Source organism: Rattus rattus, chromosome 2 (genome assembly GCF_011064425.1).
Source record: "Rattus rattus isolate New Zealand chromosome 2, Rrattus_CSIRO_v1, whole genome shotgun sequence".
Classification (NCBI taxonomy): domain Eukaryota; kingdom Metazoa; phylum Chordata; class Mammalia; order Rodentia; family Muridae; genus Rattus; species Rattus rattus.
The window spans coordinates 100,598,287-100,670,375 of NC_046155.1; the positions used below are offsets into that span (position 1 = coordinate 100,598,287).

The 72,089-nt window shown below is 39.2% G+C and overlaps 1 protein-coding gene and 3 pseudogenes across 1 annotated transcript; 2 read left to right on the forward strand and 2 right to left on the reverse strand.

Annotated features, from left to right (window-relative positions):
• Nucleotides 1-17,777: 17,777 nt before the first annotated feature.
• Nucleotides 17,778-32,276, reverse strand: LOC116893975 (formyl peptide receptor 2-like). Its single transcript, XM_032895695.1, has 2 exons — nt 32,201-32,276; nt 17,778-19,001 (listed from the first exon to the last, which is right to left on the reverse strand). The coding sequence occupies exon 2, from the start codon at nt 18,988-18,990 to the stop codon at nt 17,935-17,937; it is 1,056 nt and encodes a 351-aa protein (XP_032751586.1). The 5' UTR covers nt 18,991-19,001; nt 32,201-32,276; the 3' UTR covers nt 17,778-17,934.
• Nucleotides 28,988-29,668, forward strand: LOC116893976 (annotated as a pseudogene).
• Nucleotides 32,277-53,245: 20,969 nt separating the features above from the next.
• Nucleotides 53,246-54,314, reverse strand: LOC116893151 (annotated as a pseudogene).
• Nucleotides 54,315-58,472: 4,158 nt separating this feature from the next.
• On the forward strand, nt 58,473-59,173 carry LOC116893977 (annotated as a pseudogene).
• Nucleotides 59,174-72,089: the final 12,916 nt, after the last annotated feature.

Sequence of the window (72,089 nt, forward strand, 5' to 3'; positions counted from 1 at the left end):
TCCTGTTCTTTCCAGGACTTTTATCATGAAGCGCTGTTGAATTTTGTCAAAAGATTTCTCAGCATCTAATGAAATGATCATGTGGGTTTTATCTTTCAGTTTGTTTATATAGTGGATTACATTGATGGTTTTCCATATAGTAAACCATCCCTGCATCCCTTGAATGAAGCCTGCGTGATCACGATGGATGATTATTTTAATGTGCTCTTGGATTCGGTTTGCAGAATTTTATTGAGTATCTTTGCGTAAGGGAAATTGGTCTGAAGTTTTCTTTCTTAGTTGGGTCTTTGTGTGGATTAGGTAGAAGAGTAATTGTGGCTTCATAGAAGGAATTTGGTAGCACTCCATCTGTTCGATTTCATGAAATAGTTTGAAAAGTATTGGTTTGAGGTCTTCTATGGAGGTCTGATAGAATTCTGCACTGAACCCTTCCAGACCTGGTCTCTTTTTGGTTGGGAGACTTTTATTGAGTGCTTCTATTCCTATAGGGGGTTGTTAGATGGTTTATTTAATCCTAGTTTAACTTCGGTACCTGGTATCTGTCTAAGAAATTGTCCATTTCCTCCAGATTTTCAAGGTTTGATGAATATAGGCTTTTTTTTTTTTGTAGTAGGATCTGTTGATTTTTTGAATTTCCACTGATTTGGTAGTTATGTCTCCCTTTTCATTTCTGATTTTGTTAATTTGGTCACACTCTCTGTGTCCTCTGGTTAGTCTGTTAAGGGTTTATCTATCTTGTTGATTGTCTCAAAGAACCAGCTTTTGGTTCTGTTGACTCTTTCTATAGACCTTTTTGTTTCATCTTGGTTGATTTCAGTTCTGAGTTTGATTATTTCCTACCTCCTTCCAACCCCGAATGTGTTTTCTTCTTTTTGTTCTAGAGTTATTAGGTGTGCTGCCAAGCTGGTTATATATCATCTCTCCTGTTTCTTTCTGCAGGCACTCAGAACTATGAGTTTTCCTCTTAGCAAAGCTTTCGTTGTGTCCCATAAGTTTAGGTATGTTGTACCTTCATTTTCATTAGATTCTAAGAAGTCTTTAGTTTCTTTCTTTATTTCTTCCTTGACCAGATTATCATTGAGTAGAGCATTATTCAACTTCCATGTATATGTGGGCATTCTTTCCTTACTGTTATTGAAGACCAGCTTTAGCCCGTGGTGATCTGATAGGACACAGGGGATTATTTCTATCTTTCTGTATCTGTTGAGGCCTGTTCTATGACCAATTATACGGCCAATTTGGAGAAAATACAATGATATGGTGAGAAGAAGGTATATCCTTTTGTTTTACGATAAAATGTTATATAAATATCTGTTAAATCCATTTAGTTCATGACTTCTCTTAGTCTGTCTACGTCTCTGTTTAATTTCTGTTTCCATGATCTGTCCATTGATGAGGGTAGGGTGTTGAAATCTCCTACTATTATTGTGTGAGCTGCAATGTGTGCTATGACCTTTAGTAAGGTTTCTTTCATGTATGCAGGTGCTCTTGTATTTGGAGCACAGATATTTAGGACTGAGAGTTCATTTTGGTGGATTTTTCCTTTGATGAATATGAAGTGTCCCTCCTTATCTTTTTGGATGACTTTTGGTTGAAAATCGATTTTATTCCATATTAGAATGTCTACTCCAGCTTGCTTCTTCTGACCATTTGCTTGGAAAGTTGTTTTCCAGGCTTTCACTCTGAGGTAGTGTCTGTCTTTGTCTCTGAGGTGTGTTTCCTGTAGGCAGCAAAATGTTGGGTCCTCATTGCATATCCAGTTTGTTAATCTGTGTCATTTTATAGGGGAATTGAGTCCATTGATGTTGAGAGATATTAAGGAATAGTGATTGTTGCTTCCTGTTATATTCATGTTTGTATGTGAGATTATGTTTGTGCTTGTCTTCTCTTTTGTTGCAAAACAATTAATTTCTTGCATTGTCTAGGTTGAACCTTGCCTACTTGTGTTGGGCCTTTATTTATTAGCCTTTGTAGGGCTGTATTTGTAGAAAGATATTGTGTAAATTTGGTTTTGTCGTGGAATATCTTCGTTTCTCCATATATATTAATTGAGAGTTTTGCTGCATACATTACCTGGGCTGGCATTTGTGTTCTCTTAGGGTCTGTATGACACCTTTCCAGGATTTTCTGTCTTTCACAGTCTCTGGTGAGAAGTCTGATGCAAATCTGATATGTCTGCTTCTATATGTTACTTGACCTTTTTCCCCTACTGCTTTTAATATTCTTTCTTTGTTTTGTGCATTTGGTGTTTTGACTATTATGTGATGGGAGGAGTTTCTTTTCTGGCCCAATCTATTTGGAGTTCTGTAGACCTCTTGTATCTTTATGTGCATCTCTTTCTTTATGTTAGGGAAGTTTTCTTTTATGATTTTGTTGAAGATATTTACAGGTTTTTTTGACTTGGAATCTTCAGTCTCTTCTATACCTATTATCCTTAGCTTTGATCCTCTCATTTTTTCCTGAATTTCCTGTATGTTTTGGACCAGTAGCTTTTTCCATTTGACATTATCTTTGACAGTTGTTTCGGTGATATCTATGGAATCTTCTACTCCTGAGTCTCTCTGAGTGTCCCCTGCTGAACTCCTAAATGCAGCAGTACAATAAAATGTGACTGATAAGACCAGTAAAGCCTTATCACTTCAGAAGGTAACATTTGGGGTTGGCTCCACAACCCATCTTGGAACCATCTGTAAAGATGAGCAGAGCATCCGTTAAGGGATGTTTAGAAGTAATATGAGGAAAAAAATCAGAGGATGAGCTGTAATCAATTGCAATATTGGATCCTTGGGAAAATGATTATCGATGTTACCTTGAAAACTGCACCTCACAATAGCCAAATCATCTACTGTGTCTGACAACACTTCTAACTGTTTTTGTGCTTGGTGCAACTTGCCCCAAAACCAGGAACCTTATTGTCTCAATCCAAGAACTTAACCCTCATCCCAAAACCTGGAAACATACTGTCTCAATCTGAGAACTTAACTCATCCCACTTACCTGGGAACTTACTGGCTAGCCACCCTGATTGTGATGAGTTCTGAACGAATTTCCCTATATGGACCACCACTTGTGTCTCCATCTCCGTCCTGCAGAAAGGAGCAACACCAAGACGTTCTTCTCAAAGCAGTTTATTCAGGAACCTTTCTTTCTGCATGCAAGCAGCAATCTCTCTTTTCTTCCCTTCCTTCTCCCAACCCCCAGCACACTCCCTTATATCCTCCCTCAACTCCGCCTCCTCCATCCAGACTGCGTAACCTCAGTTCATAGGTCCATGTCACATGACCTGATCTATCCTCATGGTGCGGCTGTGCAGCTCTCACGATGGAGCGTGGCTTATTTTCAAGTGCTAGTCATAAGACTGGGCAGCAGTCCCGGGCGCCATCTTGGGATTGCCACTACAACCGCTCCCCACACAAATGCCAGCAGCAAACCACTGAACTGAGAATGGGACCCCCGTTGAAGGAATTAAAGAAAGGACTGGAAGAGCTTGAAGGGGCTCGAGACCCCATATGAACAACAATGCCAAGCAACCAGAGCTTCCAGCGACTAAGCCAGTACCCAAAGACTATACGTGGACTGACCCTAGGCTCCAACCTCATAAGTAGCAATGAATAGCCTAGTAAGATCACCAGTGGAAGGGGAAGCCTTTGGTCCTGTCAAGACTGAACCCCCAGTGAATGTGATTGTTGTGGGGAGGGCGGTAATGGGGGGAGGATGGGGAGGGGAACACCTATACAGAAGGGAAGGGGAGGGGCTAGGGGGATGTTGGCCCAGAAAGCAGGAAAGGGAATAACAATCAAAATGTAAATAAGAAATACTCAAGTTAATAAAGATTAAAAAAAAATGTGGGCAGAGACCAGTCTCCTCTGGCTTCCCAGGTGTGTCTGCCCTTCTGAAGGTCTAGCTCTTGCTCCCATGGGATTTGGGTGCAGGGAGCTATTTGACCGGTGCCTTCAGATCTGAGCCGTGTCTGGACCTCAGCGTTGAGTGCCCTTATCTTCCTGTATCCAGAGGCCCTGTACAGTTTCTTCTTGGGCCAGGGATGTGGTCAAGGGTGGGCAGTACTGGTGTCTCTGTTGCCCTGCAGTCTCAGGAGTGCCCATCTGTCTGGGCAGTGAGCTCTCTCTCCCATGGGGTTTGGGAGCAGGGAGCTGCGGATCTTGTGTTTCTTTAAGGAAGTTATTTATGACCTTTTTAAAGTCCTCTATCATCATCATGAGATGTGATTTAAAATCCTAATCTTGCTTTTATTGTGCGTTGGGATAGCCAGCATTTTCTATGGTGGGAGAACTGGGTTCTGAAGATGCCAAGTAGTCTTGGTTTCTGATGCTTAGGTTCTTGCATTTCCCTCTCACCATCTGCTTATCTCTGATGTTAGTTGTTCTTGTTGTCTCTTAGTGGAGCTTGTCCCTCCTCTGGGCCTGTGAATCTGTGATCGTAGTTGTGAGAAGGCTCCTGGGAGAACAACTCTCTGAGGAAAAGTTTTGAGTCCAAGAGTTGTGAGGCCAGCCCCAGCTCTGGGCAGAGATACAGCATGGAATTGTCCCGTCCTAGGCTGTCCTGTGACTCCAGTTCCCGTACACTCTTCCTTTGTCTCTCCTTGGACAGTCAATAGAGAGAAAGTGGGTCTTACTTGGGGGCTATGGGATTTGGAAGAAGAGCACTCCTAGCAGACCAACTCTCTGCCATCAGGTTTTGGAACTGAGAGCTGTTGGACAGACCTAGCTTGGGACACAGCTATGTCAGCCATTGGCTATTTATTGATAGATATAAAAGCAAATGGGGGCAAGGACCTTTAGCTATTGGAGACCTAGACTCACAGTTTTGGGGACTGAATTAATTGAAAGTAGTAGAATTAATCCCCAACACCTAGAATTACAGGCTCATTTTATAAAGTAATAGGAATTGCGCTCAGGATGTCATACATGCTGACCAAGTAGTTTCCTGACCAATGACTGAAAAAGTTTAAGGGAGAAAAGAAAAATGGCCATCTCCATGATTGTGTTTTCCCTGAAACCCCTGATATACATCAGCCTCTGAGAAACAATCACTTTGGTGGAATATGGAGATATTCAAGAAACAGTAGATCTTGGTGTATAGGAGAAGTCCAGTAGCAAGTCAAGATGATGAGTTCCCGGGGCAGTCTGTCTTTAAAAAGACTGATGCTTGTCTTTGGGTAATTGAAATGATAAGCCAACCCCAAATGTTACCTTCTGAAGTGATAAGGCTTTACTGGTCTTATCAGTCACATTTTATTGTACTGCTGCATTTAGGAGTTCAGCAGGGGACACTAAAGAAAAAAATTTCTTTTTTTTCCATTTTAATGTTTTATTTATTTTTTTATTTTTTTCCATCTTTATTAAATTGGGTATTTCTTATTTACATTTCAAATGTTATTCCCTTTCCAGGTTTCCAGGCCAACATCCCCCTAACCCTTCCCCTCCCCTTCTCTATGGGTATTCCCCCTCCCCATCCTCCCGCTATTACTGCCCTCCCCCCAAGAATCCTGTTCACTCGGGGTCCAGCCTTGGCAGGACCAAGGACTTCCCCTTCCACTGGTGCCCTTACTAGGCTATTCATTGCTACCTATGCAGTTGGAGCCCAGGGTCAGTCCATGTATAATCTTTGGGTAGTGGCTTAGTCCCTGAAAGTTCTAGTTGGTTGGCATTGTTGTTCATATGGGGTCTCAAGCCCTGAGGAACATAGCCAGAATACAGCAAAAACATAGGCGAATGCCAGCAGCAAACCACTGAACTGAGAACGGGACCCCCGTTGAAGGAATCAGAGAAAGGATTGAAAGAGCTGAAAAAAAAAAAACAAACATTTCTAATGTGTCTCCATAAAGTCATAGACCTGAGCATCAAGACTGACTTATTTTCTTGCTTTGTGTCAGGACAAACACAAGAGGCCAAATAGTAACCCATATTGCAAAACAAATTAAAAGACTCTGGAGCCAGCCATGGCAGAGGCTCTGTTTTTGTGTTTGATACCTCCATATCTTACTAAATTCAAGTCTGGAGAACTTCTTCTTCTACATGAATGCATTCTCTTTATTAAAGTAGTCTGAATCCAAACAAGAGGAAAGAAAAGGGACTCACGTTTAACATACCAATGTTTTTTAAAATACTTATACATAAGCATTCCACTCGTGATCATGTAAATAAATGATGCCATAGACTAGTAAACATACCCACTCATACATGTTTATTGATGCTGTATTTGCAGTACCAAGTACATGAAATATATATTTTCAACAATAAATTTCAAATACATATATATATATGTATATATATATATATATACATATATATATATACATATATATATATATATATATATATTTCAACAATAAATTTTAAAAAGAGGCCATGGATTTGAAAAAGATCAAGGAGTATATGGAATGGTTTGAACAGAGGAAAGTAAAGTAGTAAATTATATGACTATTTTATAATTTCAAATAATAAAAAAGGGAAGAAAATGTGGAGAAGAAACATGTGCAGAGATAGAGGGGGTAAAGGGCACACACATGCGTGGGCACACACATACATACACACAAACACACACACACACATACACACACACTTACACATGAATGCTTAAACAAAAATTCTTACATTTTCATTCATACTGAGCCTTCCTCACTATCAAAACAGATGTTTAAAATCTCCTTATTTTTTGAATTTTGGAGGTCTTTACTAAGCAGTTCCATTACCCTGACTTACAATATTTCATTTTAGTAGGAAATAGTGGAGAGTCCCATCTTTCAGCCTTGGTTTTAGCATTGTTACTAAAATTATGGCTTGGGGGCGGGGGGTCAAAATAAGCAATTTCTTGATCCACACTTCAGATCCCAAAGACAAACCCAGTGCTTGACTCTCACTTTGGAGGAACAATGAGTTTATTAAACTTCTTCATGAAACAGATGATGGATTCCACACAGGCTTACAATTGCTCTTTCCTCAATCAATCTCATTTAAATAGCCTCACTCAGTATGGCTGAAGAATACCCACTGCTCCACAGATAAGGCCCATATTCTAGTTTTTCTCAGCCTATGTATATTCTAGCCTATTCCTCAGGCCATGTGAAGAGGTGCTACGCAGTAGGAGAGACTGAATACTCAAATGAGAATCATGTATCTTACTCTGCTCCTCTATTAGGTCTGTGAACCACCAACAAACCCAGCTGGGATGCTCCTATGTAAGATGGATATGCTAAACTCTCCAAGGTGGCAGCTGCTTATCTCAGAGGACTGTCAGTAGTGAAAAGGTTCTAAGTGATGTGCACAGTGGCTAGCTAACCCAAAGATCTGGAAACATGGTCAAATATTTTCTACCACCTTTATTTTCTTTAGTCCTTTATCTTGTCTATGCTATAATTTCATTTATTTTGGATTTGAAATAATGTACATGTGTACATTGATTGCCTGTTTCCAGTTCAAGCACACTTGCCTTGCTTTCTCACTTAATCTAACTCCTTTAATCTCCTCTGTCTCTCTAGACATGCTTACTTAAATACCTACATGTGGAGAGCCGCAATAACATTTGCCAACACAAGATGGCGCTGGCTTCCACTGCGCCCCACGTGGAAAGCCGGGATAGCTTTCTCCATTACAAGATGGCGCTGGCCTCTGCCGCGCCAGCCGACTTCCTTTCAGGAAGTTAACTGTGTGCGCATGTGCAAGAGTGCCTACGTGCCAGGTCTTTGCCCACTCCAGGGCATGCCTAATGAGATCATTGGTAAGCGACCAATCAGGTGTGGATGTGCCGCGCTACGGTGTATATAAGCCGCGCCATGCGGGTGCCCCGGGGCCCTCTCTTTAAGATACAAAAAACATTTTGGCTACAGAAGGATTCGTGTGTCCCCGCGTGTTCTTGCTGGCGAGATAGCGCGGGGCACCTACACACACACACACACACACACACACACACACACACACACACAGACACACACACACACACGAGTCTGTGTTTCTATATAAAATTTCAGAAGCGTAATTTAATGATGACATATAATAGGTGTGCTTGATTCAATTAATTTGTTGTGACTATCTCCAGTTACATTTGTTTTCCGGAAAATAACAACACTTTGATTTGGGGACTCATTTTGAATTAGTCTCTCCTACTTCTGACTGCCAAATGTTAAGATTATAGACATGCTCAGCAAAAACTTACCTGTCAATGATAAAATAATTTTAATGTTTTATTTCATATATAGTTATTTCTTTGTGTTGGGCAGTAAGTGCATTTGAGTATAAATACTTACTGAGTCCATTGATATTGAGTCCTCTAGAGATGGAAGTACTAGCGATTGTAATTTGAGTAACGCCTAAAGTTTGGACTAAACCCAGGTACTCTAAGAATGCAGAAATTTTTAACTAAACTTTGAATCATTTTCTCAACCCTGAAATAGAATAATATTTTTTGTGGTTTGATTTAAAAATTTATTAGACTGTTTATCCATCCAGGAAGTTACATAAAGTAGACAAAACACTTTGGTGTTTTACCTATTCACTTTGAACACTCTAGGCCTCTACCTAAGCTTCAGAGGCCAAATAGGCAGGCTATAACGAGAAGAACTAATACTTCCCCTCAACTATTTAAAGACCTTTATAAATATAATGAATCAAAATTTTTTAAGTTCTCTGAAAAGGTATCACGCTGATTATAAGCTAAGTCCATTGTCCTCATGTCTTTTGTAAATGACAAGCCCAAATCTAAATATGTCTTAAACATAATGCTAACGTTCTCATATAAGAAATTCTTTATGACGTAAGTATTTTTAGTCTTAAGCATCTATTACATGTTCTTACACTTAACATAAATCATAATGTTGTGCTTTCAAGACTTCATAATCTCTACATTCATGTTTTTAATTACTTCATATTTTAGGCAGGTTGAGGTTTCTGAATTCACAATGGCCACAACAGGACCTTTATCTCAGGAAGCCTAAGATAGCTTATTATTCAGAGAGTTGGAGCCAGGACGCAGGTCTCGGGGATGAGTCACTTCCAAAGGAATTCTTTCTACATCATGATGAAAGGTTTTCCTGATAGCATCTATGACAATGAAGAAGTCCAAACCCATGTCCATCAGATGGGTGCTCCTGATTTATAGTTACACATTATTCTTTCATCCGATGACCTGGAATTTTCAAACTATTGTCCAGGCTAAACTTTCTTTTGCATCCAATTGAATTTTAGATTCATTTCTTATTGTTTGCATCAGGTAGACCCAACCATTTCTAGGAGTGTGGATGGAATCCAGTAGAATTCTTACTTCTTGCATCTTTTCAGACTAAGTGGTTGAAGCTCTGTGACTGATAAAGAGACACGAATGCAGCAAGTGGGAGCACTGTAGCCTTCGCCTGGATTCTGCTGCTGAGCTTGGACAGAGCCAGTCAAACTCAGATTCCAGGACATGCTTGCTCTGCATACCTACCTCTTAGAATAAGAATCCAGGACACTCTCAATTCTTCCACGCTCATGTAAAGTATAGCATCCTGTCTTACAAATTGGATCTCAGAACACACTGTAAATTGTTGCTTACCTCCAGTTTCAAACATCCTGTACAATGGACTCCACCCCAAGGGTTGACACGTTGAATAATTACATCCCAAAGATGCTCATGTCCTAATATGGAAACATTGAGGATATGCAACCTTACATGGCAAAGGGTGCCTTCCAGTTGGGATGGCATGCATTATCTTGAAGTGGAGATTAGCATAACTTATCTCGATGTGATCAGTGTAATTAAGATGAGTTCTTATATCAGGAGGTAGAAGGTCATAACTGGAGGAGATCCAACAATAGATGCCTGACACTGGAATGGTTAGTGGAAGGGGTTATAACCAAAAGTTCAGGTGACCTCTAGAAGCTGAAGGTTTCAAAGTTAACAACCACACTCTTCTGAAGCTTATAGAAGGAGTCAGCTTGGGAGACCCTGACTTTAGGTTAGTGATATGAATTTTAAACTTCTAACCTCCAAAACTATTGTGGAAATCTGTGCTGTGTTAAGCTGTATTTGTTACAGCAGCAACAGGAAATTCATATGATTAGTGTTTTCAGGTGTGCTTCAACTCGTGCAATCTTTTCTCAGATCTTTAAATACCACAGTGTCCTTCTAGGTGAAGTAAATGCTCTCTCCACCCATGTGGTCACGGTTTATTCGCTGTCCCCTAACCTATTTCCTTGTGAGCTACATTTTCCAGATTCTGAGGTCCTAGATTCTAGCTAAGTCTACATGTGAAGGCATGGAACAAGGGTCTTCCCTTCCCCTCCCTCTCCACTCCCTTCCTCTCCCCTCCCCTCCCTTCCTCTTCCTTCCCCCCTTCTTGTTCCTATCACTTTCCCCTCCATTCTCCTCCCTTCCCCTCTCCTCCCCTCCAGTCTCCTCTCCCCTTCTCCCCTTCGTCCCTTTCCCCTCCCCTCTGCCTTCCCCCTCTCCTTCTGTAGAGGTACATGGCACTCTCAGCATGTCTTCTACAAGTCTGGCTCCCCAAAGTCACCATGGTCTTAGGTCCTGGCTGTCCCAGGGCAGAAGCTCCTTAGTTACCACCTTCAGCCAAGGTTGGGAGAAAAGCCCTGTTTCGATATTTGTTCATCTCTGTGCTGCTGTTTCATCTTCCCTTGCTTTTAAAATCATTTTTATAGATCTAGCTATTTTCCCATATTGTATTTCAACAATTAAAATCTCTAATTCATATTGGTTTTTTTATCTTTATTAACTTGAGTATTTCTTATTTACATTTCGATTGTTATTCCCCTTTCTGGTTTCCAGACCAACATCCCCCTAACCCTTACCCTCCCGTTCTATATGAGCTTCCCCTCCCCATCCTCACCCCATTACCACTCTCCCCCGAACAATCACATTCACTGGGGGTTCAGTCTTAGCAGGACCAAGGGCTTCCCCTTCCACTGGTGCTCTTACTAGGATATTCATTGCTGTCTATGAGGTTGGAGCCAGGGTCAGTCCATGTATAGTCTTTGGGTAGTGGCTTAGTCCCTGGAAGCTCTGGTTTGTTAGCATTGTTGTTCATATGGGGTCTTGAGCCCCATTAAGCTGTTCCAGTCTTTTCTCTGATTCCTTCAGCAGGGATCCCGTTCTCAGTTCAGTGGTTTGCTGCTGGCATTCGCCTATGTATTTGCTGTATTCTGGGTGTGTCTCTCAGGAGAGATCTAAATCTGGTTCCTGTCGGCCTGCACTTCTTTGCTTCATCCATCTTACCTAGTTTGGTGGCTGTAAATGTATGGGCCACATGTGGGACAGGCTCTGAATGGGTGTTCCTTCTAAACTTTGCCTCCCTATTCCCTGCCAAGGGTATTCTTTTTCCCCTTTTAAAGGAGGACTGAACCATTCGCATTTTGGTCATTCTTCTTGAGTTTCATGTGTTCTGTGCATCTAGGGTAGTTCAAGCATTTGGGCTAATAGCTACTTATCAATGATTTCATACCATGTGTGTTTTTCTATGATTGGGTTACCTCACTCAGGATATTTTCCAGTTCCATCCATTTTCCAGAGAACTGCCTGTAGCTGGAGGCCAGCCAGAGATACAGAGTAGGACATCATCTTTTTTTTTTTTTTTTTTTTTTTTTTTTTTTTTTTTTTTTGGAGCTGAGGACCTAACGCAGGGCCTTGTGCTTGCTATGCACTGAGCTAAATCTCCAACCCCTGAAATAGAGTAATTTTGACTTTAATGTTACTATCTTATGTAAACACTACAAATGTGCATTATTCTTTTCCTTTCATGAAACTATTGTTTTGTTAGTTTTACCTACATTAGTATTACTCTGGCTATATAGTCTTCGTATTAAAAAGCACGGACCACAGGTAAGACCAACTTTTCTGCTCCAAGTGACCTGCCTGGTTGATTCAGGACACAGGCTCACAGCAACAGCTGAAGACCAGTAGACAGGAAAGACTGCACGCCCAAAAGAGGAACACTATGTTCCCATAACTGGCTTAAAGAAAACATGAAAACAGGTCTACAGCACTCCTGACACAGGCCTATAGGACAGTCTAACCGCTGTCAGAAATAGCAGAACAAAGTAACACCACAGACAATCTGATGGCGAGAGGCAAGAGCAGGAACCCAAGCAACAGAAATCAAGACTGCATGGCATCATCGGACCCCAATTCTCCCACCAAAGCAAACACTGAATATCCAAACACACTAGAAAAGCAAGATCTAGTTTCAAAATCATATTTGATCATGATGCTGGAGGACTTCACAAAAGAAAATAAGAACTCCCTTAGAGAAATGCAGGAAAACATAAATAAACAAGTAGAAGCATATAGAGAGGAATAACAAAAATCCCTGAAAGATATCCAGGAAAACACAATCAAACAGTTGAAGGAATTAAAAATGGAAATAGAAGCAATGAAGAAGGAACACAGGGAAACAACCCTGGACATAGAAAACCGAAAGAAGAGACAAGGAGCCATAGATACAAGCATCACCAACAGAATACAAGACATAGAAGAGAAAACCTAGGGAGCAGATTATTCCATAGAAATCATTGAAACAACTGTCAAACATAGTGTCAAATGGAAAAAGCTACTGGTCCAAAACAAGCATGAAATCCAGGACTCAAGGAGAAGATCAAACCTAAGGATAATAGGTATAGAAGAGAGTGACGACTCCCAGTTCAAAAGACCAGTAAATATCTTCAACAAAATCATAAAAGAAAACTTGCCTAACCTCAGGAAAGAGATGCTCATAAACATACAAGAAGCCTACAGAACTCCAAATAGATTGGACCAGAAAAGAAACTCCTCCCGTCACATAATAGTCAAAACAACAAATGCACAAAATAAAGAAAGAATATTAAAAGCAGTAAGGGAAAAAGGACAAGTAACATATAAAGGCAGACCTATCAGAATCACACAAGACATCTCACAAGAGACTGTGAAAACCAGAAGATCCTGGACAAATGTCATACAGACCCTAAGAAAACTCAAATGCCATTCCAGGTTACTGAATCCTGTGAAACTCTCAATTAACATAGATGGAAAAACCAAGATATTCCATGACAAAACAAAATTTACACAATATCTTTCTACAAATCCAGCCCTATAAAGGATAATAAATGGTAAAGCCCAACATAAGGAGGCAAGCAACACCCTAGAAAAAGCCAGAAACTAATCGTCTTGGCAACAAAACAAAGAGAAGAAAAGCACACAAACATAACCTCACATCCAAATATGTATATAACAGGAAGCAATAATCACTATTCCTGAATATCTCTCAACATCAGTGGACTCAACTCCCCAATAAAAAGACAAAGATTAACAAACTGTACATTCAATGAGGACCCTGCACTCTGCTGCCTACAGGAAGCATACCTCAAAGACAAAGACTGACACTACCTCAGATTGAAAGACTGGAAAACAACTTTCCAAGCAAATGGTCTGAAGAAGCAAGCTGGAGTAGCCATTCTAATATCAAATAACATGAATTTTCAAATAAAGGTCATCAAAAAAGATAAGGAAGAACACTTCATATTCATCGAAGGAAAAATCCACCAAGATGAACTCTCAATCCTAAATATCTATGCTCAAAATACAAGGGCATCTACATATATAAAAGAAACCTTACTAAAGCTCAAAACACATTTTGCAGCTCACACAATAATAGTAGGAGATTAAACACCACACTCTCATCAATGGGCAGGTCATGGAAACAGAAATTAAACAGAGACATAGATGGACTAAAAGAAGTCATGAACAAAATGGACTTAACAAATATTTATAGAACATTCTATCCTAAAGCAAAAGGATATAAATTCTTCTCATCACCTCATAGTACTTTCTCCAAAATTGGCCATATAATTGGTCATAAAACAGGCCTCAACAGACACAGAAAGACAGAAATAATCCAATGCGTACTATCAGACCACCACGGCCTAAAGCTGATCATCAGTAACAATAAGGGAAGAATGCCCACATAGACATGGAAGTTGAATAATACTCTACTCAATGATGACCTGGTCAAGGAAGAAATGAAGAAAGAAATTAAAGACTTTTTAGAATTTAATGGAAATGAAGGTACAACATACCCAAACTTATGGGACACAACGAAAGCTGTGCTAAGAGGAAAACTCATAGCTCTGAGTGTCTGCAGAAAGAAACAGGAAAGAGCATATGTCACCAGCTTGACAGCACACCTAAAAGCTCTAGAACAAAAAGAAGCAAATACACCCAGGAGGAGTAGAAGGCAGGAAATAATCAAACTCAGAGCTGAAATCAACCAAGTAGAAACAAAAAGGACCATAGAAAGAATCAACAGAACCAAAAGTTGGTTCTTTGAAAAAATCAACAAGATAGATGAACACTTAACCAAACTAATGAGAGGACACAGAGAGTGTGTCCAAATTAACAAAATCAGAAATGAAAAGGGAGACCTAACTACAGAAACAGAGGAAATTCAAAAAATCATCAGATCCTACTACGAAAGCTTATATTCAACAAAACTAGAAAATCTGCAGGAAATGGACAATTTCCTAGACAGATACCTGGTACCAAAGTTAAATCAAGAACAGATAAACCATTTAAACAATCCAAAAACTCCTAACAAAATAGAAGCAGTCATTAAAGTTCTCCCAACCAAAAAGAGCCCAGGTCCGGAGGGGTTCAGGGCAGAATTCTATCAGAACTTCATAGAAGACCTCATACCAATACTATCCAAACTATTCTACAAAATTGAAACAGATGGAGCACTACCAAATTCCTTCCATGAAGCCACAATTACTCTTATACCTAAACCACACAAAGACCCAACAAAGAAAGAGAACTTCAGACCAAATTCCCTTATGAATATCAATGCAAAAATACTCAATAAATTTCTGGCAAACCGAATCCAAGAGCACATCAAAACAATCATCCACCATGATCAAGTACGCTTCACTTAAGACATGCAGGGATGGTTTAATATACAGAAAACCACCAACCTGATCCATTATATAAAGAAACTAAAAGAACAAAATCACATCATCATTTCATTAGATACTGAGAAAGCATTTGACAAAATTCAACACCTATTCATGAGAAAAGTCCGGGAAAGAATAGGAATTCAAGGCCCATACCAAAACATAGTAAAAGCCTTATACAGGAAACCAGTCGCTAACATTAAACTAAACGGAGAGAAACTTGAAGCAATCGCACTAAAATCAGGGACTAGACAAGACTGCCCACTCTCTCCCAACTTATTCAGTATGGTTCTTGAAGTTCTAGCCAGAGCAATCAGACAACAAAAGGAGATCAAGGGGATACAGATTGAAAAAGAAGAAGTCAAAATATCACTATTTGCAGATGATATGGTAGTATATTTAATTGATCCCAAAAGTTCCACCAGAGAACTACTAAAACTGTTAAACAACTTCAGAAAAATGTCTGGATATAAAATTAACTCAAATAAATCAGTAGCCTTCCTCTACACAACAGAAAACAAGCTGAGAAAGAAACAAGGGAAAGGACACCCTTCATAATAGTCCCAAATAATATAAAATACCTTGGTGTGACTTTAAACAAGCAAGTAAAAGATCTGTACAATAAGAACTTCAAGACTCTGAAGAAAGAAATTGAAGAAGACCTCAGAAGATGGAAAGATCTCCCATGCTCATGGATTGGCAGGATTAATATAGTAAAAATGGCCATTTTGGCAAAAGCGATCTACAGATTCAATGTAATCCCCATCAAAATGCCTGTCCAATTCTTCAGAGAGGTAGACAGAACAATTTGCAAATTCATCTAGAATAACAAAAAACCCAGGATAGCTAAAACTATCCTCAACAATAAAAGGACTTCTGGGGGAATCACTATCCCTGAACTTAAGCAGTATTACAGAGCAATAGTGATAAAAACTGCATGGTATTGGTACAGAGACAGACAGATTGACAAGTGGAACAGAATTGAAGACCCAGAAATGAACCCACACACCTATGGTCCCTTGATTTTTGACAAAGGAGCCAAAACCATCCAATGGAAAAAAGATCACATTTTCAGCAAGTGGTGCTGGTTCAACTTGGGATCAACATGTAGAAGAATGCAGATCGATCCATGCTTATCACCCTGTACAAAGCTTAAGTCCAAGTGGATCAAGGATCTCCACATCAAACCACAAACAATCAAACTAATAAAAGAAAAAGTGGGGAAGCACCTCGAACAAATGGGCACTGGAGAAAATTTCCTGAACAAAACACCAGTGGCTTATGCTCTAAGATCAAGAATCAACAAATGGGATCTCATAAAACTGCAAAACTTCTGTAAGGCAAAGGACACTGTGGTTAGGACAAAACGACAACCAACAGATTGGGAAAAGATCTTTACCAATCCTACAACAGATAGAGGCCTTATATCCAAAATATACAAAGAACTCAAGAAGTTAGACCGCAGGGAGACAAATGACCCTATTAAAAAATGAGGTTCAGAGCTAAACAAAGAATTCACAGCTGAGGAATGCCGAATGGCTGAGAAACACCTAAAGAAGTGTTCAACATCTTTAGTCATAAGGGAAGTGCAAATAAAAACAACCCTAAGATTTCACCTCACACCAGTGAGAATGGCTAAGATCAAAAATTCAGGTGACAGGAAATGCTGGCGAGGATGTGGAGAAAGAGGAACACTCCTCCATTGTTGGTGGGATTGCAGACTGGTACAACCATTCTGGAAATCAGTCTGGAGGTTCCTCAGAAAATTGGACATTGAACTGCCTGAAGATCCAGCTATACCTCTCTTGGGCATATACCCAAAAGATGCCCCAACATATAAAAAAGACACATGCTCCACTATGTTCATAGCAGCTTTATTTATAATAGCCAGAAGCTGGAAAGAACCCAGATGCCCTTCAACAGAGGAATGGATACAGAAAATGTGGTACATCTACACAGTGGAATATTACTCAGCTATCAAAAACAATGCCTTTATGAAATTCATAGGCAAATGGTTGGAACTGGAAAATATCATCCTGAGTGAGGTAACCCAATCACAGAAAAACACACATGGTATGCACTCATTGATAAGTGGCTATTAGCCCAAATGCTTGAATTACCCTAGATGCCTAGAACACTTGAAACTCAAGATGGATGATCAAAATGTGAATGCTTCACTCCTTCTTTAAAAGGGGAACAAGAATACCCTTGGCAGGGAAGAGAGAGGCAAAGATTAAAACAGAGACAGAAGGAACACCCATTCAGAGCCTGCCCCACATGTGGCCCATACATATACAGCCACCCAATTAGACAAGATGGATGAAGCAAAGAAGTGCAGGCAGACAGGAGCCGGATGTAGATCTCTCCTCAGAGACACAGCTAGAATACAGCAAATACATACTCAAATGCCAGCAGGAAACCACTGAACTGAGAACGGGACCCCTGTTGAAGGCATCAGAGAAAGGACTGGAAGAGCTTGAAGGGACTCCAGACCCCATATGAACAACAATGCCAAGCAAACAGAGCTTTCAGGGACTAAGCCACTACCTAAATACTATACATGGACGGACCCTGGACTCTGACCTCAAAGGTAGCATTGAATATCCTAGTAAGACCAGTTTAAGGGGAAGCCCTGGGTCCTGCTAAGACTGAACCCCCAATGAACGGGATTGTTGGGGGGAGGGTGGCAATGGGGGGAGGATGGGAAGGGGAACAGCCATACAGAAGGGGAGGGGGAGGGATTAGGGCAATGTTGGCCAGGAATCTGGGAAAAGGAATAACAATGGAAATGTAAATAAGAAATACTCAAGTTAATAAAGATTAAAAAAAAGCACCCAAAAGAACAACAGTATTAATATTGACCTTTATTTCTTTTCCCAGATTCAGACGACAAAGAAGATTATTTTTCAGGTTGTAAATAATCTATTTTCACAACATAAGCTAAGACAAAATTGGAGTGCAACTGAGGTGGGAAAAAAAGCATCTGTCATCCCTATCTGTCATCCCTATCTTCATTTTGGCATCATCTCAATGTTTGTAGAAGTTAAAGCAGAATTGGTGCCAGTATTACTGGTTTGGCCAGAGTCCTCCCTCAGAGCTCTCTCCAAACTGGAAGGCAGGGAATGAATCAGTCTCTTTCGGAAGTCCTGGCCCATGAAAACATAGAGTATTGGATTGAGGCAACTATTGAAGAAGGCCAATGAGTTGGTTGGCATAATCAACATGTCAATAATTTTATACTCATCATTTAACAGTCTCTCTTTAAACCACACTAGGCTTAAAAGGCCAACCAGTTGAAAGGGAAACCAACAGATAAAGAAGGAAGCCACAACTGCCTTTAGGACTCGTGTGGCATGGCTAGAATTAACAAGGGTTCTTCTCTGGATCTTGACAGCAATGAGTCCATAGCAGATGGAAATAATGGACATGGGTATTATGAAGATAATAATGAACTTGATGATCCCTAGAGCAGTTGTAAAAATGAAAGTTGTGTTCAACATTTCCTCATCAGTGTTACCCCAGGATGGAATGTAGTATACACAGTACACATCCCCTCCAGGAACTGTATATGTACTTATGAAAATAAAAATGTGCAAACTGAGAATCAGAGCAAAAATCCAGGGTCCAATAACCACCTTCCTAGCCAGGCTCACAGTGCGGTGGTTCTGAGCCCAGACTGGATGCACGACACAAATACAGCGGTCCAAGGCAATTAAAGTAATCAGAGAGATACTTCCAATTGCATTGACATCTGCAACAATATAAAGTAATTTACACAGGAACCAGCCAAAAGGCCATTTTCCTTTCATAGCAGTTGAGATGATGAAAAATGGTAGAGTCGCTGTGAAAAAGAAGTCAGCCAAAGCTAGATTCAGATAACAGGTGGTGGTGACAGTGTGTGTCATCCGGAATCCAGCTACCCAGATCACTAGTCCATTACCCAGAACACCAAGGACAAATGTGATGGAGAGAACCACCATTGTGAGGATCCACAGAACTCTGGAGATGGTAGAATCATTGACCACCACTTCTGATCCACTCACTGGAATGGAGTAGTTGTTTTCCATTTTGTCTGCACCTGAAAATTTTCAAAAACAATTTCTCAGATATGTGGCTCCTTATCATATGACACTTGTATAGAATGTATACAATCTGCCACTACAGGAGAGCTATTTTAGCAGTAACATTCCAAAACTAGTACTTTACTGATGCTTTTGGGAGATAGCATAGCTCTCCATATTCAGCGCATTCTTAAAATTATTCTTGCTATTAGACTAATTATTAAAAAATAATAATTAGATGCCATGGCTCAATAGTGATACTGAACTGAGGGTGAACAGGCAGCAAAATATGAGTGAAAGAAGTTTAGCACTTCAAGGAAGTCAACAGACTTAGTAGACCATCCCTCAATGATGGCTTTTCCTCAGTTCCCATGATCACAAGAGAAATAATTCAGTGAAGAGGTGTAAAAAGGTTAATCAAATAGTTTGTGTAGTAAAGAAATGAACTGTCCACTCCAGAGAGAAAGAGAGAGAGAGAGAGGCAGACACACAGAGAAAGAGACAGACAAGAGATGTTCAATGAAATGACCCTAAGAATAAATAGTAGCCCATTGGACTCTGCATTATAGGTTTCAAAGATATCTTTGTGATGATTTATGAGGTGCCTGATATGCATATGGAAATATGGGATCTGTATATGGAAATATGGTGTCCCTTTATGTTTCAAACTTTTGGTAGACTAAATAATGTTTTTGAGTATTGATCTTGAAATATTACAAAGAAAGACATTAAAATAAGTTCAGAAGATATAAAAAAGCTAAGAGCACATACAGACCTTCAATAATATATAAGTGTGATATATTGGTTTCTTATATATAGAAGACCCTAAATGCAGTGTAAAGAATGTTTATACATAAAGGAATGTTCTGGACACAACTGAACACAGTAAGAGGTAGATACTATATCTATATTCAATCCAGTTCCTGCTTGAGGTAAAATTTCTCACACCTTGATATACACACCTTAAGTATGCATAACTACACAGTTTACTGTTATGTGTTTTAGAGATTCATTCCTAATGAATTTTAGTAGAATTTGTGGACTTCTCCTGCAAGATGATGGATTCTGTAATTAATCTGCTTGGAATTTTGAGTGACTTATATAAAAATTCTAAAAGGTTCATTATGTCTAGTTTTTGTAAGAATAGAATGAGGTTATGAGGAAAAGTGGCCCTGAAAACTACCTAATAGGACAGACTTTAATCTAGCTGGACCTGAATCCTTGTACCATACCACATGTGTCAGATGAAGATCAATGTGCTCTCTATCCTCTTCCCACTCCCCAGAATCTGGTCACTTGGTTTCTCCTAAACAAACCATAGTTTTGTCCATGGAAGTTGTCTTTCCATCTACGTAGGTGTAAGTTCTGATCAGGCTAGAGAGTATCTTGAATTTCACTGCTTCCTAAGGTAGTACTGGATCCATACACACAGGATAAAATTCTGGACGATGACAAAATGGAAAAGAAGGGTGCAAGTCCTCGGAGAGCTTCTTGATTGCTTTTCTAACTCCTTGAGAACAAAAAGCTTGAAATATATTTAATTTCAAGAAACTTGAAACTTTTTTTACTCTATAGTATGTGGGCTACAAAATCCACATACAGACTATCCTTTCAAATTCAGTTGTAGACCTGAGGTTGTTTAATCAGTAATAGTGTGTTTTCTACAATCTCCTGTGATGGAATTGGGCATGACTCAAAGGCAAAAATCTACCTACAGTCCCTCATTGAGAACATGGAGCTTGGGCTTAATGGTAGCACATATACTTATTATGCAAGCAACATTTGGTTCAATTTCCAGCAATATAATAAAATAAAAATGCAGAAAGCAACTATATCAATTATTTATTAATCCAACATTAAAGTATACTTGCATAAAATATAGGATGATTTTGCACCACTGTAAAAGTTTTAGACTTATTTACCAACCTATTTTCTGAAAGGAGCAGTAACAATGAGCACTTCTTTGGTTGATTGGTTGTTTGTTTGATGTGTGGTTGAGAAAGGATCGAGCTATGTATCTCAGGTGACCTCATACTCCTAATTTTCCGCTTCAATTTTCAGAGGGCAGAAGTTACAAAGATATGCTAGAAAGCATCAACTCACAAAATTGTACTTTGATATAATTGTTATGTTAACTAGTTAAATTCTCTGGGGTGAGTAGACATGTATGTCATATTTCTGCAGGAAAAGTCACACAACATACACCCATACATTGCTCACCAAATATTTTCAGGGCAATATTGAGAGACAGCAATATTACTGTTTTATCAAGCCATAGCCATATTCTAAGGATGTTGGTGGGGTTTGGATTTTTTATTGTTTGTTTGTTTCTGACAATAGTGACAATCATTGGACCATAGCATAACTAGTTCCAGAGCTTCCAAATTTGTGTCACTAGTGTAATGTGCTTCATTTGACGTGACCTGCCATGTTAGCTTACTATGTCAGCATGGTGATACAATTTTGATTTCTCTCCTGTGTTTCTCATAGCAGTTCCTCCTTTTCTCTTTCTTACCCATGTTTTTCAACAAGATCCTAAACAGGACATTGTGCAATGATATTCTGGATTTCTCAACCATAGCACTGTTGATATCTGTCAGTACTTAATTGTGGTTGGGTGTGGTAGAGGTTTGTACACCACAGGATATGTAGCAGTCCTCCTCATCTAATAGATTCTGGGAATGACTCTCGTTCAACCATGATACCAAAAGTATCTCTAGATGACAAAAATCCTCTGGAAACCATAATGACCCCTTGTTGAAAACCATCTCTACAGTATAAAATTCCCTGGGCTTTATAATCATACTAATATTCTTGTTATTTTGTGTGTGTAAGATCCACATGATTGCACCTACGCAAACACGTGCTTCTGCTCTTACACATGTGTAGGTCACAAGCCAGTGTCTGTTGTTCCAATTGATCCTCCACCATATTTGCTGACATCTGGTCTCTTACTGGAGCTAAGGTGTATAGATCTGGAAGTTTGCTACGTATTGAACTCCAGTGTAATACTAATTCTGGTTCCTTTTAATCTTAGGTCTGTGAGTGTCCACACGCATTAACTACAGTGGTCTTGAGGCTCTAGGATATTTTGCCATCTGCTGATATTCTGTGGACTCTAGAGAGGAAAAAAATGCTAGGTCCACTAGAGGGGCTGGAGATACTCCAAAGAAATAGAAATTGCCTACTGCTCCCATGCTGCTACATTTGTTTTTACTGACTTACTTGATTGCTGGCTTGCTAAACTGCTAGATATTCTGAAGAATAACATTGGATTTTTCCTAGGGAAGCCAATACCCCTAATCAGCAGGAAGTAGCACTTAGATGTCTGTGCCACATTTCCCATACAATCTTCTTTCTGTCCTACATAGTGTTTGTGGTTGGGAGGGATCTTTGACTTTATTGGTTACAAGAGCTACACAAAGAAGAGCTACAGGAAATAATGTGATACCAACAACAAAAACTAGTTCTTTGAACATTGTGCAAATTTGAACAAATTCATTAAGAGTTTACATCTTGCCCTGCCTGCAGCAGCTCACTGCCCCCAAACCTCGTGGGAGAGAGCCCTCACCGCCTAGACAGGTGGGCACTCCTGAGACTGCAGAGCAGAAGAGACGACCAACACTGCCCACGCCTGCCCACATCCCTGGCCCAAGAGGAAACTTTATACGACCTCTGGGTTCCCTTGGATAAGGGCACAGGAGCAGGAAATCCACTGTATCTGAGACACCACCAGAACCTGAAGGGACCGACCTGATAAACAGTTCTCTGCACCCAAATCCAGTGGGAGGGAGAGCTAAACCTTCAGAGAGGCAGACACGCCTGGAAAACCAGAAGGGTCTACACTCAGCCCACATCTCTGACTCCAGAGGAAAACACCAAATGCCATCTGGAACCCTGGTGCACGGAAGCTCCCAGAAAGGGTGGTACATATCTTCCTGGTTGCTGCCCCCAAGGAGAGCTCATAAGCAACACCCCACAAGCAAACTTGAGCCTCGGGACTGCAGGTAAGAACAACTTTTCTACTGCAATCGACCTGCCTGGTGAACTCAAGACATAGGCCCACAGGAACAGATGAAGACCTGTAGATAGGAAAAACTACACGCCCGAAAGCAGAACACTCTGTCCCCATAACTGGCTGAAAGAAAACAGGAAAACAGGTCCTGACACACAGGCTTATAGGACAGTCTAGCCACTGTCAGAAATAGCAGAATAAGTAACACTAGAGATAATCTGATGGCTAGAGGCAAGCGCAGGAACACAAGCAACAGAAACCAAGACTACATGGCACCATCGGAGCCCAATTCTCCCACCAAAGCAAACATGGAATATCCAAACACACTAGAAAAGCAAGATCTAGTTTCAAAATCATATTTGATCATGATGCTGGAGGGCTTCAAGAAAGACATAAAGAACTCCCTTAGAGAAACACAGGAAAACATAAATAAACAAGTAGAAGCCTACAGAGAGAAATCACAAAAATCCCTGAAAGAATTCCAGGAAAACATAAATAAACAAGTAGAAGCCTATAGAGAAGAATCACAAAAATCCCTGAAAGAATTCCAGAAAAACACAATCAAACAACTGAAGGAATAAAAAATGGAAATAGAAGCAATCAAGAAAGAACACATGGGAACAACCCTGGATATAGAAAACCAAAGGAAGAGACAAAGAGCCGTAGATACAAGCATCACCAACAGAATACAAGAGACGGAAGAGAGAATCTCAGGAGCAGAATATTCCATAGAAATCGACTCAACAGTCAAAGATAACGTAAAGCAGAAAAAGCTACTGGTCCAAAACATACAGGAAATCCAGGACTCAATGAGAAGATCAAACCTAAGGATAATAGGTATAGAAGAGAGTGAAGACTCCCAGCTCAAAGGACCAGTAAATGTCTTCAACAAAATCATAGAAGAAAACTTCCCTAACCTAAAAAAAGAGATACCCATAGGCATACAAGAAGCCTACAGAACTCCAAATAGATTGGACCAGAAAAGAAACACCTCCCGTCACATAATAGTCAAAACACTAAACGCACAAAATAAAGAAAGAATATTAAAAGCAGTAAGGGAAAAAGGACAAGTAACATATAAAGGCAGACCTATCAGGATCAAACCAGAGTTTTCACCAGAGAATATGAAAGCCAGAAGATCCTGGACAGATGTCATACAGACCCTAAGAGAACACAAATGCCAGCCCAGGTTACTGTATCCTGCAAAACTCTCAATTAACATAGATGGAGAAACCAAGATATTCCATGACAAAACAAAATTTACACAATATCTTTCTACAAATCCAGCACTACAAAGGATAGTAAACAGTAAAGCCCAACATAAGGAGGCAAGCTACACCCTAGAAAAAGCAAGAAACTAATCATCTTGGCAACAAAACAGAGAGAAGAAAAGCACAAAAACATAACCTCATATCCAAATATGAATATAACAGGAAGCAAGAATCACTATTCCTTAATATCTCTCAACATCAATGGACTCAACTCCCCAATAAAAAGACATAGATTAACAAACTGGATATGCAACGAGGACCCTGCAGTCTGCTGCCTACAGGAAACACACCTCAGAGACAAAGACAGACACTACCTCAGAGTGAAAGGCTGGGAAACAACTTTCCAAGCAAATGGTCAGAAGAAGCAAGCTGGAGTAGCCATTCTAATATCAAATAAAATCAATTTCCAACTAAAAGTCATCAAAAAAGATAAGGAAGGACACTTTATATTCATCAAAGGAAAAATCCACCAAGATGAACTCTCAATCATAAATATCTATGCCCCAAATACAAGGGCACCTACATACGTAAAAGAAACCTTACTAAAGCTCAAAACACACATTGCACCTCACACAATAATAGTAGGAGATTTCAACACCCCACTCTCATCAATGGACAGATCATGGAAACAGAAATTAAACAAAGACATAGACAGACTAAAAGAAGTCATGAACCAAATGTACTTAACAGATATTTATAGAACATTCTATCCTAAAGCAAAAGGATATACATTCTTCTCAGCTCCTCATGGTAATTTCTCCAAAATTGATCATATAATTGGTCAAAAAACAGGCCTCAATAGGTATAGAAAGATAGAAATAATACCATGCGTGCTCTCAGACCACCACGGCCTAAAGCTGGTCTTCAATAACAATAAGAAGAATGCCCACATATATGTGGAAGTTGAACAATGCTCTACTCAACGATAACCTGGTCAAGGAAGAAATAAAGAAAGAAATTAAAGACTTCATAGAATTTAATGAAAATGAAGGTACAACATACCCAAACTTGTGGAACACAATGAAAGCTGTGCTAAGAGGAAAACTCATAGCTCTGAGTGCCTGCAGAAAGAAACAGGAGAGAGCATATGTCAACAGCTTGACAGGACACTTAAAAGCTCTAGAACAAAAAGAAGGAAATACTCCCAGGAGGAGTAGAAGACAGGAAATAATCAAACTCAGAGCTGAAATCAGCCAAGTAGAAACGAAAAGGACCATAGAAAGAATCAACAGAACCAAAAGTTGGTTCTTTGACAAAAATCAACAAGATAGATAAACCCTTAACCAGACTAAAAAGAGGACACAGAGAGTGTGTCCAAATTAACAAAATCAGAAATGAAAAGGGAGACATAACTACAGATTCAGAGGAAATTCAAAAAATCATCAGATCTTACTATAAAAGCCTATATTCAACAAAACTTGAAGATCTACAGGAAATGGACAATTTCCTAGACCGATACCAGGTACCGAAGTTAAATCAGGAACAGATAAACCAGTTAAACAACCCCATAGCTCCTAAGGAAATAAAAGCAGTCATTAAAGGTCTCCCAACCAAAAAGAGCCCAGGTCCAGACAGGTTTAGTGCAGAATTCTATCAGACCTTCATAGAAGACCTCATACCAATACTTTCCAAACTGTTCCACAAAATTGAAACAGATGGAGCACTACCGAATTCCTTCTAGGAAGCCATAATTACTCTTATACCTAAACCACAAGAAGACCCAACAAAGAAAGAGAACTTCAGACCAATTTCCCTTATGAATATCGACGCAAAAATACTCAATAAAATTCTGGCAAACTGAATCCAAGAGCACATCAAAACAATCATCCACCATGATCAAGTAGGCTTCATCCCAGGCATGCAAGGATGGTTTAATATATGGAAAACCATCAACGTGATCAATTATATAAACAAACTGAAAGAACAAAACCACATGATCATTTCATTAGAGGCTGAGAAAGCATTTGACAAAATTCAACACCCCTTCATGATAAAAGTCCTGGAAAGAATAGGAATTCAAGGCCCATACCTAAACATAGTAAAAGCCATATACAGCAAACCAGTTGCTAACATTAAACAAAACGGAGAGAAACTTGAAGCAATCCCACTAAAATCAGGGACTAGACAAGGCTGCCCACTCTCTCCCTACTTATTCAATATAGTTCTTGAAGTTCTAGCTAGAGCAATCAGACAACAAACGGAAATCAAGGGGATTCAGATTGGTAAAGAAGTCAAAATATAACTATTTGCAGATGATATGATAGTATATTTAAGTGATCTCAAAAGTTCCACCAGAGAACTACTAAAGCTGATAAACAACTTCAGCAAAGTGGCTGGGTATAAAATTAACTCAAATAAATCAGTAGCCTTCCTCTACACAAAAGAGAAACAAGCCGAGAAAGAAATTAGAGAAACGACACCCTTCATAATAGACCCAAACAATATAAAGTACCTCGGTGTGACTTTAACCAAGCAAGTAAAAGATCTGTACAATAAGAACTTCAAGCCTCTGAAGAAAGAAATTTATGAAGACCTCAGAAGATGGAAAGATCTCCCATGCTCATGGATTGGCAGGATTAATATAATAAAAATGGCCATTTTACCAAAAGTGATCTACAGATTCAATGCAATCCCCATCAAAATACCAATCCAATTCTTCAAAGAGTTAGACAGAAGACTTTGTAAATTCATCTGGAATAACAAAAAACCCAGGATAGCTAAAACTATCCTCAACAATAAAAGGACTTCTGGGGGAATCACTATCCCTGAACTCAATAATATTACAGAGCAATAGTGATAAAAACTGTATGGTATTGGTACAGAGACAGACAGATAGACCAATGGAACAGAATTGAAGACCCAGAAATAAACCCACACACCTATGGGTACCTGATTTTTGACAAAGGAGCCAAAACCATCAAATGGAAAAAAGATAGCATTTTCAGCAAATGGTGCTGGTTCAACTGGAGGTCAACATGTAGAAGAATGCAAATCGATCCATGCTTATCACCCTGTACAAAGCTTAAGTCCAAGTGGATCAAGGATCTCCACATCAAACCAGATACACTCAAACTAATAGAAGAAAAATTAGGGCAGCATCTCGAACACATGGGCACTGGAAACAATTTCCTGAACAAAACACCAATGGCTTATGCTCTAAGATCAAGAATCGACAAATAGGATCTCAAAAAACTGCAAAGCTTCTGTAAGGCAAAGGACACTGTGGTTAGGACAAAACGGCAAGCAACAGATTGGGAAAAGATCTTTACCAATCCTACAACAGATAGAGGACTTATATCCAAAATATACAAAGAACTCAAGAAGTTAGACCGCAGGGAGACAAATGACCCTATTAAAAAATGGGGTGCAGAACTAAACAAAGAATTCACAGCTGAGGAATGCCGAATGGCTGAGAAACACCTAAAGAAATGTTCAACATCTTTAGTCATAAGGGAAATGCAAATCAAAACAACCCTAAGATTTCACCTCACACCAGTGAGAATGGCTAAGATCAAAACCTCAGGTGACAGCAGATGCTGGCAAGGATGTGGAGAAAGAGGAACCCGTCTCCATTGTTGGTGGGATTGCAGATTGGCACAATCATTCTGGAAATCAGTCCTGAGGTCCACAAAATATTGGACATTGTACTACCTGAGGACACAGCTATACCTTTCTTGGGCATATATCCAAATGATGCCCCAACATATAACAAAGACACATGCTCTACTATGTTCATAGCAGTCTTATTTATAATAGCCAGAAGCTGGAAAGAACCTTGATGCACTTCAACAGAGGAATGGATACAGAAAATGTGGTACATCTACACAATGGAATATTACTCAGCTATCAAAAACAATGCCTTTATGAAATTCATAGACAAATGGTTGGAACTGGAAAAATATCATCCTGAGTGAGGTAACCCAATCACAGAAAAACACACATGGTATGCATTCATTGATAAGTGGCTATTAGCCCAAATGCTTGAATTACCCTAGATGCATAGAACACATGAAACTCAAGACAGATGATCAAAATGTGAATGCTTCACTCCTTCTTTAAAAGGGAGAACAAGAATACCCTTGGCAGGGAATAGAGAGGCAAAGATTAAAACAGAGACAGAAGGAACACCCATTCAGAGCCTGCCCCACATGTGGCCCATACATATACAGCCACCCAATTAGTCAAGATGGATGAAGCAAAGAAGTTCAGGCAGACAGGAGCCGGATGTAGATCTCTCCTGAGAGACACAGCCAGAATACAGCAAATACAGAGGTGAATGCCAGCAGAAAACCACTGAACTGAGAATAGGACCCCTGTTGAAGGAATCAGAGAAAGGACTGGAAGAGCTTGAAGGGACTCCAGACCCCTTATGAACAACAATGCCAAGCAACTAGAGCTTCCAGGGACTAAGCCACTACCTAAAGACTATACATGGACTGACCCTGGACTCTGACCTCATAGGTAGCAATGAATATCCTAGTAAGATCACCAGTGGAAGGGGAAGCGCTTGGTCCTGTTAAGACTGAACCCCCAGTCAACGTGATTGTTGTGGGGAGGGCGACAAGGGGTGGAGGGTGGGGAGGGGAATACCCATACAGAAGGGGAGGGGATGTTTGCCTGGAAACCGGGAAAGGGAGTAACATTTGAAATGTAAATAAATACTCAAGTTAATTTTAAAAAAAAAAAGAGTTTACATCTTGGCCTTCTCTCATCTGCCATGGCTGCTTTACCCAGCACTGTGCACTGTGGCATTGTGTGGTGTCCCCAACCAGGAAACAGTTTCTTGCTGATCTTCCTGCATGGCTCAGGGGACTGGCCAATGACTGAGACAGTGGATCAAGCATGTGCTAAGTCAAGACAACATTCCAGCATATAAAGATTATCTATCCAATGGCTTCCTCAAGGCTATACACTACTCTGAAGGGAGGCTTTCCAATGTGTGGTTTGACAGTTTTAAAATAGCTAATGACTGCACAGAACACCTTGAATCAATTGATAGAATGTGTGAAGTACTCACTGGATTGATTTATGATGAAGTAAAAAATGCCATCCAGAAAAGCAAGATATGAACAGGGGGAGGCTCTATGGGAGGCTGCTTGGCAATGCATTTACCCTGCCAGATGTGGCAGAAGTATTTGTTCTTTCTGGTTTTCTAAATAAAGCCTCAGCTGTTTACCAGCATCTTCAGAAAGATGGCTGCATGCTCCCTGAGCTCTTTCAGTGACAACGCACTACAGATGAGCTAGTTCTTCATTCTTGAAGCAAGGAGACAAATTCAAAACTGATATCTCTAGGAGTGAGCACAGTGTTTTACAGGCTTCCAAATGTTTGCCATAAGCTCAGGAAAACTGAGCTAGAGAGGCTAACGTCATGGATTCTCATAAAGCTGCCAGGTTGAATGAATGACTCGTGCGCAGTATATTGATTATTTATCTTATATTTAACATTTTTTTCTTATTTGATCCTCACAAAAATTAAGATTGTTGAAACAGCCAGCACCCCTATATTATACAAATGAAATTGCATATCTGTCTATATTCATTCAACAAGATTGTCTTAAAAAATTATCATGTAGCAAATATCAACTATATATTTTGTTGCTACACAGGAGCCATTGAGGGGGCACGACTGAATTTCCTTGTCCATTCTACACAGATTGGGGTGACTTCCTGTGTGGGACTATCATAAATAGGGCTGCTGTGAAGTGTAAACATCTACCCTATTGGGAGAGAGCTGGACGAGTTCTTGTAGCATTTCCTGAGGCACCCAGCTGTTTCTCAATGTGGTTTTAGCATCTTCCATTCCAGCCAGCACTGTGGTGGCCCCTGATGCCAGGTTCTGACCCAGACTTTCATCTTCTCTATTCTAATTGCTGTGGAGTGTTTGATTTCCATTTTCTCGGTGTCAGTGATGTGGTACAGAATACTACCCTAGAGGGTTTTCCCAGATTTGTGAAAATTGGTCTGCCCTGCCCAATCTGGTTCTAGATTATCTTTGTGGAAGTTATTTACTGCCAAGTTATAATAACAAATAAAATATGAATAAATTTTTAAAAAAGAGTTTTTAGCTCATCCTAGTGTCTCTTGCAGATTGTAGCAGTAAATAATGCAAAGATATGTACATCCTGAGATATTGTGAATATTGAATGATATGATTTATAATGAACATAGCCATTGAACTATTGAATGGTAAGTTCCTAGTTGAAATGAGGCAAGGCCAACATTTGGGCCCAGCCCAGCTCTTTAGCCTGTTCCACTCTATGTATCTCACCGAATACAGATTGAATTCCTCCCTTCTCCAAAGACACTTAAAGCCACTTAAAATTATAGTGCACTCCAAAAACTTTAAATAATTGTTATAAAAATGTTGACACAGCAAGGGAGGAAAGTGGGGTGATTTGAATAGAAATGGCTCCCATAGACTCAAATGTTTGAGTGGTTGACTCATAGAAAGTGGCACTGTTAGAAAGTATGGTCTTGATAGAGTAGGTTTAAGAAAGAGGTTCACTGTGTAGTTGTGCTTTGAGATGTTATATATGCTCAAGCTACATCCAGTGACACATTCTTCTGTCACTGCCTGTACATAAAGATGTAGGATTCTCAGATCCTCCAGCGTCATGTATGCCTACATGCTGCCATGCTTACAACCAGGACAATAAAAGACTAAAACTCTGAAACTGAATGCCAGCCCCAATTAAATGTTTTCCTTTGTAAGAGTTGCTCTGGCCATGGTGTCTCTTTACAGCAATACAAACCCAAATTAAGACAGAAAATAACAGGTAGAAAGACAAATGGGCTAAAAGGTCCACCACTCCTTTGCGCAACATAGGATCTGTGAGTCACAGTAGAAAACATATGCTGGTTAGGATGGCCTTCCTGTGGTGAAACCCTAACATATGCCATTTATCTCATTATAATTATCTTAGGACACATATCAGCATTATATAACAAATGAATCATGACTCTGAAGAAATACCTTTCAGAAACAGCACATTTTTGCTAATTCCCTCTACTATTTTTCATGCTTATTTCCTATGAATTGCTTAGTCCAGGCTGGAGAGATGATGGCTCACACTAAAGCATTTGCCATAGAATAAGTACATGAGCTCTGATCTACAGCACCCATGTGAAAAAAAGGCATGGTTGCATACATCTACAACTACAGTTACAGGAGAGTGCAAAGACAGGATAATCTAAGAAACTTCCTGTACTGACTATCCAGACCATTAATAACTTACAGCCTCAAGAAAAGACTTTAACAGAATAAAAATTGTAAAAGATATAGAGTAACAAACTTACGTGTTTAATGTTTATCTGCACATTCACAAACATGAACACAAACACAAAACACGCAATGCAGGCCAAAACGGTTATTCCATAGCTTTAATGGCTTCTCAAACCATATTTTCTCTGCCATTCTTAGAGTTCTTTACAAAAAATTGTACCAATTTCTGCGCTATGTTTTATTGTACCAGCTGCCATCTCTCCAACCTGCTACATGTACAACTTCCAGAGGAGCAAGAGTTGTCATCCATTTCAAATGCCCTCTATACATGCACTGGCTCATTATATATCTCACACCCTCCCAGAAATTGGACTCTTCAGTTTTTCGCCCTGTTTCTTTCAAGTCAAGGGAATAAAGCAAACCAAACAAAGCAAAACAAGAGAAAGACACAAAAACAAAAGCAAAAGAAAATAGCAATCATACAAACAAACAAGTACACCAGGCCATAATTTCCTGTAGAGCATTCTCATTAACATATGAATTGTCAAGTTGCATCCTTTAAGACCCAACCACACATGATTTTCACAACAATATTCCAAACTGTTTTTGGAGGATGAGATGAGAAATGCATATTCAAAAAAATGTCTCTGATACAGAAAAAGATTCATACAATAAAAAGTAAAAAGGAGATAGAAAGATTACTTACAAAATCAGAGCACTGCCTGCTCTTCCTGCCGAACTCAGTTCAGTTTCCAGCACTGTCAAATAAGCTCATAACAATATGTAATTTCAATATCTGGAGATCCAAGGGTTTTATTGGCCTTTCTAATGAAAAAAAAGGGAGGGCAATAGACAACATTTGTGAAAAATAACTCATACATATAAAACAATATATCAAACAGTAGAGTGAACGCTGGGAATGTAGCTCAACAGGAGAGCATCTGCATAGATTCCCTTAGTAGTGAGGGACCAGGAGTGTGAATCAGTGGTAGACCACCTGCTTAGGATCCTTCAGTGAGGAACATGATTATAAGCACAGCATCTAACTAGCATAAGAGAAACATTAATTTCAGTTGAGAATTGAAGCAAGAGGGGGAAAAGAAGAAAGAGAATGTGATAAGCTCAGTTTTGTTAAACAGACTTCTTTCTGTGAAAAGAACTCACAGCTAAATCCTAGAACCTGAAAATGCTCCTTTTACTTTTTTACCTCATACCTTAGCATTAATCTGTTTCACACTGACTTTTGTTTTTGGCACTGTACCAAATTTCCACATTCATGGGTGTGGACTCAAGGCAGGCAAACACAAAGTTCTCAGTTACCTCCCGTGAAACAGTACCAATTTCCCTTTTCATTCTTCCTAAATAATATTTTTCTTATGCTTTAAGTTGAAAAGAGATACACACAACACATTCTTGTTTGCTATTATAGCTTGGTGGCTGGCTATATAAAATTCACAAGGATCAGATTCCTCCACTTGACATTTTTTAAAAGTGTCTACAACTGAGTTCTGCATACTTGGAATGCAAGCACTTACACACTGACCCATTTCCATATACCTTCAAGTATTTCTTTATGTTCTCTGGATATTCTAAGTCAAGAACTCAGAAGCCATCTCATGAAAATAAATATGATACTACACATCTTTTCAAAGGATGTAGAAAGTGTCCATCATATATAACATACATTTACAAAAAATAAGTTTTCAGTTGCTGGAACACAACTTACCACCAGCTGACGTCTCCCTCCTATGGCTAACTCTTGGGTTCCTGTGCTTTAACTGAAGTCCTTGGCTCTCAGCAGAGACTTAAGGAAACTCTGAGAGGAACAAGAAAGCTGAAACCAATTTTGTTTCATAGAAACTTAAGGTTTTTTAAAAAATTCCCAGAAGCCATGCAAATGTGATGTTATTGTAATCATTATGCTATTGGATTCATTTTATTTCAATCTAATTCATATGTATGGAGGTTTTGCTTAGAGGTTTATGTGTATATCACATACATGCCTGGTGTACTCTGAGACCAGAGAGAGCACTAGAACCTCAGGAAATGAAGTTATAGCTTTCGTGTGCCACGTTGTGAGTACTAGGCATTGAACCTCGATTTTCTTGAAGAAAAGCAAGTGCTCTTAAGTACTAAGCCATCTCTCCAGCCCGAGTGGGGTTTTAGAAACATGGAATGTAATGTTCTTCCACCAATGATCTGTAGAACACATGAGTTCAGCCTTGGAAATCTCTGACCCAGGCATCTGTGTTCCTGTTCTTTGAATTTGGTTCTGATTTGACTTTACAAACAGTTATGAACAGCATGACATGAGGTTTGGCAACCAAAACTAGGTCCTTTTCAACACAGCTATACCTGTTCTTAACCTCTAAGACACCACCCTCCCAGGTTGATCACTCTTTTAAAAAAAATGGGAGGCATGGTAGCTAGAAGGATGGCTTTGAGATTAAAAGCAACAAATCTTCCAGAGGTCTTCCAGAAAACCCAAGTTTGATTTCAGTAATCCACATGGTGACTAACACCATCTGCTACTCCAGCTCCATGGATTCAGTGTCCTGTTCTGGCCTCTGCAGGTACAAGACACAAACACAATATACAATCCCACATGAAGGAAAAACACTCTGACATCTAAGAATAATTATTCTACTTGGGTTTCTGGACAGTCAGTTAAAAGGAGCACTGACACACTTGAGAGTAGAGATAAGACCTACACTTCTGCTCCATCCGGTCTGAGGACACAAAAACCCATGAGCAGTCTGGACCCTTCACATTTATGCCAGCAGCTGGAGCTGAACCAGTCCCACAACTCTCTGTACCCAGATCCAGCTGTAAGAAAACAGGTGTACAGGAGTACTGGCACACAGGCTGATAGACAGGTAAAGTCACTGTCAGAGACAGCAAGACAAGTTAATACCAGAGAAAACCTAATGGCAAGAGGCAAGCACAGAATCTAAGCAACAGAAACCAAGACAACTTGGCACCATAAGAGCCCAGTCCCCCCCCCCGCCCGAAAGCAAATATAAAATATCTAAACACACTGGAAGAGCAAAATTTGAATTTAAAATCACATCTCATTATGATGATAGAGAACTTTAAGAAGAACATAAATAACTCCCTTAAAGAAATACAGGACAACACAGGTAAACAAGTACAAGCCCATAAAGAGGAAATAGAAAAATCTCTGAAATTATTGCAGAAAAACACAATCGAAGAGATGAAGGAATTGAACAAGACCATCCAGGATTTTAAAATGGAAATAGAATCAATAAACAAAACATAAAGGATGACAATCCTCGAGATAGAAAACTAGGAAAGAGGTCAGGAGGCATAAACGCAAGAATCACCAGCATAATACAAAAGATAGAACAGAGAATCCCAGGGGCAGAAGATAGCAGACAAAACATCAACACAGCATCAAAGATTGTGTAAAATGCTAAAAGCTCCTCGCCCAAAATATCCAGGAAATCCAGGACACAATGAGAAAATCAAACCTAAAGATAATAGGTATAGAAGAGAATGAAGACCACTACCAAAAGACTACACATGAACAGACACATGGCTCCAGCTGCATTTAAACTGAAGGATGGCCTTTTGGGGCACTAATGAGAGGAGAACCAGGCTAGAGCCCCCAATGCAGGGGATATTGGGGGCAAGGGGTTGGAGGGTGGCTGGGGAGGGGAACATCCTTATAGAAGAAGAGGTAGGGGATGGGATAGAGGGCTTATAGCCGGGAAATTAGGAAAGGTAATAACATTTTAAAGGTAAAGGAAAAATATACAATAAAAAATTTCCAATCTTAAAACAGAAACAGAAAGAAAAGAAAGAAAAACCAGGCCCAGGAAGAAGGTCTTAGCCAATAGCAACAAGGCCCTTGTCCTTCCCTGATGGACCTGGCCAAACGTGATCAACATTAATGAATTAATCTTTACATTCTATCTTCAAAACTTGTACTGAGATTGCAGCTGCATTTGACATATAACATAATTGTCAATAATAACTGTTTAGGAGGTGAAGACATGGTGTGTTGGTGAAAATCGCTTGCTGATTTTGCAGAGGGTCTGGGTTCTGTTCCCACAAAGCATATAAGAGTTCATACCCATATTACAGAGCAATAGTGATAAAAACTGTATAGTTTTGGTATAGGAACAGTCAACTCTATTCCACTGGAAGACCCAGAAATGTACCCACACACCTATGGGCACTTGATTTTTGACAAAAGAGCCAAAACAATCCAATGGAAAAAAAGACAGCATTTTCAGCAAATTGAGTTAGTTCAACTGGAGGTCAGCATAAAGAAGAATGCAGATCGATCCATTCTTATCACCCTGTACAAAACTTAAGTCCAAGTGGATCAAGGACCTCCACATCAAACCAGATACACTCAAACTAATAGAAGAAAAAGAGGGGAAGAATCTCGAACACATGAGCACTGGAGAAAATTTCCTGAACAAAACATCAATGGCTTATGCTCTAAGATCAAGAATCGACAAATGGGATCTCATAAAACTGCAAAGCTTCTGTAAGGCAAAGGACACTGTTGTTAGGACAAAACAACAACCAAGAGATTGGGAAAAGATCTTTACTAATCCTACCACTGATAGAGGGCTTATATCCAAATATACAAAGAACTCATGAAGTTAGACCGCAGGGAGACAAGTAACCCTATTTAAAAATGGGGTTCAGAGAGAAACAAAGAATTCACAGCTGAGGAATGTTGAATGGCTGAGAAGCACCTAAAGAAATGTTCAACATCTTTAGCCATAAGGGAAATGCAAATCAAAACAACCCTAAGATTTCACCTCACACCAGTGAGAATGGCTAAGATCAAAAACTCCAGTGACAGCAGATGCTGACAAGGATATGGAGAAAGAGGAACACTCCTCCACTGGTGGTGGGATTGCAGACTGGTACAACCATTCTGGAAATCAGTCTGGAGGTTCCTCAGAAAATTGGACATTGAACTACCTGAGGACCCATCTATACCTCTCTTGGGCATATACCCAAAAGATGCTCCAACATATAACAAAAACACATGCTCCACTATGTTCAGAGCAGCCTTATTTATAATAGCCAGAAGCTGGAATGAACCCAGATGCACTTCAACAGAGGAATGGATACAGAAAATGTGGTACATCTACACAATGGAATACTACTCCACTATCAAAAACAATGACTTTATGAAATTCATAAGCAAATGGATGGAATTGGAAAATATCATCCTGAGTGAGGTAACCCAATCACAGAAAAACACACATGGTATGCACTCATTGATAAGTGGATATTAGCCCAAATGCTCTACTTACCCAAGATGTACAGACCACATGAAACTCAAGGAGGATGACCAAAATGTGGATACTTCACTCCTTCTTTTAAAGGGGGACAAGAATACCCGTGGGAGAGGATAGGGAAGCCAAGTTTAGAACATAAGTTGAAGGAACACCCATCCAAAGCCTGCTCCACATGTGTCCCATACATATATAGCCACCGAACTACATAAGATGGATGAAGCAAAGAAGTGCAGGCTGACAGGAACCGGATGTAGGTCTCTCCTGAGAGACACAGCCAGAATGCAGCAAATACATGGGCGAATGAGAGCAGCAAACTACTGAACTGAGAACGGGACCCCCGTTGAAGGAATCAGAGAAAGGACCAAAAGCGCTAAAGGAGATTGAGATCCCATATGAACAACAATGCCAACCAAGCAGAGTTTCCAACAACTAAGCCACTACCTAACGACTATATATGGACTGACCCTGGGCTCTAACTGCATAGGTAGCAATAAATAGCCTAGTAGGGGCACCACTGGAAAGGGAAGCCCTTGGTCCTGCCAAGGCTGGAGCCCCAGTGAATGGGATTCTTGGGAGGAGGGCGGTAATAGGGGGAGAATTGGGAGGGGAACACCCATATAGAATGGGATGGGGAGGGGTTAGGGGGATGATGGCATGGAATCCCGTAAAGGTAAATAACAATTGAAATGTAAATAAGAAATATCCAATTTAATAAAGATGGAAAAAAAGAGTTCACACCTAACTATAGCACATATTGTGTGTGATGTGGCTTACTCTTTTGACTTCCACAGGCATCAGGGACTCCTATGCTTGCATACATACATGCAGACACAGGAAGTACATATAACAAATTAAATGCAACAAATTAACTGATATCTAGCATTGGTATAAAATTTGAGAAGGTTCCTATTAGAACTTGCTGAAGTAGATGCCAGAATAACTGGACCTTTGTTGCGGACTCAGAGGTTATCTTTCCTCTCTGTCCCAATATATATCAAAATCATTTTCTCCCCAAGTACACACTGATTTGGGAGTATTTGTTTAACTAATACAGAATGTGTAGTGGGAATGAGGGAATAGAAATTAAGGAAAATATTTTCCTTAGGCATTAATTCTACCAATTTTCCAGAGAGGGAGGTCTGTCAGAAGTACAAATTTTTAACATTGAACTTGCAGCAACCTCCTGCATTGAAACAACAATAGAGTGTACAGAACTTTGCACAAAACTTAAAAAACAACCAGCTTTCTCTGCAAAGTTATATAGGGTACTGAACTGCAACCCAACCTCACTTCCCAAGGACAACCACACAATCCCCGTGTGAAGATTTATCCCTACTGCGTGTGGATTATAATCTTCTTGAAGGTAGTGTAGGTTAAAGAGCAGACAGGATATTCTGGATGTAGACAAAGAATGACAACAGGAACGGAGCTAATCTGTGTGTGAATAGAAGTATACTTTGTGTTTCTGCAGCAGATTTCAGATTTGTGGCCGTTGTCTTCTTGAAACAGGCTTGGTGAACTAAGACTGATATCAAACTCTCAAGATAGATGAGGTTTCAAGTGATTCTCCTGACTCTATATACTGACTCTCAGGTTAGTGGTAAATATCGTTATCTGCTTTGACTCCAAGCCACACGACCAGGAGGTTCTTTTTGATCAGGAATGAAATACACATGCAAACACACACACACACAGAGAGAGAGAGAGAGAGAGAGAGAGAGAGAGAGAGAGAGAGAGAGAGAAGATAATTTCATGCTGCAACTAACTCAAAGACTGGGACTTCCTAAAACTTCCCCTACTAACAGATACACCTGTCTGGTACTCCTGAGAATCCTAAACTTTCCCCTGCTGCCCTAGGCCCAATCAGAGAGGTGGGCAGTAGACTCTTACAAGAATTTTGACATTGAAGACTGACTTTCACTAGTGCAGCTCTTATGTCCCATGTGTCTCCAGTGAGTCACGATGATTCCTTGCCTCCTTCCTCTCTTCTAGTTCCTAACCTGTGCAAATCCAAAGGACCATCCTCAGTCTACCTCTCTAGTCATTGGCCATTAGCTCTTTACTGATTGATCAAAAACCAACCAGTACAAGGACTTTTAGCTTTTGGAGACATAGAGTCCCAATTTTGGGGATCTAATTAATTCAAAGTATTAAAACTGATTCCTGAAACCTGGTTTTCAGGATGGTTTTAGACAGTAGGACTAACTGAACTCAGGATGTCATACATGATGAGCAAACAGTATCCTCATCAATGGTTGAAAATGTTTAAAAGAGAAAAGGAAAATGGCCTCTTCATTATTGTGTTTTTCCTGCAGTACGTGTTGAACATCAGCTTCTGAAAAACTATCACTCTGGATAGAGAAAGCCCAGTAGAACATAAACATGATGAGTCTCTGGGCAGGCTTTATTTCAAAAGACTAATACTTGTCCTGGGATGGTTGAAATAATAAGGGAGGCCCAAATGTAACTTCTAAAATGATAGGTGTTGCCTGGCTTTATCAGTCACATTTCCTTGCACACCTGCATTTAGGAATTCAGCAAGGGACAAAAAGAGGAAAAAAGAAAAAGAAAAAAATTGTAATCAGGTCAAGGACCTGAGCAGCAAAATTGACTTTATTCTTGCTTTGTGTCTGGACAACCACAAAATGGCACAGTACCCAGTAAGTTGCTTCACCTCTGCTTATTAAACAAATTAAAAGAATGCAGAGACAGTCAGGGGAGAGGCTTTGGTTTTGTATTTGACCCCTCCATAATCCTACTAAATTCAAGTCTGAAGAACTTCTGCTTCCACATGAATGAATTCTCTTTATTAAAGTACCCTGAATACAGACAAAAGGAAAGAAAAGGGACTCAAGTTCAACCTATCTATCTTTAAAAAATAAGTGTATATATTCCACATATGATGGTGTAAACATAGGACTCCATAGCCTACTATACACATCTGCTCATCCATGCTTATAGCTGCCATATTAACAATATCAAATGAATAAATTCATTCTATCTATATATAACAACAATAAATTTTATAAAGATTCTTTGAAAAAGAATCAGGAGCGTATGGAAAATTTGAACAGAGAAAACAGAAGAAGTAAATGATATGACTATGTTATAACATCAAATAACATAGAGAGAGAAGAATTTGTGTAGAATTAACATGTGCAGAGAGAGAAGGTTTAGTGGTTGCATACACACACACACACACACACACACACACACACAGTGGTGAAACAAAATCCTTTAATTTTCTTTCTTATTGAACCTTCCTCACTATCAAAATTGATACTTGAAACCTTTTTTTTTTTTTTTGAGATTTTGGAGGTCTTTACTACAACAATTCCAGACCCTGACTTACATCACTTATCATTATTTAAGAAAGAGTGGAGAATCCCATCTCTCAGACTTAGTTTTAGCATTGTTACTAAAATTATGGCCCTGGGGGACCATAAGCACTTTCTCTATTTTCATTTCAGGTCCCAAAGACAAACACAGTACTTGACTCTCACATTGGAGAACCAATGCACTTACTGAGCTTCTTCCTGAGTCATAGGTGATGGATTCCTTACAGGATTACAATCACTCTTTTCCCAACCATTCTCATTTAAAAAGCCTCACTGAGGAGTGCAGAGAAATTCCCCACTGCTGAAGACATAGAGCCCATGTTCTACTTATTCTAGGCCTTTGTATATTTTAGCCTGTTCCCCAAGCCATGTGAAGAGGTGACACACAGTAGGGAATACTGGGTACTCAAGTGAGAATCATGTATCTTATTCTGCTCTTCTGTGAGTGCTGTGAACCACTAACCCAACTGGGATAATCCTATGTAAGAAGAAGATGCTGGGAGGGGGATGTTTGTCCGGAAACTGGGAAAGGGAATAACACTCGAAATGTATATAAGAAATATTCAAGTTAATAAAAAAAAAGAAAAAAAAAGAAGAAGAAGATGCTAAGCTCTCTAAATTGGCAGTTGCCTATCTCAGAGGAGCATCACTAGTGACAAGGTTCTAAGTGATTGGCATTGTATCTAGCTAAACCAAAGATCTGGAAATATGGTCAAATGTTTTTTACCACCTTTATTTTCTTCATATTTTATCAGGTATATGTTATAGTTCCATTTATTTTGGATTTAAAATCATATACCTTTGTACATTGACTGCCTCTTCCCAATTCAAACATACTTGCCTCTCTTTCTTACTTAACCTAACTCCTTTAATGTCTGCTGTCTCCCAAGACAGACTTAGTTATATACCTACACATGCACACAGGCATATATACATGTACACATACTACAAATAACACACAAAACAAAAAGACAGATCACACACAAAAAACCCACCAAACACACACACCGAGCAACACACACACACACACACACACACACACACACACACACAAATTTAAATCTGCATTTCTATATGGAATTTAAGAACCACAAATGAAATATGATATATAATAGGTATGCCTCACTTCATTCATTCATTTGGGACTATCTCCAGTTATATATGAATCTTATAAACCACAAAACTTCATTTTTGGGAACTGGTCTTGAATTAATCTCTCCTGCTTCAGGCCTCCTAGGAATGCCCAGTGAAAACTTACCTATTAAGGATAAAATAATTGTTAATATTTTATTTTATATGTAGTTATTTCTTTGATTATGACTCTGAATTCACAAATAAAGTAACTAAGCCTCCTAAACTCTAGACACATCCAGCCATCACTTCAAGTGATCTTAACCACTGATGTTCTCTCCCCAATAATCGCACCAATAAAACTTGTTGTATGGCCTGGTAACCAGAAATAGTTTTCTTATGTGGTTGAATGGTTTTGTTTGGTTTTGTTTTGTTTTCCTGCATGACAACAAATGAATAAAATATAATGTGTGAAGTGATGAGAAATCCAAACCCTATGGGTTTTTTTAATAGAGAACAAATTTTATTCTAAAAATAGATCTTAGTAACAATGAAATACCAAAATTGGTCATTACAATAGAAAAAGGGCAATAGTCTTTCTCCTGAAGATACAAAATTACTATACCATGAAATATGTTGCCAACTTTCATATTTGAATTAGTCCTTTTATGGATTTACTCATTGTTTTATCTTAAAAAACAACACATTCTCTGGAAAAGCTAGGAAAGTAAGCATTTGCTTAAGCTAGACTTGGAAGACAATTTAGGCTTAGGAAACACATTCAATTTTTACAGATTAAAAAGAAGTTTCTCTTCAACAGAAATCCTGGTATTTGTCAGGAACAAATTAGAAAAGACATTAAGTAAATAACTTTTAACCCCAACTCAGTGGAAATGTAAGAAGCAAATAATGACCTGACCGTGCTTTAAGAAAGTTGTTTGTATTTCCAAAGTGCTAGAGAAACAAGTATTCACGACAATCTTGGAGGGTACGGAAGTACCAAGGATATAGCAAACAAAATAAGTTAAACTTTCGGAGGTCCTCATTGCCCCAAGGCCCTGACCCATATTTTGTACAGGAAGCAGAGCAGTGGTTGCAAGTCAATGGGGGAAGTGTCGATTTTCCACTAGCCCTTGCTTAAAACTAGTCTAACTCCATGGTCCATTTCCTACCATCTCTGTGTTCCTAACACTCTGCATTATCATAATCTGAGCAGTCCACCTTTTACCATATCACTTTGACCTAATACAGCAAGTAAAAATGATTCTTATTTATAAAAAATTTCTTGGTAGTTTGTGTTGTTTTGAAAACCAGAAGCAGATTACAAATGTTACATTTTTAACTGTAACATAGGTGTGTGCTCATTTGGACATTTTTGGCTTATTTCTACACTTTCAAAAATTGCTATAATCCACTTTGTCCCTCTATGATAGAAATACTATATTAGTATTTTGTAACGGGACGCTTCCTTTGTTAACCCTGGCACTGAGTTTGACCTGAGTATAAACTTAAGAACTTACAATGCCACAGAGAAGGTGGCTGCTCTGGTGACCTGAGTCTGATTTCCTGGAGACACAAGGCTGCAGCACCCTTTCCAGAGCTTGGGGATCAGGAAGCCGGAATTTACCAAAATACACTTTAGTATAAAAAAGTCATTTTCTCAACTCTGAATAAGTTGACAGTGTAAAAAAAAAAAAAAAATACAGCATTTGTTCCCTGTGGGTTCAGTGGCCTGGGGCTTCACAATTCCTGGCTCAACAAGCAGGATGCAGTCAATGTAGACTTCTAAACAATGACTAGGAAATCATAGAATGGAGTTGTAAAAACTGGCGTTTTTGCATTCCATTAACAAATTCTAGATATGAGAAGCAGCTCCACATTGCCTAAAAACCGTTCACTAAAACTCAAACTGACAAGTGACTGGGAAAAGCAGTTCCCAGCGATGGGACAGGTTTCCACAGCAGCATGACAGCAGTCTTCATGTTGCTGCCCCTTTTGAGAAGCAGGGCAAGCGTGCCAGCTTGCCTAAATTATATACAAAGGAAGAAATACCAACGGACAGCTGTAGAGAAATGATGGTCCGAGCTCCCAATGCTCTGGTGCACTACACCACAGGAGCACGGGTGGTGGTCGTCCGAGCTGTATTTTGGAGTGCAAGTTCTACTTCTAGATAAACTCTAATCTAAACCCTAAAATGTTGATGCTTCCTTCGGCTGAGCTTGAAAGATGATTAGCTCGCTCAAATCTGAAACCTGATGCAGGAATTATGATCACTCAACTCTCACCGGCACTCAAGTTCTTTATGAGAGCAATGAAGAGAATGATGCAAACACTATATTTTTAAATGATGCACTGTTGGTTTGTCTGTTTGTGTTATGAAGCTGTGCTAAGGACCCTGAAGCCTGCCCAGTATTAAATATTAAAAGTCTCAATGGGTGGTCCAGACACCGCCCAGATCTGAAGGGACCCAGTCAACAGCTCCCTGAACCCAAATCCCGTGGGAGGGAGAGCTAAACCTTCAGAGGGGCAGACATGCCTGGAAATTCAGAAGAGATAACACTCTGCCCACATTTCTGACTCCAGAGGAAAACAACTAAATCCATCTGTAACCCTGGTGCACGGGCGGACCCCGGGAAAAGATGACACAAGCCCTCCTGGTTGCCGCCCTCATGGAGAGCTCAAAAGAAGCAACGTGAGCTGCAAGACCACAGGTAAGACCAACTTTTCTGCTACATGTGACCTGCCTGTTGGACTCAGGGAATAGGCCCAGAGGAACAGCTGAAGACCAGTAGACAGGAAAGACTACATGACTGAAAGCAAAACACTCTGTTCCCATAACTGGTGGAAAGAAAACAGAAAAACAGGACCACAGCACTCCTGACACACAGGCCTATAGGACAGACTAGCCACTGTCAGAAATAGGAGAACAAGGTAACACCAGAGACAACCTGATGGCGAGACAAGCACAGGAACCCAAGCAACAGAAACCAAGAATACATGGCATGATCGGAGACCAATTCTCCCACCAAAGCAAACACTGAATGTCCAAACACACCAGAAAAGCAAGATCTAGATTTAAAATCACATTTTATCATGATGATGGAGGACTTCAAGAAACACATAAAGAACTCACTTAGAGAAATGCAGGAAAACATAAATAAACAAGTAGAAACCTATAGAGAGGAATCAAAAAAAATCCCTGAAAAAATTCCAGGAAAACACAATCAAACAGGTGAAGGAATTAAAAATGGAAATAGAAGCAATAAAGAAAGCACAAAGGGAGACAACCCTAGATATAGAAAACCAAATGAAGAGACAAGGAGTCACAGATACAAGCAGCACAGACAGAATGCAAAAGATAGAAGAAAGAATCTCAGGAGCAGAAGATTCCTTAGAAATTAGCAACACAATTGTCAAAGATTATGTCAAACAGAAAAAGCTACTGGACCAAAACATAAAGGAGTCAAGGACACAATGAGAAGATCAAACCTAAGGATAATAAGTTTCAAAGAGAGTGAGCCTCCCAGCACAAAGGACCAGTAAATATCTTCAACAAAATCATAGAAGAAAACTTACCTAACCTAAAGAAAGACATGCCCAAAAAACATACAAGAAGCCGACAGAACTCCAAATAGATTGGACCAGAAAAGAAACTGCTTCTGTCACATAATAGTCAAAACACCAAATGCACAAAACAAAGAAAGAATATTAAAAGCAGTACGGGAAAAAGTCAAGTAACATATAAAGGAAGACCTATCAGAATCACACCAGACTTCTCGCCAGAGACTGAAAGCCAGAAGATCCTTGACAGATGTCATACAGACCATAAGAGAACACAAATGTCAGGCCAAGTTACTGTATCCAGCAAAACTTTCAATTAACATAGATGGAGAAACCAAGATATTCCATGACAAAAGTAAATTTACACAATATCTTCCTATAAATCCAGCCTTACAAAGGATAATAAATGGTAAAGCCCAACATTAAGGAGGCAAGCTACACCCTAGAAAAAGCAAGGAACTAATCATCTTGGCAAAAAAACAAAGAGAAGAAAAGCACACAAACATAATCTCACATCCAAACATGAATATAACAGGAAGCAACAACCACTATTCCTTAATATCTCTCCACACAAATGGACTCAACCCCCCAATATAAAGATATAGATTAACAAACTGGATACTCAATGAAGACCCTGCATTCTGCTGCCTACAGGAAACACACCTTAGAGAAAAAGACAGACACCACCTCAGAGTGAAAGGTTGGAAAACAACTTTCCAAACAAATTGTATGAAGAAGCAAGCTGGAGTAGCCAATCTAAAATCGATTTTCAACTAAAAGTCATCAAAAAAGATAAGGAAGGACACACTATATTCATCAAAGGAAAAATCAACCAATATGAACTCTCAATCCTAAATATCTATGCTCCAAACACAAATAAAACCTACATACATAAAAGAAATCTTACTAAAGCTCAAAGCACACATTGCACCTCACACAATAATAGTAGGAGATTTCAACACCCCACTCTCATCAACGGACAGATCATGGAAACAGGAATTAAACAGAGACATGGACAGACAAAGAGAAGTCATGAATCAAATGGCCTTAGATATTTATAGAACATTCTATCCTAAAGCAAAAGGATATACCTTCTTCTCACCACCTCCTGGTACTTTCTCCAAAGTTGACCATATAATTGGTCATAAAACAGGCCTCAATAGATACAGAAAGAAAGAAATAATCCCATGAGTCCTCTCAGACCACCACAGGTTAAAGCGGGTCTTAAATAACAATAAGGGAAGAACGGCCAGATATACATGGAAGGTGAGAAATGCTCTACTCAATGATAATCTGGTCAAGGAAGAAATAAAGAAAGACATTAAAAAAAGAATTCACAGCTGAGGAATGCCGAATGGCTGAGAAACACCAAAAGAAATGTTCAACATCTTTAGCCATAAGGGAAATGCAAATCAAAACAACCCTGAGATTTCACCTCACACCAGTGAAAATGGCTAAGATGAAAAGTTCAGGTGACAGCAATTGCTGGCAAGGATGTGGAGAAAGAGGAACACTCCTCCATTGGTGGTGGGATTGCAGACTGCTACAACCATTCTGGAAATCTGTCTGGAGGTTCCTCAGAAAATTGGACATTGAACTACCTGAGAACCCAGCTATATCTCTCTTGGGCATATACCCAAAAATGCTCCAACATATAACAAAGACACGTGTTCCACTATGTTCTTACCAGCCTTATTTATAATAGCCAGAAGCTGGAAAGAACCCAGATGCCCTTCAACAGAGGAATAGATACAGGAAACGTGGTACATCTACACAATGGAATATCACTCAGCTATCAAAAACAATGACTTTATGAAATTCATAAGCAAGTGGATGGAACTGGACAATATCATCCTGAGTGAGGTAACCCAATCACAGAAAAACACACATGGTATGGACTCATTGATAAGTGGCTATGAGCCCAAATGCTTGAATTGCCCTAGATGCATAGAACACATGAAACTCAAGAGGGATGGCCAAAATGTGAATGCTTCACTCCTTCTTTTTTTTTTTTTTTTTTTTTTAGGTTTCAATCGCATTTTGGCTTTATTCATTTCTTCACTATGAACACTCTGAAATGAATGTGTGGTAGCACTTAATACACTGAACAGATTATTACAGTTGCCATGATATTAAATATTCCCATTTGATTTCTCAAAATTATTTACAGTTGGTAACATGAACATGAAAGTCAACTGCTACTATTTGATAGTATTTTTGGTGGCCAAATAATTGTACCTTATTTTTTAGATTCTAAGGAATTTAGTAAATGTTTACTGAAAATCAGGCATAGTAAGAATATCTATTATAATGTGTCATTTTTTTTTATTAACTTGAGTATTTCTTATATACATTTCGACTGTTATTCCCTTTCCCGGTTTCCGGGCAAACATCCCCCTCCCCCCTCCCCTTCCTTATGGGTGTTCCCCTCCCAACCCTCCCCCCATTGCTGCCCTCTCCCCAACAGTCTAGTTCACTAGGGTTCAGTCTTAGCAGGACCCAGGGCTTCCCTTCCACTGGTGCTCTTACTAGGATATTCATTGCAACCCTACGAGGTCAGAGTCCAGGGTCAGTCCATGTATAGTCTTTGGGTAGTGGCTTAGTCCCTGGAAGCTCTGGTTGGTTGGCATTGCTGTACATATGGGGTCTCGAGCTCCTTCAAGCTCTTCCAGTTCTTTCTCTGATTCCTTCAACAGGGTCCTGTTCTCAGTTCAGTGGTTTCCTGCTGGCATACGCCTCTGTATTTGCTGTATTCTGGCTGTGTCTCTCAGGAGCGATCTGCATTCACATTTTGATCATCCGTCTTGAGTTTCATTTGTTCTAGGCATCTAGGGTAATTCAAGCATTTGGGCTAATAGCCACTTATCAATGAGTACATACCATGTATGTCTTTCTGTGATTGGGTTAGCTCACTCAGGATGATAGTTTCCAGTTCCAACCATTTGCCTACGAATTTCACAAAGTCATTGTTTTTGATAGCTGAGTAATATTCCATTGTGTAGATGTACCACATTTTCTGTATCCATTCATCTGTTGAAGGGCATCTGGGTTCTTTCCAGCTTCTGGCTATTATAAATAAGGCTGCGATGAACATAGTGGAGCACGTGTCTTTTTTATATGTTGGGGCATCTTTTGGGTATATGCCCAGGAGAGGTATAGCTGGATCCTCAGGCAGTTCAATGTCCAATTTTCTGAGGAACCTCCAGACTGATTTCCAGAACGGTTGTAGCAGTCTGTAACCCCACCAACAATGGAGGAGTGTTCCCCTTTCTCCACATCCTCGCCAGCATTTGCTGTCACCTGAGTTTTTGATCTTAGCCATTCTCACTGGTGCTTCACTCCTTCTTTAAAAGGGCAACATGAATACACTTGGCAGGGAATAGAGAGGCAAAGTTTAAAACAGAGGCAGAAGGAACACCCATTCAGAGCCTGCCCCACATGTGGCCCATACTTATACAGCCACCCAATTAGACAAGATGGATGAAGCAAATAAGTGCAGGCTGACAGGAACCTGATGTAGATCTCTCCTGAGAGACACAGCCAGAATACAGCAAATACATAGGCAAATGCCAGCAGCAAACCACTGAACTGAGAATGGGACCCCCGATGAAGGAATCAGAGAAAGGACTGGAAGAGCTTGAAGGGGCTCGAGACACCATATGAACAACAATGCCAACCAACCAGAGCTTCCCCAGTGGCTAATCCACTACCCAAAGATTATACATGGACTGACCCTGAGCTCCAACCTCATAGGTAACAATGAATAGCCTAGTGAGAGCACCAGTGAAAGGGGAAGCCCTTGGTCCTGCCAAGACTGAACCCCCAGTGAACAGGATTGTTGGAGGGAGGGTGGTAATGGGGGAGGATGGGGAGGGGAAGCCCATATAGAAGAGGAGGGGGAGGAATAATGATTGAAATGTAAATAAGAAATACTCAAGTTAATAAGGATTAAAAAAAGAAAGAAATTAAAGATTTCTTAGAATTTAATGAAAAAGAAAGTAAAACATACCCAAACTTATGGGACACAATGAAAGCTGTGCTAAGAGGAAAACTCATAGCGCTGAGTGCCTGCAGAAAGAAACAGGAAAGAGCATATGTCAGCAGCTTGACAGCACACCTAAAAGCTCTAGAACAAAAAGAAGCAAATACACCCAGGAGGAGTAGAAGGCAGGAAATAATCCAACTCAGAGCTGAAACCAATCAAGTAGAAACAAAAAGGACCATAAAAAGAAGGAACAGAACCAAAAGTTGGTTGTTAGAGAAAATGAAAAAGATAGGTAAACCCTTAGCCAGACTAATGAGAGGACACAGAGAGTGTGTCCAAATTAACAAAATCAGAAATGAAAAGGGAGACATAACTACAGATTCAGAGGAAATTCAAAAAATCATCAGATCTTACTATAAAAGCCTATATTCAGCAAAACTTGAAAATCTGCAGGAAATGGAAAATTTCCTAGACAGATACCAGGTACGGAAGTTAAATCAGGAAGAGATAAACCATTTAAAAAAAACCCATAACTCCTAAAGAAATAGAAGCAATCATTAAAGGTCTCCCAACCAAAAAGAGCCCAGGTCCAGATTGTTTCAGTGCAGAATTATATCAGACCTGCAGAGGAGACCTCATACCAATACTATCCAAACTATTACACAAAATTGAAACAGATGAAGCACTACTGAATTCCTTCTATGAAGCCACAATTACTCTTTTACCTAAACCAAACAAAGACCCAACAAAAAAAGAGAATTTCAGACCAATTGCCCTTATGAATATCGATGCAAAAATACTCAATAAAATTCTGGCAAACAGAATCCAAGAGCACATCAAAACAATCATCCACCATGATCAAGTAGGCTTCATCCCAGGCATGCAGGGATGGTTTAATATACAGAAAACCATCAACGTGATCCATTATATAAGCAAACTGAAAGAACAAAACCACATGATCATTTCATTAGATGCTGAGAAAGCATTTGACAAAATTCAACACCCCTTGATGATAAAACTCCTGGAAAGAATAGGAATCAAGGCCCATACTTAACGTAGTAAAAGCCATATACAGCAAACCAGTTGCTAACATTAAACTAAATGGAGAGAAACTTGAAGCAATCCCACTAAAATCAGGGACTAGACAAGGCTGCCCACTCTCTCCCTACATATTCAATATAGTTTTTGAGTTTCTAGCCAGAGCAATCAGACAACAAAATGAGATCAAGGGGATACACATTGGAAAAGAAGAAGTCAAAATATCATTATTTGCAGATGATGTGTTAGTATATTTAAGTGATCCCAAAAGTTCTACCAGAGAACTACTAAACCTGATAAATACCTCAGCAAAGTGGCTGGGTATAAAATTAACTCAAATAAATCAGAAGCCTTCCTCTACACAAAAGAGAAACAAGCCGAGAAATTAGAGAAACGACACCCTTCATAATAGTCCCAAATAATATAAAATACCTCGGTGTTTAACCAAGCAAGTGAAAGATCTGTATGATAAGAACTTCAAGCCTCTGAATAAAGTAATTGAAGAAGATCTCAGAAAATAGAAAGATCTCCCATGATCATGAATTGGCAGGATTAATATAATAAAAATGGCCATTTTACCAAAAGTGATCTACAGATTCAATGCAATCCCCATCAAAATACCAATCCAATTCTTCAGAGAGTTAGACAGAACAATTTCCAAATTCATCTGGAATAAGAAAAAAAACAGAATAGCTAAAATTATCCTCAACAATTAAAGGACTTCTGGGGGAATCACTATCTCTGAACTCAAGCAGTATTACAGAGCAATAGTGATAAAAACTGCATGGTATTGGTACAGAGACAGACAGATAGAATTGAAGACCCAGAATAGAACCCACACACCTATGGCCACTTGATTTTTGACAAAGGGGCCAAGACCATCCAATGGAAAAAAGACAGCATTTTCAGCACATGGTGCTGGTTCAACTGGAGGTCAGCATGTAGAAGAATGTACATAGATCCATGCTTATCACCCTGTACAAAGCTTAAATTCAAGTGGATCAAAGACCTCCATCTCAAATCAGTTACACTCAAACTAATAGAAGAAAAAGTGGGGAAGCATCTTGAAAACATGGGCACTGGAGAAAAACTGAACAAAACACCAATGTCTTATGTTCTAGGATCAAGAATCAACAAATGGAATCTCATAAAGATGCAAAGCTTAGGTAAAGGAAAGGACACTGTTGTTAGGACAAAACGACAACCAACAGATTGGGGAAAGACCTTTACCAATCCTACAACTGATAGAGGGCTGAATCCAAAATATAAAAAGAACTCAAGAAGTTAGACTGCAGGGAGACAAATAACCATGTTAAAAAATTAGCTTCAGAGCTAAACAAAGAATTCACAGCTGAGGAATGCCGAATGGCTGAGAAACACCTAAAGAAATGTTGAACATCTTTAGTCCTAAGGGAAATGCAAATCAAAACAATCCTGAGATCACCTCACACCAGTGAGAATGGCTAAGTTTAAAAACTCAGGTGACAGCAAATGCTGGCGAGGATGTAGGGAAAGAGGAACACTCCCCCATTGTTGGTGGGATTATAGACTGGTACAACCATTCTGGAAATGTGTCTGGAGGTTCCTCAGACAATTGGATATCATCCTGAGTGAGGTAACCCAATCACAGAAACACACATGGTATGAACTCATTAGTAAGTGGACATTAGTCCAAATGCTAGAATTACCCTAGATGCATAAAACACATGAGTCTCAAAAAGGATGACTAAAATGCGGATGCTTCACTCCTATACAAGAAGAAGAATACCCTAGGCAGGGAATAGGGAGGCAAAGTTTAGAAAAGAGGCAGAAGGAACACCCATTCAGAGCCTGCCCCACATGTGGCACATACATATACAGCCACCCAATTAGACAAGATGGATGAAGCAAAGAAGTGCAGGATGACAGGAACCAGATGTAGATCTCTCCTGAGAGACACAGCCAGAATACAGCAAATACATAAGCAATGCCAGCAGCAAACCACTGAACTGAGAATGGGACCCCTGTTGAAGGAATCAGAGAAAAATCTGGAAGAGCTTGAAGGGGCTCGAGACCCCATATGAACAACAATGCCAACCAACCAGAGCTTCCTGGGACTAAGCCACTACCCAAAGACTATACATAGACTGACCCTGGACTCTAACCTCATAGGTAGCAATGAATAGCCTAGTAAGAGCACTAGTGAAAGGGGAAGCCATTGGTCCTGCTAAGACTGAACTCCAAGTGAACATGATTTTTGGGGGGAGGGCAGTAATGGGGTGAGGATGGGGAGGGGAACACCCACATAGAAGGGGAGGGGAGGGGTTAGGGGGATGTTGGCTTGGAAACCGGAAAAGGGAATAACATTCGAAATGTAAATAAGAAAGACTCAAGTTAATAAAAAAAAAAGAAGTACTCAAGTTAATAAAGATGGGAAAAAAAAGAAAATAAATAAAATAAAGTTACTCAAAAAAAATGTACAAGCCTTTTCTTTCTCAATGCAATAGGATTGGAGCTCATTTTTTCATCCAGAATGAGTGAGTTCTCTCTGGATCAGTGCTTGGTCTTTTGCTCCATATATGTAAGTATGGATGTGTCTGTAAGTATGTACTTGTGAGAATGTATGCATGTGTATGTATAAGAATGTAATTGTCAGAATGTAATTGTAGGCTGAGCCTGACGAATTTGAGTGTAAATGTATAAAAGCACATTCACATATCTGTATATGAACTTATATAAGTTTATGCATATTAGCCTATTTAAAACTTTTCCTTCTGCAATCATAATTCAGTTCTCTTGGTTCATTAAAAGTTTATTGCTACAAAATTCCCCATAGTAAGTCAAAAAAAGCGAGATAGTGACAAAAGTGAAAAGGCTCTATCAATTAACCCTTTACTTTATCTCCTGTTGTTTTAGAATAAGGTGTTAAGTGCCAGAGACTGCAGTTTTTGGCCTCAGAGGAACACAGAAGTTAAGTCAGCTACAGTAGCATAGCAACTTACACTTAAATAAGTAAACTTATTATTATATAGCAACCCTAAATATCTCCTAACACAAAGTCTTACCCGCCCCTGCTTCAAGAAGAACCAACAAGAAAGAAGACCCAAGGCGGGGCTGACCCCTGGGGAAAAAGCTCCAGTACTCTATGAAAGCAGAAGTTCTTATTAACCATTGAGACATCTTCTCAGCTCCTGAAATAGAATAATTTTAATTTTAATTTTTACTATCTTATCTAAACACTGCAAATATGCATTACTCTTTTCCTCCCACAAAACCATTGCTTTTTAGTTTTACATACATTAGTTTTACTCAGTTTATATAGGCTTAGTTTAAAAAAGCATGCAGAACAACAGCAGTATTAACTTTGACTTTTATTTCTTTTCCCAGATTCAGGAGACACAGAAGTATTTTATCAGATTAAAATTGCTCTAGGGCATAACATAGGGTAAGACAAAAGTGGAATGAAACTGAGGTGGAACAAAAAACACCCCTCATGGTAATCTCCTTATTGATTTTATCTCAATGTCTGCAGGAGGAGAAGCAGAATTGGTGCCTGTATCACTGGTTTGGCCAGAGTCCTCACTCAAGGCTCTCTCCAGACTAGAAGGGAGGGAATGAATCAGTCTCTCTTGGAAGTCCTGGTCCATGAAAACATAGAGCATTGGATTGAGGCAACTATTGAAGAAAGCCAGTGAGCTGGTTGGGTTTTGACCCACATTTCAAGAATTTTGTAAAGACCACTAAACAATGACTCTTTGAACCAGATTGTACTTGAAAGGGCCACCAGTTGAAAGGGAAACCAACAGATAAAGAAGGAAGCCACAACTGCTGTAAGGACTCATAAGGGATGACTGGAATTAACAAGTGCTCCTCTGTGGATCTTGACAGCAATGAGTCCATAGCAGATGGCAACAATGGACATGGACATTATTAAGCCAATAACAAACCTCCTGGTCCCTCTAACTGTTACAAAAATGTTAGCTCTGTTCAACATTTCTTCAAGAGTGTTATCCCAGAATGCAAAGTCGAATGTACAGTACACATTACCTCCAGGAACTCTAACTCTAGTCAGGAAAATAAAAATGGGCAAAGTGAGAATCAGAGCTAAAATTCAGGGCCCAACAACTACCTTCCTAGCCAGCCTCACAGTGCGGTGGTTCTGAGCCCAGACTGGATGCAGGACACAAATGCAGCGGTCCAAGGCAATTAAAGCAATCAGGAAGACACTTCCAAAGAGGTTTATGACTACCACAATGTGAACTAATTTACACAGGAACCATCCAAAAGGCCATTTTTCTTTCATAGTAGTTGAGATAACGAAGAATGGTAGATTCACTATGAAAGAGAAGTCAGCCAATGCTAGATTCAGATAACAGGTAGTCGTGACAGTGTGTACCATCCAGAATCCAGCTACCCAGATCACTAGTTCATTATCCAACACACCAAGGACAAATGTGATGGAGAGAACAACCATCAAGAGGATCACAGAACTCTGGAGATGGTAGAATCACAGACAACCACTTCTGATCCATTCAGAGGGATGGAATAGTTGGCTTCCATTTTGTCTGCACCTGAAACTTCTAAAAAAAAATTTTATCGCATGACACTTGTCTAGAATATATACCATCTGCCACTATAGGAGAGTTGTTTTAGCAATAAAATTCCAAAACTTTTGCTTTATGCTTTGTGAAAGTACCAGAGCCCTCAATATTCAGCACATTCTTAAAATTACTTTTGCCATTAGACTAATTATAAAAAATTAATAATTGGACTCCATGTCTCAGCAGTGATACTGAACTTAGGGTGAGCAGACAGTAAAATATGACTGAAAGAAGTTTAGCACTTGAAGGAAGAGACTTAATAGACCATCCCTCAGTGAGGTCTTTTCCTCAATTCTCATGATCACAAGAGAAATAATTCAGTGGAGAACTGTAAAAAGCTTAATCAAATAGTGTGTACAGCAAAGAAATGAACTATCCACTCCAGAGAGACAGAGAGAGAGAGAGAGAGAGAGAGAGAGAGAGAGAGAGAGAGAGAGAGAGAGCAGACACACAGACATACAAACAGACAGAAAAGAGATATTCAATGGAATGACCCAAAGAATAAATAGCAGCCCATTGCTGCACTATAGATTTCAAAGATATTTTTGTGATGATTTATGAGGTGACGGATATGCATATGGAAATATGGTGTCCCTTTATGTTTCAAACTTATGGTAGAGTAAATGATGTTTTTTAATATTGATCTTCTTCACATATTACAAAGAAAGACGTTGAAACCACCTGAGTTCAGAAGATATGATAACAAAACTAAGGGCACAGGAAGACACTTTGATAATGTATAAAGATGGTATCTTGACTTTTTTTATATATACAAGGACCATAACTGCAGTGTAAAGGATGATTATACATGAAGGAATGTTCCACACACAGGAACAGGTAGATACTATATCTATATTCAATCCAGTGCCTGCTTGAGATAAATTTTTTCACACCTCAATACACACACCTTGATTATGCACAACTGCACAGTTTACTGTTATGTGGGTTAAATAGTGATTTCTAACAAATTTTAGTGGAGTTTGTGGACTTATCTTGGAAGATAATGCATTCTGTAATTAATTTGCTTGGAATTTTGAGTGACTTATATAAAAATTCTAAGAGGTTCATTATATCTAGTTTTGGTAAGAATAGAATGATGTTATAAGGAAAAATGACCCTGAAAACTACCTTGTCAGAGAGACTTTAATCTAACTGAACCTGAATCCTTGCACCATATGACATGTGTCAGATGTAGTTAATGTGCCCGCTACCCTCTTCTCACTCCCCAGAATGTGATAACTTGGTTTCTCCTAAACAAACCATAATTTTGTTCATATAAGTTGTCTTTCCATCTATGTAGGTATAAATACTGATCAGACTACAGAGTATCCTGAATCTTCACTATTTCCTAAGGTAGTGCTGGATCCATGTACACAAGATAAAATTCTGGATGATGAAAAAAATGGAGGGGCGGGTGCAAACCCTCAGGGAGCTTCTTGATTGCTTTTCTAATTTCTAGAGAACAAAAAGCTTGAAATATATATTAAGTTCAAGAAACTTGAATCATTTTCATATTCCATAGTATGTGAGCAACAAAATCTGCGTACAGGCTATTTTTTCAAATTTATTTACATACCTGAGGTTGTTTAATCAGGAATAGAGTGCTTTCCTACAATCTCCTGTGAGGGAATGGGCCATGACTCAAAGGTAAAAGCCTACTTACCTATAGTTCCTCACTGAGAATATGGAGTTTGGGCTTAAAGGTAGCACATGTACCTAGTATGCAATAGACATTAGGTTCAATTTCCAGCAATATAATAAAATAAAAGGTCAGAAAGCAACTATATCAATTAGTTATTAATCCTGTGTTAAAGTATACTTGCATAAAATATAGGGTAATTTTGTACAACTGTAAAAGTTTTAGACTTATCAATCTATCTTTAAAAAGGAACAGGAATACTGAGCATTGCTTGCGTTTATTGGTTGTTTCTTTGACCTTTGGTTGCGAAAGGATCGAGCTATCTATCTCAGCTGACCTCATACTCCTAATATTCTGCTTCATTTTTCAGAGGTCAGAAGTTACAAAGACATGTTAGAATGGATCAGTTCACAAAATTGTACTTTGGTGTAATTGTTAGGTTAGTCTGTCATAAATTCTCTGGGGTGAGGAGATATGTATGTCATGTTTCTGCAGGAAAAGTCACACAACACACCCATAAGTTGCTCACTGAAAATTCTCATGGCAATACTGAAAGACAGAAATATCACTGCTTTATCAAGCCACAGCCATATTCTAAGGATATTGGTAGGGTTTGGTATTTTTCATTGTTTGTTTCTGCCAATAGGAACAATCATTGGATCCCTAGCTTAACTAAATCCAGAGCTTCCAAATTTGTGTTACTAATGTGCTTCATTTGACATGACCTACCATGTTAGCTTACTATGTCCACGTGGTGATGAAATGTTGATTTCTCTACTGTGTTTCTCATAGCAGTTCCTACTTTTCTTTTTCTCACGGGTATTTTTCACCAAGATCCTAACCAGGACATTGTGCAATGATATTCTGGATTTCTCAACCCTAGCACTGTTGACTTCTGTCAGTACTTAATTGTGGTTGGGTGTGGTAGAATCTTGTACAACCACAGGATGTATAACAGTCCTTGGACCTCATCTAATAGATTCTGGGAGTGACACTTAGACAGCTATGATAACCAAAATTATCTCTAGATGATGAATATTCTCTGGTAGACATAATGACCCCTGTTGAAACCACTTCTATAGTATAAAATTTCCTGGGTTTTACAATCACATTAATATTCTTTTTATTCTCTGTGTGTATGATTCACATGGTTGCACCTGTGCAAACACATGCCTCTGCTCTTGTACATGTGTATGCCAGAAGCCAGGGCCTCTTGTTTCAGTTGACCCTCCACCATATTTGCTGACATATGATCTCTTACTGAAGCTAGGGCTAATATATCTGGCAGTTTGCTAGCTAATGAACTCCAGTATAATGAGAATTTTTGTTCCTTTTAATCGTATGTCTATGAGTGTCTAGAGCCATTAACTACAGTGGTCTTGAGGTTCCAGGATATTTTGCCATCTGCTGATATTCTGTGGACTCTAGAGAGGAAAAAATGCTAGGTCCAGTAGAGGGGCTGGAGATACTCCAAAGAAGTAGAAGTTGCCTCTGCTCCACTGCTGCTACATTTTCCATTTCTGAATTACTTGATTGCTGTTTTGCTAAACTGCTAGATATTCTGAAGAATAACACTGGAATTGTCCTAGGGAAGTCAATATCCCTAATCAGCAGGAAGTAGCACTTAGATGTCTGTGCCACACTTTCCATATAATCTTCTTTCTGTCTTACATAGTGTTTGTGGTTGGGAGGGATTCAGTGAAATAAAGATTGGGAGGGGGTGGAGAAATAAGAACCCAATAAAATAGATTAAAAATAATACATCAACACACCAGGACTTCTAGGACTGCATTACAAGTTTGGTGTTATTCAGTGTGGTTATTTTTGTGGTGTTTGTTTTGTTTTGTGTCGGTATGTGGAATACAAACACAGATCCTGAATGCACTTTATTCATTAAGTTCTGATGTTTCTCTTTTCTAGTCATATCTCTAATGCTTCCAGTGCCATTTCTTTAACCTTCTATTTCTTCATCTGCTGATTAAAAATGGCTTTATGGTGGAGAATAGTTTTTCAAGTAAGAAGAAATTGAGAATAAATACAGAAACTTTCCCTGATGGATGGAGTGGTTCTTTAATAAATGTTAACTCTGTCTTCACCATGTTATGGACTGTAATCTAAGGTTTACTTGATAGCTATGCATTGTTGAACTTTGCATTTCAGAGAAGAACATGTGTCTGGGGCTGAGGATATATCTCAATGTGAAGAGTAGTTGACTACCATGCACTTAGCTCTGGGATTGATCCATTACAAAACATGAAACTGAGTATGGTGGTATGTATCTTTAATTCTACAAACTAGAGTTGTGGGCATGAGGGTCAGATGTTCAAGATCACCTCTGACTATACTGGTCACAAGAGCTACACAAAGAAGAGCTACATGGAAGGACATGGTACTGACAACAAAAACTGGCTCTTTGAACATTGTGTAAATTCGAACAAGTTCATTAAGAGTTTACATCTCGGTCCTCTCTCCTCTGCTATGGCTGCTTTACCCAGCACTATTCACTATGGCATTGTGTAGTGTCCCCAACCACGAAACAGTTTCTTGCTGATCTTCCTGCATGGCTCAGGAGACTGGCCAATGACTGAGACAGTGGATCAAGCATGTGCTAAGTCAAGACAACATTCCAGCACATAAAGATTATCTATCCAATGGCTTCCTCAAGGCTATACACTACTCTGAAGGGATGCTTTCCAATGTGTGGTTTGACAGTTTTAAAATAGCTAATGACTGCACAGAACACCTTGAATCAATTGATAGAATGTGTGAAGTACTCACTGGATTGATTTATGATGAAGTAAAAATGCCATCCAGAAAAGCAAGATATGAACAGGGGGATTCTCTATGGGAGGCTGCTTGGCAATGCATTTACCCTGCAAGATGTGGCAGAAGTATTTGTTCTTTCTGGTTTTCTAAATAAAGCCTCAGCTGTTTACCAGCATCTTCAGCAAGATGGCCACATGCTCCCTGAGCTCTTTCAGTGACAACTCACTACAGATGAGCTAGTTCTTCACTCTTGAAGCAAGGAGACAAACTCAAAACTGAAATTTCTAGGAGTGAGCACTATGTTTCGCAGGCTTCCAAATGTTTGCGATAAGCTTGGGAAAACTGAGCTAGAGAGGCTAACATCATGGATTCTCATGAAGCTGCCAGGAGAGACAGACAAGGAGATTGAATGACTCCTGAGCAGTACATTGATTGTTTATCTTACATTCAAGATTTTTTTCTTATTTGATCCTCACAAAAAAATTGATTGTTGAAACAGCCAGCACCCCTATATTATACAAATTTAATTGCATATCTGTCTATGTTCATTCAACAAAATTGTGTTAAAAAATCACCATGTAGGGAATGTCCACTGTTTATTTTGTTGGAGCACAGGTGCCATTGAGGGAGCACAATGGAATTTCCATGTACAGTTAACACAGATTTGGGTGACTTCCTGTATGAGGCTGTCATAAATAGGGCTGTAGTAACATGTAAACATCTACTCTAACTGTACAGAGCTGGGTGACTTCTTATAGCATTTCCTGAGGCCACCCAGCTGTTTCTCAATGTGACTTTAGCATCTTCCATTCCAGCTAAGGGTAGAGAGCTGTGGTGACCCCTGATGCCAGGTTCTGAACCAGACTTTCATTTTCTCTATTCTAGCTGCTGTGGAGTGTTCATCCAATGTTTGATTTCCAATTTCTTGGTGCCAGTGATGTGATATAGAATCCTACCCTAGAGGGTTTTCCCAGATTTGTGAAAGTCGCTTTGCCTTCCCGAATCTGTTTGAAGATTATCTTTGAGAAAGTTATTTACTGCCAACTTATATTGACAAATAAAATAATAATAAATAAAAAAGAGTTTTTAGCTCATCCTAGTGTCTCTTGCAAATTGTAGCAGTAAATAATGCAAAGATATGTGCATCCTGAGATATTGTGAATATTGAATGATGTGATTTATAAGGAACATAGCCATTGAACTATTGAGTGGTAAGTTCCTAGTTGAAATGAGGCAAGGCCAACATTTGGGCCCAGCCCAGCTCTTTAGTCTGTTCCACTCTATGTATCTCACCGAATACAGATTGAATTCCTCCCTCCTCCAAAGACACTAAAAACCCTTAAAACTATAGTGCACTCCAAAAACTTTAAATCACTGATATCAAAAGGTTCACACAGCAAGGGAGGAAAGTGGGGCGATTTGAATAGAAATGGCTCCCATAGACTCAGGTGTTTGAGTGCTTGACTCATAAGAAGTGGCACTGTTAGAAAGGGTGGCCTTGATGGAGTAGGTTTAAGAAAGTTATTCACTGTGTAGTTGTGCTTTGAGATGTTTTGTATGCTCAAGCTACATCCAGTGACACATTCTTCTGTCGCTGCCTGTACATAAAGATGTAGGATTCTCAGATCCTCCAGCGTCATGTATGCCTACATGCTGCCATGCTTACAACCAGGACAATAAAAGACTAAAACTCTGAAACTGAATGCCAGCCCCAATTAAATGTTTTCCTTTGTAAGAGTTGCTCTGGCCATGGTGTCTCTTTACAGCAATACAAACCCAAATTAAGACAGAAAATAACAGGTAGAAAGACAAATGGGCTAAAAGGTCCACCACTCCTTTGCGCAACATAGGATCTGTGAGCCACAGTAGAAAACATATGCTGGTTAGGATGGCCTTCCTGTGGTGAAACCCTAACATATGCCATTTATCTCATTATAATTATCTTAGGACACATATCAGCATTATATAACAAATGAATCATGACTCTGAAGAAATACCTTTCAGAAACAGCACATTTTTGCTAATTCCCTCTACTATTTTTCATGCTTATTTCCTATGAATTGCTTAGTCCAGGCTGGAGAGATGATGGCTCACACTAAAGCATTTGCCATAGAATAAGTACATGAGCTCTGATCTACAGCACCCATGTGAAAAAAAGGCATGGTTGCATACATCTACAACTGCAGTTATGGGGCAGTGCAGAGACAGACTAACCTGAGAAACTTCCTGGACTGACTATCCAGACCATTTATAACTTACCACTTCAAAAAGATACTTTAACAGAAAAAAAAATTAAAACATATGGAGTAACAAATTTAGGTGTTTAATGTTTATCCCCATATCCACAAACATGAACACAAACACACACAACACAGGCCAAACCGGTTATTCCAGCCCTTTGATGGCTTCTCAAACCATCATTTTCTCTGCCATTCTTAGGTTCTTTACCAAAATGGTGCCAATTTCTGCATTATTTCCTATTCTACCAACTGCCATCTCTCCAACCTGCTACATGTACGACGTCCAGAGGAGCAAGAGTTGTCATCCATTTCAAATGCCCTCTACACACGCGCTGTCTCTTTATATATCTCACACCCTCCCAGAAATTGGACTCTTGAGATTTTCCTTCCTGTCTCTTCCAAACCAAGTTAATAAAGCAAACCAAACAAAACAAAATAAAACAAAAACACAAAAACAAAAAAAAAAGAAAAGAAAATAACAGTCATACAAACAAACAAGTACACCAAGATATACTTTCCCATAGAGCATTCACATTAACATATGAATTGCCTCCCTTAACACCTAGTCAAACATGGTCTTTCACAACAATATTCAAAACTGTTTTTGGAGGATGAGATGAGAACTGCATATTCAAAGAATGTTTCTGATACAGGAAAAGATCTATACAATAAAAAGTAAAAAGAAGCTAGAAAGATTACTCACAAAATAAGAGCACTGCCTGTTCTTCCTGCCGAACTCAATTCAGTTTCCAGCACTGTCATATAAGCTTATAACAATATGTAATTTTAGTATCTGGAGATGCAAGAAAAGATCCAAAGGTCTTTTGCTCATTTCAATGCAAAAAAAAAAAAAAAAAAAAAAAAACAAAAAAAAAAACAAAACATTTGTGAAAAATAACCCATACATATAAAACAATATATCAAACATTGAAGTGAATGCTGGGAATGTAGCTCAACAGGAGAGCATCTGCATAGATTCCCTTAGTAGTGAGGGACCAGGAGTGTGAATCAGTGGTAGACCACCTGCTTAGGATCCTTCAGTGAGGAACATGATTATAAGCACAGCATCTAACTAGCATAAGAGAAACATTAATTTCAGTTGAGAATTGAAGCAAGAGGGGGAAAAGAAGAAAGAGAATGTGATAAGCTCAGTTTTGTTAAACAGATTTCCTTCTGTGAAAAGAACTCACAGCTAAATCCTAGAACCTAAAAATGCTCTTTTTACTTTTTTACCTCATACCTTAGCATTAATCCACTCCATACTGACTTAGGTTTTTGGCACTGCACCAAAGTTCCACTTTCATGGATGTGGACTCCAGGCAGTCAAACCCAAAATTCTCAGTTCTTATCCTGATACCTCCCATGAAACAGTAACAATTTCCCTTTTCATTCTTCCTAAATCACATTTTTCTTAGGCTTTAAGTTGAAAAGAGATACGCACAACACATTCTTGGTTGCTTTTATAGCTTAATGGCTGGCTATATAAAAATCACAAGGATTAGACTCCCCCACGTGACTTTTTTTTTTTTATTAACTTGAGTATTTCTTATTTACATTTTGAGTGTTATTCCCTTTCCCGGTTTCCAAGCCAACATCCCTAATCCCTCCCCTCCCCTTTTTATGGGTGTTCCCTCCCCATCCTCCCCCATTGCCGCCCTCCCCCAACAATCTAGTTCACTGGGGTTCAGTCTTAGGGACCCAGGGCTTCCCCTTCCACTGGTGCTCTTACTAGGATATTCATTGCTACCTATGAGGTCAGAGTCCAGGGTCAGTCCATGTATAGTCTTTAGGTAGTGGCTTAGTCCCTGGAAGCTCTGGTTGCTTGGCATTGTTGTACATATGGGGTCTTGAGCCCCTTCAAGCTCTTCCAGTTCTTTCTCTGATTCCTTCAATGGGGGTCCTACTCTCATTTCAGTGGTTTGCTGCTGGCATTCGCCTCTGTATTTGCTGTATTCTGGCTGTGTGACTTTTTAAAAGTGTCTACAACTGAGTTCTGCATAACTGCAATGCAAGCACTTACACACTGACCCATTTCCTTATGCCTTCAAGTTTGTCTTTATGTTCTCTGCCTATTCTAAGTCAAGAACTCAGCAGCCATCTCATGAAAGTAAATATGATACTACACACTTCTTCAAAGGATTTAGAAAGTGTCCATCATATGTGTGTGTGTGTGTGTGTGTGTGTGTGTGTGTGTGTGTGTGTGTGTGTATATATATATATACATATATATATCATCCATTTAAATATTGAGTTTTCAGTTGCTGGAACACAACTTACCACAAGCTGATATCTCCTTCCTGTAACTAGCTCTTGGGTTCCTGTGCTGTAAGGGAAGTACTTTGCTCTCAGCAGAGACTTAAGGAAACTCTGAGAGGAACGAGAAAGCTGAAACTAATCTTTACATAGAAACTCAGGTGTTTTTTTTTTAAATTCCCAGGGCCATGCAAATGTGATGTGATTGTAATCATTATGCGACTGGAATCATTTTGTTTCATTCTAATTCATCTGTATGGAGGTTTTGCTTAGAGTTCTATGTGTATATCACACACATGCCTGGTGTACTCTGAGACCAGAAGAAAGCACTAGAACCCTAGGAAATGTAGTTACAGCTTTAATGAGTACTGGGTATTAATCATGTATCTTACTCTGCTCTTCTAGGAGTGCTGTGAACCACTAACAAACCCAACTGGGATAATCCTATGTAAGTAGAAGATGCTAAGCTCTCTAACATGGCAGTTGCCTGTCTCAGAGGAGTATCACTAGGGACAAGGTTCTAAGTGATTGGCATTGTATCTAGCTAAACCAAAGATCTGGAAACATGGTCAAATGTTTTCTACCACCTTTATTTTCTTTATTTTTTATCTTGTGTATGTTATGCTTTCATTTATTTTGGATTTAAAATCATATACCTTTGTACACTGACTGCCTGTTTCCAATTCAAACATACTTGCCTCTCTTTCTTACTTAACCTAATTCCTTTAATGTCTGCTGTCTCCCAAGACAGACTTATATATACCTATATATAATATATATGTACATAGGCATATATACATGCACACATACTACAAAGAACAAACACACCTAGAAGATAGATTACACACACACAAAAAAAAACCCCACCAAGCACACACACCGAGCACCACAAACACACACACACACACACACACACACACACACACACACACACCACTCACTCACAAAAATATATGAATCCACATTTCCATATAAATTTTGAGAACCACAAATGAAATATGACTTATAATAGGTATGCCTCACTTCATTCATTTAATGGGACTATCTCTAGTTATATAAGAATCACTATGGACCACAACACTATGTTTTGGGGACTGGTCTTGAATTAATCTCTCCTGCTTCAGGCCTCCTAGGAATGCCCAGTGAAAACTTACCTGTTAATGATAAAATAATTGTTAATATTTTACTTTATATGTAGTTATTTCTTTGATTCTGACTCTGAATTTACAGGTAAAGTGACTGAGCCTCCTAAACTCTGGATACATCCAGCCATCACTTCAAGTGATCTTAATCACTGATGCCCTCTCCCCAATCCCACCAATAAAAGTTGTTGTATGGCCTGGTAAGCAGGAATAGTCTTCTTATTTGGTTGGATGGTTTTGTTGTGTTTTGTTTTGTTAGCCTATATGACAACAAATGAAAAAAATATAATGTGTGAAGTAATAAGAAATCTAAATACTATGTTTTTAAATGATGCACTGTTGTTTGTTTGTTTGTGCTATGAATCTGTGCTGAGGACCCTGAAACCCGTCCAGTATTTTTTTTTTCTTTTCTTTTTTTCGGAGCTGGGGACCGAACCCAGGGCCTTGCACTTCCTAGGCAAGCGCTCTACCACTGAGCTAAATCCCCAACCCAAACCTGCCCAGTATTAAATATTAAAAATCTCACCCTTGATAGAAAGTGCTGAGACATGGTCAAATGGCTTAACTTATCACCAACCTGGTGACCTACCGAAGCCCAGTTGTAACTGAGAACCTGCATAATTCCCAGAGGCAGTTGCTAGTGCTCTGTTATCTAACAGTGATGATTTGCTATCTCAAGCAGAGATTACTCCCAACACCACACATTGAAATGCTGCTTCCCTTGCATTTGCATAGATTGTGCAAACATGGTTCACATAGAGGAGAATCTACCCTAAGACTTTCCTTACTTTCTTCACCCGCTAAATTGTACCCTAAACACACATGCCTCAGCATTTTCACAGTTGCTGTGTGGCAACCATGAGCTGTTGGGCAGAAAAGCACAAAGCTTCAGTATTGAGGATAATGGAGTATGGAAGATCTAGTTTCACATCAAACCGTCTTCAAGAAAAACAAACTGAGTTCAAACAACCTGATAATTAGTTCAATGATTACTCTCTATTGATTCCAATTCTTGTTTCCCCTTGGGATCTGAGTCCTTCACAATGAAAAAACTGATACCCCATACCATTATTTCTGTGAGTTCCTTTTGAGTGTGCATAACTTCACTCAAATAAGATCCCTGATTAACTAAGTTGAATGTGACTTATTCATTACTTCACTTTGTCCTCCATGTCCTATCTCAGGTGAATAGACATCTTTTGGTATACCTCCAGGAGAAGTCTTACCTACAACATCTCCTTTTCTTAGGAACTTTCTGAAAATTGCTTGGTATAAATGTTCACAGTGATAAGTTGAGAGAAATGTGATAGATCTCAGAGAATTTGGCTAAGTATGGAACGGCTGACCCTCTCTTGACTGTCTGAACTCTTCACAATTATCTTACTCTTTCTGGGTATCTAGCACTCATTTCCCTCCTCTCTATCTCTGCCTTTCACTGTTTTTGATAAATTGTCCTTACTCCAGCCTCTTTTCCTTTCCTTAACAAGGAAGGGGGACATCATTTGTAATGTAAACAAAGAAAAAATTAATAAACAAAAATTAATTTATTGATATAAACAGAATTAACGCCTGAAAGTTCACATTTATTTTGATCTGCAGGACATTTGCTCTATAGGGTGGACAAATGCCTAGGAACCCTTAGGCTATGTAATAGTAACAGGAAAGTCATATCAACTTCAACAAGCGATCCTGAGATGAACTTCAGACGAGGAACATGCAGAAATGATGGGCCATCTCCAATAAAGTCACTTGCTAGACTTAGCCGCTCCTAGATGGTTCCTAACAATCTTTATCACCTGTGACTTTGGGGTATATGAAAAGACCAGTCTTGATTATCCAAAGCGAAATGATCTCCATTACATAGGGCAAGAATATAGGAACCAGAATGAGTACTGCTGAGGATCCAATGTTAACAGTGTAACAAAAGCTAGATATATGAAGCCCGAAAAATGACTCATAGCAATGAATATTTTTAAGAGATGTGTGGACAAAGAGATATATCATGGGAGAGTCTCTGACATACTGCAACTTCCACAATGAGGTTTTTTTAATTTATTTATATATATATATATATATATATATATATTTATTTTTACGATCCACATTTTATTCTCTTCCCAGTCCATACCCCACCCCAAAAGTTCTACATCCCATACCTCCTCCAAACTCCCCACAATGCCCCCACCTCCACAAGAATGGCCCCTCTCCACCCACACTAACCTATCTCCAAATAGCCTGGGGCTTCCATTCTCTTGAGGGTTAGGTGCATCTTCTGTGACTGAACAAAAACCTGTGAGTCCTCTGCTTTAAATGTGTTGGAGGTTTCATCACGATAGGGTTATTTTTGAGGTGGTTTTGATTTTTTTACTTTGGTTGGTTGGATTTTGTTTCCTTGTTTGTATGTGTGGGATTTTTGCCCCTTGTGGTATTTCAAGGGTGGAGCACAGATACAACAGGAAGTGAAGATGAGCAGGATTGGACATGACATGAAATTCACAAAGAATAAATAAAAAATTTTCAAAAATACACAGACAAGTATCCCTGGCATAGCTTACTCCAGACTTTTTAATTTGTCTTATATGCAGGTGCAAAGCAACTTAATAGATTCTGTGTACCATATCATGGCTGTTCAGACACAAAACACTGAACCAGGAGTCATTCAACTCAAAAGAGAGCAAGGGAGAAAACCATTTCAAGAAAGCAGGTTATGCTGCTAGTAAGAAAAAATACAAAAAGTGGTAACATAGAAAGAAGTAATGAGAGAAAACACTTTGTGGACTGCTATAGCTGTGAATGGAACATATTTTTATTTTAGAAAAAAAAGATCACTAAAGCAAAATAGAATTAGTTTATGGGCATGGGAAACGAGTGTTTTATAAGTGGATAGATAGAGCTAACGGTCAACATTTTCCCCCTTCAGTCCTGGACCTATGAATAACCCACAGAGGCAGTGCCACAGAATAAATGCATATACAACATTCCAAAGGATATTTTTCTAGACCAGGAAAGTGCTGACATCTAAGTGATGCCATATCTGATTCTCCAAAAAGGCTAAGCCACTTGGCTCATGGATGATGAAATGTATGCTAAAGCCAATTGTTCCCAGTGTGGGCCCATCAACACATTTTATTTCCTATAAATGAGTGCTTAACAAGAAGGAATTATGGGTAATCCAAGAGTTAGTGATGTTACCAGAAGTTTCATTTACCTGTAAAGAAAAACCACCCCCGGTATGGAGGTCTCAGTCAATAGCAACAAGGAAACTGGCCAAATATGATCAACAATAATGATCTAATCCTTAGACTATTTTCCAAAACTTGTACTGAGTTTGCAGTTTCATTTGATAGATAACATACTTGCCAAAAATAACTGCTTAGGAGCTGAAGACATGTTGTTTTTGTAACAATCACGTGGTGCTTTGGCAAAGGGTCTGGATTCTGTTCCCACCATGCATATGAGAAATCACTCTCACCTTTAGCATGTATTGTGTGTGATGTGGCTTCCTATTCTGCCTTTCAGAGGTATCTGGGACTTGCATATTTGCTTATATACATACAGACACAGGAAGTACTGATAACAAATTAAATGAAACAAAGTAACTGATTGTAGTGCATTGGTATAAAACTTGAGAAGATTCCTATTAGAGCTTGCTGAAGTAGAGGTAATGATAACTGGGTCTTTATTGCTGAATTAGAGTTTATCCTTTCTCTCTGTCACAGTATATCTCAAAATCTTTCTACCCAAGTACTTGCTGATTCAGGAGTATTTGTTTACCTGATACAAAATGTGTAGTGTGAAAGAGGGAGTGGAAATGGAAGGAAACACTTTTCCTTAGGCATTAATTCTACCAATTTTCCTGAGAAACAGCTCTGTCAGAAGTACAAATTTTTAAAACTGCAGCCACCTGCTGCATCAAGGCAACAGTAGAGAGTATAGAGCTTTGCACAAAACTGTAGAAACAGACAGCTTTCTCTGCAAAGTTATGTAGGGTATTGAATTTCAGTCCAAGCTATATTTCCAGGGACAACCACACAATCCCCTAGTGAAGATTTATACCACCTGATTATGGATCATATTCTTCTAGAAGGTAGTGTTGGTTAAACAGCTGCCAGGTTATTCTGAATGTAGACAAAGAATGCCAACATGACTTGAGCCAATCTGTGAATAGAAGCATACTTTGTGTTTCTGCAGCAGATTTCAGATTTGTGGCCATTGTGTTATTGAGCCAGTCTTGCTGAACTAAGACTGACATAGAACTCTCAAGATAGCTGACATTTGTAGTTATTCCCCTGACTCTGTACACTGACTCCTAGGTTAGAGGAAATTTTGGCTATTTGCTTGGCTCCCAGTCACCTGGCCAGGACTTTTTTGTATCAAAAATGAAACACATACACACACATGCACACATAGGCATGCACACACACATGTACACACACACACACACACACACACACACACACACACACATACCAGATAATCTCATGCTGCAAATACCTGAAAGACTGGGACTTCCTAAACCTTCCCTACTCACAGATTAACCTTCCCTGTACTCCTGAGAATCTTAAACTTTCCCCTGCTACTCTAGACCCAATCAGGGAAGTGGCCAGTGGCCTTTTACCAGAATTCTGACATGAAAGACTGAGTTTTACCCCTGCAGCTTTTATGTCCCATGCTTCTCCCCTGAATCATCATGATTCCCTGCCTCTTTCCTCTCTTCCAGTTCCTAATCTGTGCAAATCCAAAGGACCATCCTCAGTGTACCTTCAAACCATTGGCCATTTGCTCTTTATTGATCAATCAAAAACCAATTGGAAACAAGGACCTTTAGCTTTTGGAGACCTAGATTCCTAAGTATGGTTAGCAAATTAATTCAAAGTATTAATACTGATCCACAACACCTGGAATTACACGATGGTTTTTTTACAGTAGTAGGAATTGAACTCAGAATGGCATACATGCTGAGAAATCAGTATCTTAAACAATGGTTGATAAGGTTTAAAAGAGAAAAGGAAAATGGCCTCTTGATTGTGTTTTTCCTCCAGTACTTGTTGAACATGAGCTTTTGAGAAACCATCACTCTGCTGGAATATAGAGCTGTTCAAAAAGCAGGAAAGCTTGGTGTGTAGAGAAAGCCCAGTAGAAAGTCAACTGGGCAGTTGATGATGAGTCTCTAGAGGGCAGGCTTTCATTAAAAAGATTAATACTTGTCTTGGGATGGTTGAAATGACAAGCCAACCCCAAATGTTATTTCTAAACTGATAGGGCTTGCATGACTTTATCAGTCATATTTCCTTGTGCACCTGCATTTAGGAGTATAGCATAGGGCACTAAAGAGGAAAAATTATTTTCTAATGAGGTCCAAGACCTGAGCAGCAAGACTGACTTTATATATGGGCCACATGTGGGTCAGGCTCTAAATGGCAGTTCCTTCAGTCTCTGCTCTAAACTTTGCCTCCATATCACCCCCTCTGGATATTTTTTCCCATTTTAAGAAAGAGTGGTAGCATCCGAATTTTTGCCATCCTCTTCTTGAGCTTCCTGACCCATTTTGGTGGGATTAGAGGAAGTATTGAAAGAGCTGAATGGGTTTGCAACCCCATAAGAGCAACAATGACAACCAACCAGAGCTTCCAAAGTGGTTTAATCCATGTTAATCCATGAATATCCTAGTAAGATCACCAGTGGAAGGGGAAGCCCTTGGTCCTGCTAAGACTGAACCCCCAGTGAACGTGATTGTTGGGGGGAGGGCGGCAATGGGGGGAGGATGGGGAGGGGAACACCAATAAAGAAGGGGAGGGAGAGGGATTAGGGGGATGTTTGCCCGGAAACCAGGAAAAGGAATAACATTCGAAATGTAAATAAGAAATACTCAAGTTAATAAAAAAAATAATAAATAAATAAATAAATAAATAAATAAATAAATAAATAAATAAGACTGATTTTATTCTTCCTTTGTCTCTGGACAACCACAGGATGGCAGACAGTATCTACTAAGTTGCTTTGCATCTGCTTGTGAAACAGGTTAAGTGATGCCAGAGCCATTCAGGGGAGAAGCTATGGTTTTGTGTTTGACACCTCCATATCCTACTAAATTGAAGTCTGAAGAATTTCTGCTTCCAGGTGAATGCATTCTCTTTATTAAAGTACCGTGGATACACCAAGAGCAAAGAAAAAGAACTCAAGTTTAACATGTTAATTCTTTAAAAATAGGTATAAGTAGTCCATGGAGGATCATGTAAACAAAGAACTCCATAGCATAGTACACACACCTGTTCATCCATGCTTATTGTTGTTGAATTCACAATAGGAAATAAATATATTCATTCTATCTACATATAACAACAATAAATTGTAAAAGAGTCCATGGATTTATTTAAAAAACAATAAGACGTGTGGAAAAATATGAACAGAAGAAAGTGAAAAGTAAATAATATGACTATGTTATAATCTCAAACAATAAAGAGAGAGAAGAATTTGTAGAGAAGGAACATGTGCAGACAGAAGGGGTAGAGGGTGCACACACACACACATACACACACACGCACACACTGGCGAAACAAAATTCATTAATATTCTTCCTTATTAATATTCCTCCTTATTAATCTGATACTTGAAATCTTATTTTTTTTTATTTTGGAGGTCTTTACCACAGCAGTTCCAGTACCATGACTTACATCACTTCTTATTAGTTAAGAAATAGTGAAGAGTCCCATCTCTCATACTTGATTTTAGCATTGTTACTAAAAATATGGTCCCAGGGACACCATAAACAATTTCTCCATATTCATTTCAGGTCCCAAAGACAACCCTAACTGCTTGACTCTCACTTTGGAGAACCAATGAGTTTATTGAGCTTCTTCATGAATCATAGGTCATGGATTCCTTACAGGATTAAATCCCCAGTAAATGGGATTGTGAGGGGAGGGCTGAAATGGGAGGAGGATGGGGAGGGGAACACCCATAGAAAAGGGGAGGAGGAGGAGTTGGGGGATGTTGGCCTGGAAATCTGGAAAGAAACTAACAATTTAAATGTAAATAAGAAATAACCAATTTAATAATGATGGAGAAAAAGAAAAAGAAAATGAAGTAGGAAAAAATGTGTGCCAGTCATCTAAAGAAAGAGGATCGTGTAGAAATACTGCCTTCCTCCCAGGGGCCAGGATTACAGGCCTATGGCAACACATGCTTCCAATGACAATTTTCTTGGTTTTGTTTGTTTGTTTGTTTGTTTGTTTGTTTGTTTTTTTAATCGTTTGAGCAGTGTGTGGTGGCACAGGCCTGTTATCCCAGAATTTGGGAAGTGGAAGCAGAACAGACAGGAATTTAATGTCATTCTCTGCAGTATAGGGAGTTGAAGCGAGTCTATACTACATGAAATGCTGTCTCAAAACCAAAAATAATAAAAGATCTTTTATTGAACATAATACTAAGTGTATAGGAAGATTGTAAATGCACACTTTTTACCAACACACCAGCTGTTAAAATTTTATCATTTCATACATATATATGCATAAATAATAAATGTAGACACTATTTTTTTATCTTTATTAACTCGAGTATTTCTTAGCTACATTTTGATTGTTATTCCCCTTCCCGGTTTCCGGGCCAACATCCTCCTAAACCCTTCACCTCCCCTTCTCGATGGGCTTCCCTTCCCCATACTCCCACTATTACCAGCCTCCCCCCAACATTCT

Excerpts from the sequence above, each read along its gene's own strand:
- LOC116893975 (XM_032895695.1), bottom strand. The coding sequence starts at position 18,990 with ATGGAAAACAACTACTCCATTCCAGTGAGTGGATCAGAAGTGGTGGTC.